Source organism: Rhopalosiphum maidis, chromosome 1 (genome assembly GCF_003676215.2).
Source record: "Rhopalosiphum maidis isolate BTI-1 chromosome 1, ASM367621v3, whole genome shotgun sequence".
Lineage (NCBI taxonomy): Eukaryota > Metazoa > Arthropoda > Insecta > Hemiptera > Aphididae > Rhopalosiphum > Rhopalosiphum maidis.
The window spans coordinates 93897536-93969624 of record NC_040877.1 but is presented as its reverse complement, the minus strand read 5'-3'; the positions used below and the strand labels follow the sequence as shown (position 1 = coordinate 93969624).

Sequence of the window (72089 nt, the reverse complement as noted above, 5' to 3'; positions counted from 1 at the left end):
TAACACATTTGCTTTTTTCCCTCTAATAAATCTATAAGCCACAACACTTATAACTATATGGCAAATAAACATATCGATGGTACCTTAAAATATTTTATGCATATGAACATTCTACACAATTAAGACAACCGACAGATAAACATTTGAAATTTAAATTAAAAACAAATATATTGTAAGTGACACTAAAATATTACATTAAAAACTAGGTATTTGACACATTGTCATATGAACTATAACTATTATAGGATATTGAAATGTTAAGTATTTGGGAAAGGAAGATTCCGTGAAAAGATAGAAAAATTTGTTTTAAGGATTTTGTTTGTGCACTTCATTTTCAATCAGATGATATAATGACAAATTTTGAAATTTAAATTCCAGGAGTGTATAAAACTACAGATCAAAAAGTTATTCGAGTAATCAACAATATTGCTATAATTTTCAATTACCAACTTCTAGGCAGTTGAATAAAATATTTCATAAGTCATTAGTCAATGTGATTTGCGATATGAATACTTTACGTTAAAATATTACATTAAAATACCAATAAAATGTGCATAGGCAGACACAGATATTTTTTATTTGAAATACAATATTTATTTATCCACTCATTACATTACTATATAATATTATAATGCACAGCGGCTGGCTATATTGCTATTATTTGAATTCGAAGCTTGTGGTGCTGCCAATGCATATTAATTTAACTAGAAAATTGCCGTCGAAAAATAAGCTACTTTTTTTCTCCTGGCAAAGCCAAGTGTTATCGCCTTATCTTCTCTATACGTCGTGGTTCGGTGCACGGAAGGGAGACGTACAAGTTTCTACGTATCGTGTTCCCTGGTGTAATCCGTATAATAATAACCGACCGATTATGTCTGGTGGTGGAAGTGACTCGCGTAGTAATGACTCGGCATTGGTGAATCGTGCGTATGTAAGTAAAAAATTATAATTATTATGATTTCGACGAAACGATTGGTCGTGACTAGAGCATTTGTAGCATTTGCATAATAATTGTTCTGCACAATCACAAAACGGTTTATGTAAACATTAAACTAATCTTGTAATTTTATTTTGCAAATAAATACATATTTTGAGTTTTTTTTTTTTGCTTTTGCGGCATAGGTATTCTTCAATTTTATACTTTTTAATTAATTAATAATTTTATCAATACTTTCTCCGTCGTCATTCTTATTTCATTTAATATAGGTATTATAACATTTATAACTAGAATTCTTGGATTTAAATATTTATCGAATTCTTAGTGATTTGGTTGTCTGTTTACGACGTTAACGTTATCAAAATACAATCGATAGTATCGATACGCGATCATACAGCACTTTCACTTTCACTGTTCAGTGTGTTTCTATTTTCTAATCAGTCGACTACTCGTTCCATTTGCAATAAAGGTAATATTTAAATTTTATTGTTTCATAGTAAGTTTTCATATTAAACTCTCCGCTCCGGTGAACGGAATTCCAACTAAATCAATTTTTTTTCGTGCAACTCTAAAACGAATAACCGTAAATATTTGATTGGGTACTCGTCCAATATGCTATCTACCGTAATCTTATGATAGTTTAATATAATATCTACCGTAAATCTTATATTATCATATACTTGGATATATTATATATATTTTATCATTTTGCAATTAAGATTAAGCTTTTATTGAAATTCAAAATTGTATTATATTTGTACCTCTTTATAATTTATCATAGGCTTCATACAAAAAAAAAATTGTGTGTATTTGTGAGCCGTGTTGATTATAATATTATGGTTTTACTGTAATTTTTTTATTTAATTAATTATTTTTATGAGTCCGTCAACTATGAGTTTTATTTATCAACACATAATTCAAAATTAAGAGATGTGCGCAAATTTTTTAATAATACGTGGTTACTGACCAAACATGTACCAAAATTAAAAATCAAACAATTTGTGGTGGTGAGTTGAAAGAAGTTCTAAAAAATAGTCGAAAACGTGATTAAGAAGGTAATATTTTGATAACAATGTATAATCGATGTACAAAAAAAGGGTGTCAAACATTTCACTCCATACGCAAAAACAATATAAAATATTATATATATAATACAATATTTACGGCAAATAGCAGATACCATACTACACCATCAAACGTGCAGTAGATAGCATATTGGACCGAAATTTTCATTTTTGTTTAGTTTTTTTTCTAGAATTTTCTAAAATTATTCGTCAAGTGGATATGCTTGAAAATTTAATATAAAGCTTCTCATAATTCGTTAATTTATTTAATTTTTCAATTAAAAAATGTCGAAAATCGATATAAATTTTGATAAAATTTGTCGAAATCTCAAAAACAAACAATTTATTTTGTTTTATGAAATTCATAAAAAATATTGTTGTTATATTTAAGATTTGAAAATTTAATAAGAAGTAAAGATTCATTATAAGTTTATAATGAGATTATATTTTAATGATGAATATTGAATATTATTACGTTTAAATTATATTATAATATTATCATATATTTGTTATAATTCCAATTTATCCAAAACATTATTTGTAGACTTTTTTGTATATTATGAATTTTACAAAAAAATAATGGCATTCTTAAAATGTGTAGATGAATTTAAAAACATTATTTATCTTACTATCTATATTGTGAATCTAAGTTGTGTACACTATATTAATATATTACGATAAGGTGATAATTACTCAAAAGTTAATTACAACAATATTTATTACGGACGATAGACTTATCACTTATGGCATAAATATATATTATTAAAATATTTAAATACTATAATTTAATTTATTTTATAAATATCTTCAATGTTTCTAGCAAAAAATAAATTAACCTACTGTAATACTAATAGTATAATTAATTTTTATAGTAATAACAATATCATAATATAACAAAAATTCAAAATCCAAATTAATTTTACATATGATTAAAAACCTTTCTAAAAATCAAAGCTCTTCACTGGGAGTAGGCAAGTTCAAAAAAAAAAAAACTAAAATAGTGTAATACAATATGAATTACTATTAATTTAATTATAATTATAAGATCAGTCCATAAAATATATTTAAAATGTATTATGAAATCTGAAGATCTTAGTGTAACAGTAACAATTTAAATGAAATTAAATGTATATAAAAAAAATATTATTTAAATTAATTTAATTTATATATTTTACAAAAATCTTGTTTTTAAATTTATTTATATCTATTGTTAAATTTTTTATACAAGTCAACACCGACATTTTAGTATTAATTTTTTCAAATTTCTTATTTACTTTTATATAATTTAAATTGCTTAGTGTTTTTAAATGAATATTGTAACCATGCCGTACTTAAAAAGATGATGGATCAATTTTTGACATGTATTAAATTACTTGTTTGTAGAAAAGAGCTTTTAAATTAAAAATATTTTTTTGTGGATTAAGAATGCTTTTTTTTAAAAAAATATTTCTATTAATGTTTACATTGCAACTCATTAAGTACTGCATCAACTATCATATCCAAATATTATATTAATATTTTTAATACCTGGAAATTGTAAAGTATCAGGCTGAACAGTTAGTTGTATGAATAATTAATAGCTCAACAACATTTTTAGTTGCATTTGACAAGCGAAAATGATCACTCTTAGATTTGTCTAAATTAAGTACCAACGAGCTATTATCTAACTAATTTTTAATTATATTTAGACAAAATTTAGAAGATTTATATACATTGTACATAACTATCTTAACCAATATTACTGTATCATCAATGTAAGATATAATTTTACCATCTATTTTCAAATCAATATCACCATTAATATAAATATGTGAACCCAAAAAATCCATTATTATTATTAAAGAATTACTGAAAAAATTATTCGTTTTGACTAGTTGTATTCTGTTATTTAAATGTATTGCAAATAGTCCTTTTCTTCAAATACTAGAATACTCAAGCATTAAGCATCATCCTTCTCAAAAGAATATATAAATAGCAGTTTTTCTTAAAATTTAATTTGACGGTCTATAATCATAAAAGATGTTGCTTCTTTCAGGTCAAAAATATATTGTATAATTTCTCTCATTCAATATTATTAATAGTTATGAAGTGAACTAACATTAGATGTCTATCGACTATCAAATTTATATCAGATTGTTGGCTTAAAAATGAAATCTAGGTTCAGTATATAAGAAACATTTTAATTTGATGTAACTTAAATATTTTTATTTAATTTATATTAATTATTTTAAAGATATTTCTGATTACTTAAATATCTTAGCCTCATTTAATAACTTTACGAGAGTAACTGATGTATCAAACTTGTGTATAGACCATATTTTTATAAATAATATCTCAAATTTATCCTTGTATATTATTAAAACTGACATAACAGATCACTATAGTTTAGATATTAGCATCAATAATGATAATTTTATTGAAAAATGTAATATTGATAATGATTAATGATACACTTAATAATGCTAACAGACTTAAAATTAATTTTTCTCACCTAAATAAATTATTATTATCCTTTAATAGGTATAACTTTCTTTTTGGCTGTGATGTTGATGTCTTAATAGATAAATTAAATATTTAAATTAATGTATTTATTGTCAGTTCTTCTAAAAAATATATTATATCCAAAAATAAATTTAAAAAAATAAAATATAATCTCGTATATATTACAAATATCTATTTTATTTATCTAAAAACAATATAAAAATACATGGAAATTAATAAATGAAACAACATATTCAACCAAAAAAGAGGAAACTCATATATATTGCATTGAAAGTAGTTCTACTAAATCTTTTTTAACTGATAAAACTGACATTATATATTAACTTAATGATTATTATGCAAATGTTGGTAAAAATATTTTTGATGATATTCAAATAAATAACTTTGAAAAACTAAATTGGAATGATATGAACAAAAACTTTCATAGGTTAGGTTAGTAACTATCAGGTTGATTCTTCAGAAATTTCTAGGTTAATAAAGAAAATACCCGATATATCCTTATTTTATAATATTGGTTTATCTAACTTTATTTTAAAGAAAACAGCTGACTCTATCTCATTCCCATTGTCAATTATTTTTAATAGATCGTTTAGTTCAAGAAATTTTCCTTTTACCTACAAAAAACTATTATAATACTATAATATAAGTCTGGTGATCGAAAACAATGCGTAAATTACAGACCTATTGCTTTAATTTTTAACAGTTTCCAAGATATATTTTGAGAAATGTATCAAATCAAAGTTAATGTCGTTTTTGGACAAACATAATTTTTTTTCATCAATTTGGTTTTTGCTCAAATATGTCCACTATTGATCCTTTAACTAAAACTTCTAATTTTATTCATGGTAATTTAGATAAAAAATTGAAAGTTCTTGGCATTTTTCTCGATTTCAAAAAAGATTTCGAATCAGTAAATCATAGTTTGTTAAATAGAAAATTACTATATAATGGCATAAGAAGCAATGCTCTAAATTTAATTAAACCATTTTTTTTTTTTTTTTTTTTTATTGACATAGGTTTTAATTACAAAGATTATTAGTCTATAATTACAAAAAGTTATAGTTTTACAATATAAAAGGAGACATCTTATTATTCTAGGGGTACAATGAAAAAATTTTAATATTTACAATTTTTTATCAAAATCTATTGTTTTGAAAAATTTAAAAATGTTGACGGAGTTATATTGACTGAGGTCTTCTTTAAGTGATCTTGGATTATTGAGAAGACAACGCGCGGTTGAGTATTTGGGGCAGATAATAATGATGTGTTCCATTGTAAGGGAAGTTTTACATGTGTCACACGAAGGGGTACTCCTTGGTTATCAAATATGAGTGATGTGGGAATGACCTATTCTGGCTCTGTTTATAATTATTTGTTCATTCCTGGTTGCGTTCTCAGAATATGGCCGTTTGAACACAGTTTTTTTGATGTTTCTGAGTTTGTTGCTGACGAGAATAGAATCCCAGTGATTTTACCATGTTTTTATAATCTGTTTATGGGCTTCATTCGTGAAATCTTTATTTGGAATTTTATTCATGAAGGTAGAGGTTGTGGATGTAACCGCTTCATTCGCCATTTGGTCGGCTTTTTCATTCCCGGGGATACCTATGTGAGAAGGGACCCACATAAACTTAATATTGTTTTTCGATGAGGAAATGAGGTCTTTGGTTAGTTGGATTACTTCATTTTGAGGGTGGTGATCTTGTAGTGAGACCAGGGCGTTGAGATTAATTAGATAATTAAACCATTTATTTCTGACAGACCTCAAAAAGTAAGAATAAACGGATTACTTAGTGATGAAAAAAGACAAATTGTTTCTCAGTACCTCAAGGTACAGTACTTGACCCTGTCTTATTTATCATATACATAAACAGACTTTTAAATATAAAGCTTAATACTGAAATGTTTTGTTTTGCAGACGATACAGTTATTCTGATTAAAAGTCATGACCATGAAAATTTATACAAAATAGCTAATAACTGTTTATCTGCAGTTAAAGACTAACGTGATAACAATAATTTATAACTACATTTATTTAAATCTAAATATATTGTCTTTAATATTACGAATAGTTCATATATTAAAGATACTGATTTTTCCCCGTGTGTGCACTCTTATAAATTTAAAAATTTAAATCATCTTTGTGATTGTTTACCTTTAGATAGAGTTTATTGTATTAAACATCTTGGAGTAAAATTTGACCATAAACTAAAATTTATTGAACATATTTATTATGTAAATAGTCTTCTTAGAAAGTTATTATAATAGTTCCGATTGTTCAAAAATATGTTGGATTAGAACTCTAAAAGTTATCTATTTAGGTCTTGTGCAATCAGTTTTCTCGTACGGTATTACAATATGGGGATGTACATACTCCATACATGTTAATGTTATATTTATTACTATTAATTTATCGATTAAAATTGTATTTGGAAAACCAAAATCGTATCCTACTTGTTTAATTTATTTAGAGTTGAAAGTTTATGAAAGGGGGATTTTATTGTATATGTTTAAAGTAAATATAAGTCAATTTCAGCCTTTGCATTGTTATAATACTAGAATAAACAACAACTGTAATCTAAATGTACCACATAATAATACTAATTTTATAACACAGAACCCAATGATTAAAGGTATTCTTTTATTACGGAAATATAATATTAACTTAGCTAATTTTGATAACTTAAACAGTTATAAGAAACATATCTATATGATATCTTATCCTGACTGTAAATGTCAATAATATTATGTCTTTTTTTTTTGTCAACTTGTTATGTACTCAAAATTTTGGTTTTAATTTTTTTTAGTTTACTTTTATAATATACATAACATGAACACAGCTCATCCGTCTATAAGCATACCTATGCTTATTTGATGCGCTTGCAAACCTGCTATGTATTGTTTTAGTTATTATTTTGTTTGTTTGTTTATTTGTTAATAAATATATTATTATTATTATTATTAACTACAAATATTTTTGAAGTTAATATTTTGTTTTCAACAAAACTCCAAAGACACAATATTTTGTAATGACATCAACTTCCCTAAAATTTCTTTTAATTCTCTAATATAGTTAGTGAATTTTATTTGTAAGTAAAAACAATTACTCAAACGTTAAATTTATTGTTTCAGCGAAAGCTCTAAAATGTGTGCCGATAGTAATGGTTTTCTGCCATTCTCAGTAAAGTATGTAAACTTTATGTAATGTAAAGTGAGATAGATATGTTGAAAAGAAAATTTTTATTTTCAGAGACGATAGTAGTTCACAGTCTGAGATCAGTTTAAATCCTGTTGGTTCCCTGCAGGAATTATGTATGGCCCGCCGTTGTCCATTTCCCAATTACACTTTTCCTGTTGACAAATTAAAGAAACACAAAGCAGAGTTTAGAGTTGTGTGTTCCATATCAATTTACAAATGCTCAGGTAAATATTTTTATTTTTTATGATTTTAAATATAAATTTAAAAACAAATTATTAAACAGGCACAGGTATATCTAAGCAAGTAGCTAAAAATCAAGCGGCTTACCTAATGTATAAGCAAATAGAAAAATTAACATCAGAAGATTTTAAACAAATTTGGAAAAATGAATATGAATATAAAGATGAAATTCATAACGATCCAAGCTTAATACAGCACCATGAGCTTCCGCACAGCATTAAATTTACTAAATTAGCTTTATCTCATGAATCAGTGACTCATTTGAAATCTTTTTTTGATTCAGGTGCACCTAAAATAACACATTTACAAAAAATAAAGGTAACATATTATTTTGAATAATATAGCTTATTTAGTGCTATTAATTAATATTTCATTATTATTATTATTATTATTATTATTATCTAGAAAAACTCAACAGCTTCTGATACTTTGAATACAATTTTAAAAATAGAAGATATTACTTTAAAATGTTTGACAGTCTCTTTCAATTCTGGTATGCAATATATTAAATTACAAAATGTTGATATTTTATTTTTACTACATTTTTTCTCAGGTAAAGTGGAAGTTATGATGCAGGTTAATACAATTCCAGTAATTGTGATTTCAGGATCTGGAAAAAGTGTATCTGATGCTCAAGAATCTGCTGCTCGTGTTATTTTGTCATACTTCAAATCTAAACTTAATATTCAGTAATTTAACGTTAAAATATGACTATGTATCTATTTTGTAGTTGTTAGTATCTATATTTTATATTATACTTTATGAACAAAGTGGTCATTAATTATCATACAATAAATTAATATATCCAATTTGTTAATGTATTTTCTAGTTTAATTATAGTAAGAAATTTGACTAATTATTATTTGATTTTTTACGTTATTCTTTTTAATGACTTATTTTGTATTAAAGAAGTGTTTATTTAAAAAATAAAGATAGGAATTGGATGATGGAGACAACTAATGAAAATATGGTATGGATTGATGACCTCCGCTATGTAAAAAGTCAGCAAACATAGAAGATACTGACTGCTCGAAAAACAGATTTCATATAAGTATGAAAGAATTATTATATTAAATAAAGGAAGTCATGGATTCAGTTGCGTATTTTGGATTTTTAATGAGAGTATTATTGTTGTATAATATAAATTAAAATAGAATTAATACCTACTATAAAAACAACAATAATCTTATATCATATATAAATAAGTTACCATGATCATTAAAGTGTGTTATACAGCTAGGTAAAATATTACATCTTTAAAATGATAATATCAATAAAAGCATAATATTTTCTAGATAGCAATCTTAAAGTTAAATTTGGTAATGTATAAATAATTTACTGTAATACTGTATTAATTAAAGCTAACATCACAAAACGAAAATGTTCCATGATGTACGTTAGTAAGACAGAGACAGCACATGCGGGTATGACTTCTTCTTAATCCATCGGCCTGCTCTACAGGGTAATCGGCTGAACATATTATATATTATATAATCGTATTGACATATCGTATAAATTATCAATCTATCAGAAATATTGTGCTGATGCGAACAAATTAACTCGCAAGTGGCAAGTAGATTGGTTAGTTGGCTTAAACGTTATAATCAAAAAATTTCAAGTACTTTTAAGACAGCTTTTACGTACGCGATCAAAATATCATAAAATATAATATTATGTATGTCACTATGTCCTTCGATCCGCCGCTTATCAATTCTACTGCTCTCGTTGCTGCGACGACGAATATATTAAAATGATTAAAATTCATTTTCAGGATTAACAGTCAAATAAAAACTGAATATTTTATGAAAAAAATTTGATACACACCAAAAACACTACATTAGGTTAAGTGTTTAAATTTACAATTGATCTTATGTTTTATTTTCATAGGCGTAAATTGGGGGGCTTAGTCACTCTAAAAATGTGTGTAGCCCTCATAATTTTATCAAGTTTTTTAATAAATTTTAGGTTTTTTATTAATAAAAATTATAAAATGTACTGCCTATTTAATTCCTTAACAGTATATCCGAGGTTTGTGTTATATGAACGTTTAATGTTCATGCATGAATTTTGTATTATAATTTATAAATATATAATAACATTAGAATGATTGAGCTACGTTAATATTTATTTTTATAACGACAATGATAACAGGTAATGTATACACAATAAAGGTCCTTACACACTAAGCGAATAGTTCGCGCACGGACGTGATTTTAAATCGCCGCGAACGTTCGCTTAAAATTAAACAGCTCGTATTAAATTAGACCATTCACACTATGTAAAGCAAGCGGATAAAATCCGCAATCGATCGCGCATGTTTAATTTTTGGTGAACATTCGCCCAAAACGGCTAGAATTAAATACGTTGTTTTGACTGGGTCTATTCACACTGGGCGATTGTTCGCGCGCGTTTCCGCGAATATTTTATTTTAAATATCAAAATATTAATATTTGACATTTTAGTGGTCAGTTATTGATAGATCATTCCTGGTGGTAAGTACGTCACATACATCATACGTCTAATCGTCTGAAGTATAAATTTTCATAATTTAAAATTGTTTTTCAATATGAGTTCAGCTAGTTTTGATCTAGAATCTTTTATTATTGAGATGTCTCAAAAAAACTCAATCTGGAATTTAGGTGAGTATTTTTTAACACTCAAAGGTGTTTTTTGATTTTACTATCTAGGTATATATTTTTTTGTGGTTTGAAGTAGTATAGTTTTTTCTACAAAAACATTCACCCTCCAATTTGAATCTAAAAAATGATTATTTAAATAATTAGATTGTTTTATTTAAATTAATATATTGTGTGATCTACATATCATACTTAGAACCAAAAGAGTACCACGACAAAATTGAAAAACAAAAGAGCTGGTTAAAGATTGCAAAGGCTACTCTAAATGATTTTGACAAACTTGAAGCAACCGAGAAAAAAGTAAGTATTTAGGTTAACATAGATTTATTCATTATATTTACTCTATTATTACTTATAAGTTATAAGCATCACAGATTTGTAAAGTATTCAAATAAAAGTTTATTTATAGGTAGGTACCTACTTGTTTTATACTTGAATACTATTCTAATATTATAGTGGGTACTATATAAATTAAAAAACCGAGGAAATCGCTCTTGACAAAATATGAAAAAAAAAGTAATCTTCGCAAGACGCGCGGCTTAATAGTTTTAATAGTTTTAAAATTATGTTGCATGAACAATTAAAAAACAACAATAAATATTTGTGTTGTATTATTGATGTATATATTGAAAAAATTGTAATAATATTTATTAAAATTATAATAAAAATACACATAATATAAGTACATATTATAATGAATCTAATTAGGTATAATTATAAAATAAAAATATAAAAATTATAAAATAACAGTACAACATTAATAATTTAAGTTATCTACCATTATTACCGCTCTCCAACTCTATATTATATAAGGAATTTATACTGTTTAGAACATAGTAAACATAAAGTTAATGAAATTAGAATAATATATTTGTAGAAAAAATAATAGTTAATAATAATAAAAAAAAAAACACTGAAGTTGAAAATTATGAATACAATACAACTCCGTATAATATTAAAGGTTAAAAAAATAAGTATAGGTTATATAAGTAAAATAAATGTGTATTCAAACTAGAACTTTATTTTGCCAGCTTAAAACGTATTTTGGGTCATTAAAGTATTTTACGAAATTCTGTCATATATCTTTAGCATTTGAAGATGCATTTCCAACATCAATTTTGTTCGATATATCATCCATTTCACAATTAATCGTATCCTCAATATTAGAACCATCCCTACGACGTACAAAATTATACAATACGCATGCTGCCTTAGTTATAGACACAGCAACATCTGGTGTTACTAATAAAGTAGAATGGAAAACTCTCCATTTGTTGGACAAAATTCCAAAAGAACACTCTATGTTTTGCTTAGCTCTAGAAAGGCGATAATTAAATATTCTTCTATTGTCGTTCAAACTTCTACCAAGAAAAGGTCTTAATAAACGCTTACTTAACGCAAACGCTTCATCTGCAACGAGTACAAATGGCTGAAAGACACCATCTTCATCTCCAGGTAGACATCTATCTTTAGGGTAGTTTATTTTGTCGGAATATATTTTTTTCAAAAAGGGCTTTGTTTAAGAATATTGCATTTTATCTCTTTCCCAAAAGAACCCACATCAATTACAGTAAAACAATAATTGGAATCCCAAACCCCGAGTATAACCAAAGAAAAAAAAATGTTTATAATTGTAGTACTGAGTACCTCTGTTTTTTGGACATTGCAATCTGATATGTTTACCATGGACCACTCCAACCAATTTTCTTCTGAAGATGGTGTCATTTCAGTGGATTGTAACTCGTCCCATAACACTGCACACGTTTCATGAATGACTTTGGCTATAGTCGACACACGCATCAAAAAGTCGAAATGCAATGACGAAAAATTTGTTCCAGTAGCCAAGTATCTAAATTTAAAAAAAGGAAAATTATAAATACTATACATATACATAAAACTATTTATTATTTAAATATTTTATAGTATAAATAAAAAAAAAACCATAAAATTATTGTAATTTATAACATTCGTCATCATAAGCCGCTTGTCCGCGGAAACAGGGTATAGACTTAATCACTCATTATCCTGTAAATATTTTTCAATTGTGTTTGCGGGACGTTAAATTAAACTATAATATGAATTATAAATTCGTATGACTTAAAATTGTTTAACTCGAGTATTTTGTAACTTGTATTCTCATCCCGAAATTGGTAAAATTAAAGCTATAGGTATAAATTTAAAAAAATGTATTAAATTAATTTTTTTTAGTTGTACGTGTTTTTTTTTTTTGTTTTAAACACCATATTATACATTATACATTTATTATTAAAGTAATAAATAATTTATTATTTATGAATTATTATTTTATTTTATTATTATTTATTACACATTAAGAAATTACATAATTTATTATAATTTTATTCGAATAGGGACCCACGGACGTTGGCCGTTTGGACGTGGGGACAATAAGATGTAAATAAAAATTTAAAGAAAATAAATAATATTTTAATAGATCATCATCAAAATATATTAATCTAACGTAAAAATTGTTCAAAAGTATGACAATAGAACTAAAATATCATTTTTACGCGGAATCGTTTAAAATATTTCTGTGCATTAAAATAAAATGTTGATCATATTTTTAATATTATTACATAAGATAAGTTATATAATTCATAAACTTTTTAGATATTTTAAATAATAAATAACCTTTTTTGATATTGTATTTTAATTGTTGGCGTACCTATTATAATAAAACATTTGTTTTAGATATATTTTTAATTTTATCCATGTATTTAAAACTTTTAAAGTTATTGAACTGCAGAAGAAATGGAAAAATTTGAGGGATACGTATAAAAAAAAAATGTGTGACAAAATCAGGCGAAGCAGTTAATAAAAAAAAAAAATACGTATACTCAGAAATTTTAGAGTTTTTGCGACCAACTATGGAAAATAGAAGGTAAATATTAGTACTATTAAGTACTTAAATTATCCTTGAATATATATTGGGATATACTAATTTATAATAAATTATGCATTTTAGAACAAAGGGAAATTACAGTGATGATGAGGAAGAAACAAAGGACGAACAAGGCAATAATAAGGAACATGATGAAACGGTGGAAGGGGATTTCGTTGATGCATATTAAAATTCTATGCGTGCTTCTTCCGATGAAGCACTTACAAATTTAAAAACCATAAAAAAACGTAAAAAAAAAAATTATATTAATTTTGAAGAAGAATTGTTGAAATCTTTAAACAGCCAAAATGAAGAAGAATCTGACACAGATAAATTATTTTTATTGTCGCTCTTGCCCCAAATGAAATCTGTCGGTGGAGACAAAAAGCCAATACTCCACATTGAGCTAATAAACACTATACAAAGAGTAAAAAACCTTCCTCAAGATAATACAGCAATACATCGCCAGTTATACCAAACCAACTCGTATTCGCGGTCATTATCGGAACCTGCAATATATCCTATTACTAATCCTGCAATGCAATCTACATATCAGTCATCATGGTATTCAAACGGTTTTAATTATACTAATATTTAAATTTATTAGAACCTATTTTTTTTTTAATATTTATATATTATTTTACTTATTATATTTTAGACAATTTATCTACACTTGTATTCTAAAACACCAGTACATTTTATATTTATTTCATAATTATTTTTTCTAAATGTTTTCTACATTTTTTTAAATATTATTATTTAAGCTAAGGCTGCTAAACATAAATCCTTACTTTTATTTTAGAAATTTTGTTTTTTATTTAAAACTATTTTACATGGGTGAGCACCTATTTGTATTTTGTTCAATAATAGTTATTTAATAGGTATAAGTATGATTTGAATATTTAAAGAATGTATTTAAGAGCTAGACTGCTATGTAATTTTATTTTTATTTCATAATTAAAATTAATTAATAAATATAATTATATAATCAAATGTGGCTTTGTTTAATAATTAATTTATAGTTTTTCTTTTGTGTACATAACAATTCAATGGGAGATCTATGGATTAATCCTACATGGCCTTTTAGGACAGAATAAAAATTTATCTTACAATATTATTTTTTTGTACATTAAAATTTCTTTTACAGATCCCCCCTAAGAAAAAATTATGTATACGTACTGCTTAAAATATTTATGCAAGTTTAATTATTTTACCTTAATGTCACTGACAATCTTTCCTCGGGTGGTATTGAATTGCGTAGAATTGTATTTTCTTTTTGCAATCCATGCTTAACACGTGATAACTAAGATTTAAAATAATAATTTTCATTTTAATACATATTCATGTGATAATAATAATAATTTTACTTACCAGTTCATCAAATGATGAAATTGACATACGGTAGTTTTTGAACTCATCTGAATGAGATCTTAACATCATAAATGTTACTTGAAATTGGCTTTCACGTGGCCTTTTCAAGTTAAGGGGATGGACTCAATAACGTCTATTTGTTCGTTTTTTCTGTTATATATAATAATATATAAGCAAGGCACACAGTCTGAACACGACTCAAAAAAACCATTTTTTAATGATAAATCATATTTATAAATAAAAAACTTTAATGCACGAACGGTAGTAAGACTATACAGAATGACTAACTATGAGGTAATGATGATTTGGCGCGAATTTTAACCGCGTAAAATTGCATAGTATGTAAGCTTTGTGTTCTATCGAATAAAATTCGAGGCAATTTTAAATCGCGTCCGCGTGCGAACTATTCGCCTAGTGTGTAAGACCTTAACAAAATAGATTTCTAGAAATGGTATACACGACGTTCGATGTATATAGCGTCTATAATTATCGCTAATTGGAAAAATTATTCCGATCAGATGAAATTTGCAGATGAACATAAATATATAATATTAAATTAATATAAAGAAAATGTTATTAATGATTAAATTAAAATTTGTAAGGTTTTGTTAAACAAAAAATTTTGTATTAAATAATTTAAGTATTACATTAATTACAATTTATGAAAATCTCGAAAGCCTACACAAATAATTCAAAAGATCATCTTTTGAAAAGTTATTTAATAAGTTAATTATTTGTATCAATTCAATAAAATTATAAATACTTAGAAGTTTAATTCTAACAATATTTTCAAATTTATTATTGAATGCTTCAGATTTTGTTATTAAAAATACATAATTTGTTTACATTTTATATTGCTTCAAAGCTTAAAAATTGAATGCAAGGTTAGTCTAAAAGTATTGTATTATTGAAAAAACATTTTAAAGAACGTTTAATGATAAAAAAATATTTTGTATTTAACTTTTAAGCCGGGGATTAATTGTCCGAGTATAAAATTATGACGGGGGACCAATTGTCCGCATACGACTTTTTTTCGCGGGGACCAATTATCCGCATACTAAATGCTAAAATACAATTTTAAAATTTATAATTAGGGGTGCGGGGGGGGGAAGTCCTCCCTGGGTTTACTTTATGTTTGTAATAAATTTTAGTCTCCCCTTCTAAAAAACCAAATTTAGACATATGGTGTTGAGTGTTTGTAATACTTCAAAACGACATTTAACTTTTCCATATTATATAACATTTTTTTAAGATTTAATCATTACTAAATATAATTTTTTTAAATTAGCTTTTTTTGACTGACTTATAACGAAGTGTTTTTGGTATGATAATTTAATACCAATGATTATACATACTATAGTAATATTAGTAAACAAATTTAAATCTGTTTTAAAATGTATTATCAATTAACTTAATCAATTAATACATTTGGCAAAAAAAACAGTCTAAATTTCTATGTTCCTCGTATATTAGACAAAAACAGAAACAGTCGGTGTCGAATCATTCGAATCCCCGTAATTCATTTATACTGCGCTCTTAATCGACCAATGTATACTGTGTACGACAGACGACAGTTGTGTAAGTCATTTAGGAGAACAGGCTTGACTATTAGCGATCACAACGTTAGCGTGCGCACAATTAACCAAACGCCCGCAGCGCTGCGTAACGACTCTGTTCAAATCGCTCGCCACCGAAAACACTAATAGTGAGCAATCTATAGTATTTATAATGAATGATAATACATTAATACGTAATAAATTATGAGAATAAAATACAAATACTTCAATACTTAACAGTTCTTATAATATCATGGATTCATTGGGAGTCATAAATTTAAAATACGTAAGCAGCTGCGAAATAAAAATAATGGCTCATAATTTTAGATTATTCTATAGACTATAGTATGGAATAATAATCGAATAAATCAAATTGTAATGCCAAACACAACTGCTAAATTGGTAGGTATGGGATACTAAATGTATATTATAATGCTGTAAGTACCTGTTGAAAAGTAAAAAATTAAGAAATAAACCACTAATTAGTTATTATAATTTATCGTAGATTAGTCATAGAAATTACGGATAAATTTATGAGTGCTTGTTTTGCTTAAAGAATTTGTGCAGTTGATTTAAGTTAATATATGAATAATAATATTTTATTGTATTTATTTTACGAACGAGACCCATTTTTACATAGACATGTACAGTTTGACGTTAGTTATTAACAAAAAATAGCTTAAAATATAGTACAAGGTAATCTTAACATTAATAAAAACAGAATTTAGAATTTAAATTCAAAACTAATAATTTAACTAATATTGTATATACTAGCACTAGAATAAAAAAATTTAGAAATACAATTCTACAAGATTGTACATTTATACATGTATTTTCTTTATTCGATAATAAATTCACAGTTAATAAATCACTTGTCTTAGAATGTTAATGTTAAAAATAAAAATTGCATTAAGTTGATAAATAAAATGGTAACTGCATAAAATATTTGATTATTTATATGAGTAAAATTAATAACAAAAAAGTAATAATAAAGATACTTAAGTTAAATTAAGACAGTTTATATTCACAGGCACTTTGTATAATGAACCTCAATAGTGAACAGATCAAATTTTACAAGAGAGAATCAGTCTGAAGTTATTTATTAAAATAGATAATACTAATGAGAGTAACAATGTGGATTTTATTTAATCGAGTGGAAAAAAAAATATTTATACTGTTATTTATATGGAAAATTTAAATAGGTAGTAAAAAGTAAGATAAGAATAAAAGTCATTGAAATAGAAGAATGTGTAATGCTAAATCAAATATTTCCAATCATTTATTCTAATAGGATGTTTCTAAAAATGAAAACTATTTAAAATAATTCGATTTTTTTCCTATACTTGTGCAATACATTTTGTAAACTAAGTTCGACTTAATGCATTCATGTTATCAAAAAAATTAAAACGCTACATCACAGGTAATGTTCTTCTCAATGGGATTCATAATTTTGGTTGTTTTGATTAAAAAATCGAGGGAGTAAAGTTGTCCCGCGTAAAACAGTTTTCAACCATGTTACGCGTATATAAAATAGAGACAACACATACAGGTAAAGCATTCTCTTAAGGTTAAATATTAACAATTTATAAGGTCTACACATAGTCAGGTTGGCCGAGCGGTCTAAGGCGCCAGATTTAAGCTCTGGTTCCCGAAAGGGAGCGTGGGTTCGAACCCCACACCTGACAAATTTTTTTGTTTATCAAACTTGTTTTAATAAGATTAAAAATTTATTGAAAATAATCCAGGGTGATTATTTTATCATAAAACACTCATTATTCCAAAAAGTATTCATGTCTTTGAAAATATTTTTTATGTAGTTTCAAGTTGTTAAAAAATAGTGTTTATTAAAAAATTATATTTTTAAACATTTTTTATTTTTTTGAATAACAACATAGGTTTTTATTTTCGTATTCTAAAACAGAATAATTTACTGAGTACTTTGATATATAAAAATACTCAGAAAATTATTCTGCTTTGTAATATAAAATTAAAACTATGTTTTCATTCAAAAAAGTAAAAACTTAAACAATTATAAGAATAAAAAATATTTAAAAATATAAATTTTTAATAAAAACGTTATTTTTTTAACAACTTGAAACTATGTAAAAAAATATTTTCAAAAACATTAATACTTTTTGAAATAATGAATGTTTTATGATAAAAGAATCACCCCGTATATTCCTTTAAAAAAATTATAAGAAAAAAGGGTGGGCAAGTGTGGGTATCGATCTGCTGTATAGTAGAGATGGAAAGTAGGTCACTATAATGGATGTGTTAAATTTGAATGCAACGACAGGTATCATTGTATACGAAAAACGATTCTGATCGAAGATGATTTGTTGGTCTAGGATATATATTAATATTATCACCTATAAGTATTTAAATTATAATTTATTTTTTCAACTACTGATGAAAATTTCAAGTTTCTAAGACATACTTTTCGTATGTAAATAATAATGAAAAAAATTGGTTTGCGCGGCAATACAACGTGAGTCGAGAACTCAATAATTTTACTAAATTATAATTTATAATATGTATTCAACAACAAGATATATTTAATTTTAAATCACACCATCTTCTTAAGCACATACTTATGAAAAAAATCTGATACTTCGTTCGGCATCCGTAGCGTCAGTCGTCAGTCGGCACAATTGGAAATTACAGAATTATATATAAAACTATCCGCTAAACAATGTATTTATTATTATTTAATGTGAATAAAAACTAAATTTAAGATCCTAAAGTATAAAAAAATTTAATTGTTTTGATCGTTTGACATATTAATTAAGTAAATTGATTTTTATTTCGTGATTTGGGGGGGGGTATCGCTCCCATGGCCTCGCTTATATCCGCGCCTATACGTTTTTATGTTTCTATTCCGTGATTAACAGTTTATATGATTTTAAATTAAACTAAAAACCGATAGCGTGTTTAATACACGTCCAGGATATAATATTATCTGTATTGATTCTGTAAAATAAAACAGTGTATTTTTTCTACGCGTGTAAATAATATATAAATTTAAGAAAAAAAGTCAAGCGAACTGCCGGATATAGGTATTAATGGTATTATATATACACATTTATACATATTATGGACAATTTGTCGCATTATTACTTCGTGTGTTCGAAAATCTACCACTTTAGCAGGGTGTCATTTGACCGATGTATTATGGGACATATTTTGGCGAAGTCTGCAGTGGCGTCGCAGAGACGACGTTTTTGTTAATATTCTGTATAGGCGCCAATGAACATATTATTACAATTTCTATAACAATAATTAAGTTGTATATAGAACGTATATTTAATATATTTTTGTGGTGTACCGTGTACCTACCTAAGACCTAACTATATTCATGCACGGATTTCTGTCGTCAAGATAATAAAATAAATAACAATGTATGCTGACAACTGCAACCTCATTGAACGTTTAATCATAGTTATTCATTTATGTATATGTATATATATTTTTTAATATCAGATAAAATATTAATATTTTTTTAGTATAAGGCACTACAAATATATGGTCTACTTAACTTTGCAAAACGTTCAATTTTTCTTAGAGATAATATAAGTTATTTTAAAAAATATAAAATTAAAATTGATAAGGGGCTCTTACAGACACCAACATTGCTTTCTTCATTTTCGGAAAATATAAGATTGAATTATAAGAATTTTCCTATATAAATGCTATGTTGAATAAACCAAACTTTAAAATTATTATTAAATAATAAAAATCAACAAAGAATATTAAAATGTTTAATTTTAGCAAATTTAATTGATTGGAATCCAAGTTACAACTCATAAAATATATTGTGTAGAATAAATTTTATCATTGGAAAATATTCAATTAATACATATACATTATTATTATTTCACTAGATATTGTATTCATTGTATTGCACATGTTGATTTGAAAAAATCTTACTTGTTGATATGTAAATAAGCTTAATAGAATTTAACTATACTATCAGTTACCAGTGTACTTATTGTGTTTGCTTAATTTTAACAGGATATACTACTTACCATGCACTCTGAATTAACTTTTTTGATTATTGTAAATAAACCATAAAAAATGGTTTAATCAAAATTATCAAATACTAAATTTTTAAAAAAAATAAAGTTTATTAACTATGCAACAACCGCTTTTAAATCTAGATATTTTCTTTTCCATGTTCAATAGGTACCTACAATTCAACACTAGTATAATAGAATAGTTTACAAAAAAAAATAAATAATTTTTCAGTAGATATCTAGATAAAAAGTTTTCAATTATTTATCTTCATCTATATTCTATATACTTCAAGATTTTATCTTCATACAAAACTAGTTAGATATTTATAGACTGGTTAAGGCTCAGTATTTATTTTTTTTTTCAAAAAATTTGTGTGGAACACTTATAGTATTTTGGAATTTAAATAAGACTATTTTTAGGGTAAAAAGCATATTGTAGAATGAATTTATGATAATCATTGTTTAGATAAAAAGGGCCAATAATTACCTCATGTATTTTTTTGATGTACTTTTGGTAAATACAGATATTGTATCTTTTAACTATTATCATATATTATAAAATAAATGTATAATTAAATATGGCGATATTTAACTAATTTGTTTGTATACCTATAAATAAACAACACATTTTTGTTTTTAATAAGGTGCTATGGTACGCATTAAATACATTGCACATACTAATAAATATTTTCTCATAAATGTACATATTTTGATGTTCATATGTAAATTATCAGACACAAAAAATAGGAGAATATACATATAACAACCTTTGTTTAGGAACATCAATTCTTTGTATTATGGATACAATTGGTAACAAAAAATGTTTAAAATTTAAATGTACTATGTACAATAATGTTTAAAAGTATTGTCATGTTTTTAAGTTAGAAATGCAAAAAAAAAATATATAGTAATTAAAATTTATCCAATTGGTCTCAATTAATTTGTATACATAAAGATATAAGTTGTAAAGTAAAATATAGGATATTAAGTATAACATTATAATTTTGTAATGAATGTAATTCTTATGTTGATTTTTTCCGATAGAGAAAAATACATTCATCTCCTTCAAGATCTAAGCTCTCCATTGTATCCATGTACTTAATTTTATCACCATCTAGCTCCAATGCAAACGAGTCTAATTCAATACTTAAAATTTCTTTTAGTTTAATATACATAATTGACATTTTGTCAGTTGTCCCCATTTCTATATTTATTGGTCTGCCGGCCGCTTGTTTTATTCGATATTTCATCAATTTTTCTTTAGCTCGTGGAACATAGGGTGAACAATTAGGGTTTTCACAAAATCTTTTATGGCCTTCTAAAAATTAAATAAGACAATTATTACAGTTTATTATAAAATGATAATAAAACTAAAAATGTAACCTATTGTTGTTTAAATTTTTAAATCTAATCTTTACGTTAATAATCTTAGAAAATATAGCGATAATAATATATATCCGTGGTATAAACTAAACAATCTTTTGTAGATTATTTGGGCATAAATTAATTTAATTTAATGCTAACTATGTATAATAAAAATATTCATGTTGACTCAATTAATGGAAAAAATAGTTTAAAGCTATTATCAAAATAATTATAATAATAATAATAATTAAATATAAAAGTTTGCATTCTGTATTGCCACTATATAATGTAGTGTTTAATGGTATCTTACATTTTAATTGGATAATTAAGTCTTCATTATTATTATTTTTAGAAAAAGATTTTAAATTTTTCAAATTGTCTTGAATGTCCAGTCATAAATTGAGGAAAAAAAACCATCACAACTCTAGATCATATTCTTATAAAAATTAACAACCTAGCTTAACCTGATTTAGGATTACACTTAGGTACTTACAAATATACTATTAATAAATCAGCAAAATTTTCTAAAGATAACACCCTAAACTACTATATCTAAATACTTTGCTGTTTGGAAAGTTGGAAAATTTGTCTACAGTAGATTAGCTACGTCTCTTTGATATTGCTTCTTTCATAATCAATATTAAATATTGAATTCCCTTAATTTAAATAACTAAGTTTATTAATCACTAATTTGATTTTAGAATTATTTTATAGTTATATTTCTGCCCGAGGTCTATTTGAACTTAAAATTGTAATTTGGTTAAAAAAAATTTATATAAATGAACACTTTCATAGTTTTTATGACATTATCCAAAACACATGGGTTAATTTTATACCTACTACTTTGTTTATATGTGTGATGTATTCGTCTTACAAACGTACAACATACTATAATTATAAAATTATCATTATTCACTTCATATTCAAAATGTCTATTTAAGCTTCAAAATGCTAATATATTGCTTTTAAATTGTACAATAAGTGTCAATTCACACTTATTTAAAATATAACAGTGTAAAATGAATTATTGTGAACATAATAATTGCTATATTGTACTTTTGTAAGACAGACTGGCATCCTCTAAATATTTAGCTATTGTTAAATTTTCTAAATGGTAACATTAACAGTGACAGATAAATATACATACAATTTTAAATTATAATATTAACAATGACATCTGTTTCATTATAATTCATTGAATCTGTTGTAACTTTTGGTGAAAGAATCTTTTTGTGTAGAAACAAACGAACATATAAAGGATCTATACCTTCTAATTTTTCAAAATGTTCGTAAACACTTGAGATTGACTGAAACTTATGATATATTATAATATAATTAAATATATAAATATTAATAACAGCTAACAAAAAAATGTCTTACCTGTCTAAGAGAAAAAGTATACGTGTGATTTTGTTGCCAATAGACTTTAACATTTATAACACAATGTACTCGAGCTATGGCATCTTGGTATAAATCTTCTTCAATCTGTTTCTATTGTCAATTTGATAAAATGTAATTATTTTTTGTAGAATGCTAAAGAATAGTTATAAAAAAAATATTTTAAACTATCAATATATTAACCGTCGCAAATAATCACCATTCCAAATCTTTATAATAGATATTGCTGGTGTTGATGTACATTCAGGAGCACTACTAAGTCTTAATCTAAAGTAAATCACACAAAAATAAATAAAAATCATATTAATTTCATTATAAAATTATACACTTTCATATTGAGTTAAAAATAAACCTTTTTGACTGGCGAAAACCATGTTGAGCATTAGGGTGGCAAGAACTACTTGGTAATAAACTTTCAGTAGTATTAACATTGGAACTATAAAAAATAATAAATATTATATTTGTAATATACAGCTTTTTAAATATAATATTTTGTAAGCATTTATCATTATTTAGTTATTTAGCTAATTGTGTAAACTGTATAATTTTTTTTAAAAAAAGTATAAGACTTACTTGGTTGGTCCATTAGGCTTTCTACGCTTTAAATTATTAGAATGATCTTGTGTGAGGTCAATATCATGATCTTCTGTTAGATCAATAATTTCATTCCTCGAACTATAAAAATTAAAAATTATTACATGCAGTTCATAATATAAAATACAATACTTAACATTAAAGTATACTTACATAGTACTAGAGATGACTGACACTTGTTCATTATTTGCAGGTGTCATATTTACGTTATTATGCCTTCCTATAAAACATACCAAATTAAAAAAAATCGATTGACTCTATAATAGTACATAATACATATTTAACAAATAAAATGTCTTCTATTTTATACTATTATATCAAAAAAAACACGAAACAAAATGCCTATGTAAGAACTATTTCAATTATCTATATCTAGGGTTCTAAATTTCACTTGAAATATTGAAAAATATTTTTTCTTTTTTTAAATGTGTTCGGTTATAGTTGATTAGAAATAATATATTGATTATATACAGAAAATATTGACAGTAAATATGCAAAAATATGCACTATACATTTTTAATATTTATCACTTGTATTATTAATTGGATTCTTATTGATTATTATCATTATTATTTATTATACATATTTTCTTTGTTTCACACAATAAAGCAACTTTTGAAAATTTTCACTTGCAAGTTGACGTGATTATAAACTTTAAGATAATTTATATTTTATTTTTTTTTTTCATTGCAATGAAATATTTCAAGAAAATAAATTTCATGACATTTTAAAACCCTACTTATACCTAACCTAATTTTATTATTAGTTTTATATGAAGCATTATTTATAGTAGTTAGAGATCGGTAATAAATTCTTTGTGTGCATAAAATCCTATGCAAAATAGTTAATATTTAACATACATCACAGGTTTGCATGTATTATTACCAGTTTTGTGTTGTTAGGTTTAATATTAGAGCGGATCTTACTATTATTGGCCATACTTGGATAACAATATTAACAAAGGCATAACATAGTTTTATTAATATTGAAATTTTGAAATGACTATACCTTTAGTACCTTTAGTAACCTAATCGTACAAAGTGTCTGCGTTATGCAGTTTAAACAATCGACCATAGGTACAAAGTGACCGGTTACCCGTTAGAGTCCATTAAAACCACACCGCATCACCGCTTGTGTAGGACGCACATGAAATGCGTACCCAAGTCAGATAAACGTGTTGCTTTGTAGTTTGTACCCATAGGCCAAAGTTTGAAACAGCTATATTCACACCTTTATACACACCTATTCTTACCTGTGAGTTTGATAGGTCGATTCGTCAATTTACTGTAATATTTAACCTACAACACAAAAGTATACGTTTTGGTAAGATATGCATTAATTAAACAAAGACAATACACGTAGATACAAGATGTCCCTCTAGATAACAAAATAAATAATATTATACATATTATTTATTAAAATATTATAAACATTTGAATTATTATTCGTAATTAGGATACGTATTAGTTATTAGAAACAGTTATCAAAAAATAAGAGCTACAAAACGAGCTATAAAACGCGTATGATTCACTATGTTAAAATATTAAAAATAGACAAATGAAAAGTTAGAATATATATTATTATTAAAATAGCTAATTAATAGAAAATTATGCATAATATTACGATCAAACGTGTAGGTAGCTATGTGATATTTAAAAAATATTATGTATAATTGTCTATTTGTATTTTCGTCAATGCTGCGAAGGTACGTAAAATAATATGTGCGGTGGCCACTAGCCGATCATTAGCTATGCCTACCGACTAATGACGTACTTCAACTATTATTTTACTGTAAATACTTAAATACCACTTTAACATTTTTATTTTCGGAATTTCACTATATTGTTTACCTACTACATTGTATTAACTTTAACAAATATATTAACAATACATAATTTCACATTTCTTACGTTCATAAAATGTTTTCTATATTGACGCTGCAATATTTTTTTACAGTTACTTGAAAGAAAACTTATGGATAACCTTGTATTGAATTTTTGAATCTTAGGTTAGGTTAGGTTATGAATTTTCAACTTTAAAATTCTTTGCAAATTTTCGCGATTTTGATATATTCTTAAATTATTGAACTTTAAATGCTTATAAACAAAAATTGTGACAAAAGATTATTGATTTTTTTTTCACTACGATAAGTACAATTTATAATAAACCTTGTATTAAATTTTAAAGATCTTTTGGATAGCCAAATTTTTTTTATCGGCATTTAAAAAAAAAAAAAACTTATAAAGTCGAAAATTTCAATTGTCTAAAAGTAGCTTAAAAAAGGTCAAATTATTTTGAAAATTTTACTGTAAATAGCTAACGCTAATATAAACATTTAATGAAAATTTTAAGTATTCACAATGATTCGTTTTTGAGTTACAGCAAAATCAAAAATTAGATTTTTTCAAAAAGTGGTTATGCGTAAAAATTCCCGTTTTTCCATAATTTTTTCAGGGTTTTTCCCGACGCTTTTTGAAAACTACTGGAAATTTTACTTTTGACCCCCTAAAGTACCAACTAGATGAATTTTCCTTTTCAAAAAAGGGCTGAAATCAAAAATAGAAGCATTATTACTACTCCAAAAAGTGATGGCAAACACAAAAAAACAAAAGTAAAAATAGAAATAAAAAAAAAACACACATCATTGTAAAATCAATACATTCATCACTCAGTTCAGAATCTAAAATACATTACTGTAGTATAATTTAAAATATTTTTTCCAATTTTTAAGCTATAATAAATATAATTTAAATGCATTTTTTGAGTTTTTAAGTCATTTTTGGATTTTTTTAAGGGCATTTTTTGAAATTGTTTAGGGCATTAAAATCCCAGTCCTAGTAATAATAATTATTGTTATATATTAGGTACTTATACCAAACTCGTACTTTGGTTTTACTTTATAGCGATTAATGCAATTTAATAATAATTTGTAATTAGTATCTTAGTCGTTTTGGATGTTTTATTTAAGTATTTATTTTGAATTTGGGGAATTAGTGACTAGTAAGTGTACCTACAATTTTTATATACACGCTCGACTGTAGGTGACTTTATCCCCCGAGTTGGCATTTAAAATTTTTGTTTTATAGATTTGATGTAGTATTTACATGTAAGGGGCGGCAACTCAAGTTTGCCTATAGGTGTGTTTAAACACTTGAGCCGACCATGTTTATATATTTTGTTGAATTTTAATACAAAGTATATTAGCCCATGTGCTATAATGTGACAAATATCTCCTGGATCCTTTCCGGATTTAGACCATACACGTATAATATATTAATATGTATAGTATGTGCATTAAACTCGGTTAAGTATACGTTTTATCTTTGTATTTTTTTAATTTTCTGGTACACTCAAACTGTTCGTATTACGACCGAGAACATTATTTATTATTATGCCTCCCGACGCGCCATTTATCCTGAGTATATATTGGCATTGTAATTGTGAAAAGCCGAAACATTATAGGTACGGTGACTATTCTTAAGTATTTCTTCGAAAATAGTTGCCATACATTTAAGAGGATGCCAGCGTAGTATTTGTTATCTTTCTCTAACCCACGCGCAACATAGCAAATTTTTCGTTCACAAAAATGACTATAACCATATTAATTTCTCAAATTAGAGTGAAATGACTTATTATACAATTAAAAATTAAAAAAATTATCTAGGGCATCTCATAAGCGTTTCATTTTATTTTAATTTTAAAGCGAGTTATGCGTTTTTTAAGATGTATAAACAATTTACAATTTTAAAATACTCATAACTCGCAATATATAATTTAGTATACATATACAGGATGATTCTTTTACCATGAACTACTTTTTTGAACGACAACATAGAGTTTTAATTTCATATTCCAAAGCAGAATATTTTTCTGAGTACTTTGATACATAAAAATCGAATTTTGGGCGAGTAATTTATTAGTTATAAGTATTTAAAGTTTTGATGCACGTAATAGTGGTACGGGGAACCTCGCAAAATGTTTGTCCACTACTCCGTTTGTCTAAACTTTAAAATGCTAGAAATTAGTAGTAATGTGTACATTCCATTATTAATGGATATCTCAATGACCATCCGGGATATTACAAACAAATTAAGAAGTATTAATACATTTAATCACTTATATACCTGGCTGTGTGTCGTTTGCTAATGACAGGATATGTGTCTGCTATTAAGTATCAATACATTCTTACATTTCAACACTTTAAATAATATATTTAACGGTTTGTGTTTGGGGATGTGACGGCGATCGATATTGGACAAAACACTATGGTGTTAGCGGGTATACAGTAATGTGTACATTGGTATGGACATTAAACATTCGATATAATAATAAACGGATCATTAACAGAACGATGATAGTTAAAATTGTCGCCAGTGCCAATTGATGTGTTCTTTGTACACGTCTGTATATATTATGTACGCCGTAGAAATAATATGTGCCGATTTTAAATATTTTTAATTAAGAATATTATATATTAGGACAAACGCATCTGTATGTCTTCAGTATAATATTGCCAATTATTTAATGGGTTAGAGTCGAGGTGGGTCAACTCCAACCAAACGGAAATATCCGGTTCGACTCTAAACTAGAATATTATATTTTTGTTCTAAGGTTACGTTAGGGTTGTACGAGTGCGTTGTAGTAGGCGACCAAATAATAATATATGATAACAGTGATAAATAATAACAACAACCAACGTATATAGTCTGCGAGACTGTAAGAATCCTCTATTAATTTTAGTTTTATAAAATAAACTAATATTATTTCTAAGAAAAATCGAACGTTTCGTGAAGGTATATTACAATATGATATATAAAAAAAATACATGCCTATATGTACCTACGAATAATTACGATTAAATGTTGAATGAGGTTGCAGTTGTCAGCATACCTTGTTATTTATTTTATTATTTTGTGCCAATAGCTTAAATAATCAATTTTAAGTAATTCGAAATACTACTTGATTGCATTTGCTTTGAATCCAAAAATGTTTAACTCTACAAACAGTACAAACTATTAACAAATAAATACCTGCAGATGTGTCGCTAGAATTTCACTTTATTGATAGAAATACATTTATTTATTATGAATTACTTATAGCAATTTACTTATAACAAATTAATTTCATTATTATAGTTATTATAAATACTTTTAAATTTATATTTAGTATTCACACATTTTTAACTGAAAACTCCCAACCTTCTAGTTAAGAACATAAACTAGATTTAAACCGAGACCCATTTTATTTTTTGATATATATAATAATTGTAAAACATTTAATAATTATTTACTTGTTTAAGGTATGTTATCAATGTAGTACATGGTATAGTTCAACATTGGTTGTTTTAACAGTATATAGCATACAAATAATATTGCATTAACGTTAAATAGTACCCAAGTTACTTATGAAAGGTCATTTTTTAAGTTTAAATGGAGTTAAGATAAATTGTTTCACAAGAAACAATGAAAGCATTGATATAAATAATTCATATTGAATGAAATTTTAAAATGTATTAAGAAACTAATGAAATAAAAATTACAGATTCTTAATTGTTATGTAACAATCGTTATATCATTATTGATAGTTAATAAACATAATAGGCACAATATAGGTAAACATTATAGTAACATATATACTATATACTTTATATACATACTTAACTAGATATTAAGTCCCCCCGGCTTTGTGCCACATTCAGTATATTGTAAGGCCATGTCCAAAAGACCAAAACCCAATATGTACGAGAACGTCAGTTCTCCGCGATTACCATCACACTGACCTGAACTCCAAAACGACAATAGTAAACTGTTTTGTAAGTATTAATATACTTTTATGTATAAACTATTATTAGACCGATCTTCATTTATCTGTATTATTAAAGATCCTAAATACCTTCTGTTCCCGAGCTCCGGTTAATACAGATTCAAAAGAAATTAACTTCTTCACTGAATCTTCTATATTTAACGGGTCACTCCCGACCACGTTACAGTTATATTACGAAAGAATACTATAATATACTTTTCAATTCGCGAATGTAATCTAAGAGTTTAAAAAGATTGCCGACCACGGGTCAAATAATACTGTGTATACTGTAGCATTGTCGCGATCGTATTTTATATCATTAATCATTATATTATATGTCTATGGGCTATGAAATAATTGTAGTCCTTTCCCTCGTGAGTTATAATTCAAACAGAATTATGGTATACTCACTCCAGTACCAAAATGAGCGAGATCTACTCAGACTGTGTAAACGAGTATTGTTTACATCGCGCGTCTTACTTGTGTAAGACTGAGACAACACATGCGACTATGCGAGTGTAGCATTCTCTTAATATTTTTTTATGTTCAACTTATACCCACTTACAAATAACTAATGTATATATAATATATACACTCATATATCAACCAGATATATTATAATTATAAATATCTGTTTCCATTAGTTTATTTCTAATTTAATAAGCCCTCAGTCCTCACAGATTCATGAATTCATAATATATTAGCTGTAGCTATAATATTAAAATATGATAAATATAAATTATTTCCAAAAAAAAATTGAAAATAGCCATTTTATATGGTCTATTTTTCTGAAAATTTTGACGTTTCAACATTTTAATTTAATTAATTTCCTGATTTTTAATTCAATTTTTCTAATTTCGAAAAAACTGAGAATTATTTAATACGACAGTGGTATCATTGTATATTAAACATGTAGCCCGCGTACTCGTACGGTTGGCGAACGCAGTACTTTGCAGTTTTCCTCAAAACTAGAAAAATTATTAAAAATCAGGAAATTAATGAAATTAAAATGTTGAAGCGTCAATATTTTCAGAAAAAATGAATTCTACAGTAATTTTATTGAAAAGAATTAAATAAATAATAATTTTTTTATCTTTCTTACAAAAATATTAAATAATAATACATGAGATATTTGTAGCTCTTGTCCTTGTGAATCTTATTAAAAAACTTAAATTAAAATAGCTCAATTATTTCAGGAGATATCGCAATTGGTAAATCCTTACGGAACATCCCGTATATATACTATGTAGTACAATATCTTAATATAATATACGGTAGCGAGTAGCGACCGTGTCGGCAGCAGGGTAGTGCGTTGAGGAAATGGTGTCAGCAGCGGTGCCCAGCAGAAGGACTTGGGCCAATTCCACTTTCGCCGAAACAAATACGGATTATTGGGCATAGCTATTTTCGATCAAAAACGTACACTTTCCTTTTCGGTCAATTCATTTTTCAACCAAATTTAAAAAAGGCCGACTCCCTTTTCGACCAAAACAAAATTTTATATAATATATGTAAAAAAAATAAAAAATTTGGTATATATATATTTTTTTAAATTATAGAATTTTGAAAATGATTAAAAGTATAAGTTGCATATAATTTTTAAAATAAAATATAGAAAAATATTTAAAATATGAGAGTACATACTCTTATCTATATATTAACATTATTTTTATGTTAATATGTCATAATATACATATTAATTACAGTGCCGCAACTACAGGATGTGCACGGTGTGCATTGCACATCGGTCCCAAACCAACGTGGTATATATAGGCCCCCAAATCAATTTGTTAAAATTAGTTGTTCAACTGTGACTGCTAAAATTTTAATTAAAGTAAAATGAATAATTTAAAAAGAAAATTTGATTATATTACATTAATAATTTTATTACAATCAAATAACATCCCAAGTTGTTTAGTTTTTGGCAACAACCTCAATGTTTCAATGTGGATTGTAGATGTAATAATAATTCTTAGAACAAAAAAACAGTTCAAATATAATAAAATACCATTGTTTACCATACAAAATAAAAATACTTGCAAGTCCGTGGTCTACGCGATCGGGCAACGAACCACTGGGAACACATTTAATCGTACTTCTATAAAAATGGATTATTGATAAACATACAAATGTGAAATGTTCCTTGGGTTTTTATTTTTTGTAAGAACGAATCGTACAATATTGAGATATTCAAATACGTATTACATCATTTTATTATTTTATTGTTGATTTTTGTACATAATTCGTCTGTCATTAGTTAATAAAGGTAAATAAGAATAATTTTCTCTCTCTAATGTTTCAGGTTTCAATAATTTTAACCTATTATTTGATTTCTATCATATTCATTTAAAAATATAAATATTATACATTTGGCAAAATAATCATTTAATTGCATGTTTTATAGTTATTAGAAATATCAGGTAAAAATGTATAAATAATAATTAATAATGGTAAATATAATCTTTTTCTATATCCAATGGTCATGGCTTCAAGTTATTTACATAACAATTAAGTATTTTACAATCATTTAAAAATTTTATAATTTTATACAAATGACAAATTATAATATAAAAACATGATTTATAGTGTTTATGAAATATTAGTTAATAATGGAAAATAAGAATGGTTATCTCTATCTAACTGTCAAAGTTTCAATATTTTAACCTTATACTGGATTTCTATCATGTTCAATGAAAAATATAAATTTTATACAAATGATAAATTATAAAATAAAAGCATGTTTTATAGTGTTTATGAAGTATCAAGGAAAAATGTATATATAATAGTTAATTATAGTAAATTACATTGTTTATGTTTATCTAACTGGCAAGATTTAATATATAAAGTTAATAATTTATTTTATTTAATTCATTTAAAAATATAAATTTTCTACAACTAACAAATTATTAAATAAAAGCATGATTTAAAGTGTTTATGAAATATCAGGTAAAATTGTACATAGAATAGTTAATAACGGTAAATATAATCTTTATCTCTTCCTAATGGTCAAGGCTTCAAGTTATTTACATAAGAATTGAGTATTTTAAAATCATTAAACAATATGAATTTTATACAAAAGACAAATTATAATATAAAAGCATGATTTATAGCGTTTATGAAATAAATTTAAGGTAAAATTGTAAAAATAATAGTTAATAAATTAAATAAGAATGATTTTCTCTATCTAAGGGTCAAGAGTTCAAGACAATAACTTAAGAATAAAATATATTGTAGTCATTAAAGAATATGAAGTTTAATTTATCATAAAATCTTTTTTTTAAAAGCTTTTATTAAAGACATTTTTAAATATCAGGTTAAATATTAATTTGGAACCATTTTCTTTATCGTATGGTCAAGGTGTAATTACATTTACTTAAGAAATAATTATATTATATTCATTTAAAACAAAAATATAGTTACAAAAAAAATATTTATTTATTAAAATACATCAGTGATTGGCTGTTTGTCTTATTAATATATTATTAAGATTATTATTATAATTATTATTTAGAACTAAAATTTATAATTCACATTCAATAGTGGAAATATTTTTAATTTTATGTTTGAAAAATTTTAAAATTTATGTTTGACAAAAAAAACCAAGTTTTATACTTTAGTCAGCTGGGCTAGAATTAAATACGTAAAATTAAAATTAAATTATAAATATTAATTACGAAATAAACTATAAAACACGCATTTTTTGCAATAATATTCATTTTATTCAATAAATTCCAGCTCTACTACAACTACAAAGTCACGTATAAACAATTTTTATATCTCATAAGTCTTATGTAAACTTTATTTGACATGATAAGAAAACAAGCTCTCCAAAATAATGTTCGCACTAGTGTTCACAGTTAACACCATTTTAAAATTATTTATGGTTGAAATGTTCCCATTTAAAGTTTACAAACCTTAGCTATATATTGTTTTTCTCATTCAAAATTGCAGTAGTAAAACACTTGATAACTTATGTGAAACATTTTTCAAAAATGATTAGAAGTCGACTAATTAAGTTATAACAAATAGTTATTCTACACTGTACATAGAAAGTCCTTCCACTCTTGATTGTATGAAGAGAAAGTGAAAAATATTTAGAGAGTAAATATATTAGAATACAACAGTGGAAAATAATACGAAAATATTATAGAAGTATAAAAGTGTTAGGGACAGATTGAACTGGACAAATAGAAGGATAACATAACTAATATCTGATTAAGCTTTGTTATTACATATCCAATAAATTTAAATTTAATGTATTAGATTATAAAAATAATACCAACTTATAAATTGAAATCCATTAAATAACACAGAATAGTTAAAAATAAAGTAATAAATATTATTTATTTTGTCTTATACAAAAAAATATATATATTTACAGTTATTTAATAGTACAAAAAAAAAATACATAATTAGGATTGAAAATTATCATCTTATATTGGATCTTAATAATTACTAAAACTAATAAGATGTAAGCCAACTATGAACTTGATAAAAAAAAAAATGGATTACAACTGCATTATAAATAGCTGACTTAGTAAATTTTGTTGATGACCTCATGTAAAAAAGTTTTCATAATTGAAAACATGTACAATTTGTTTGATTGAATATTTATTTATGTTAGTCTGTACTATACACATTTTATACTTACCGAAAGTTACTAAATATTGTAATGATGAAAATAGTTTGAAAATGAAAAAAAAATAATAATTGTTAACTTAAATAACCACAAATCAAAAAAATGTTTGTTGTAGTTGAATGAACACCGTCATCACTTCCATTTATTTAAAATGTTTCAGCTGCTGAATAAACTGATCTAATTACAAAAATTAAAACAAATCAATATACTTAAATATAAAAAAGTAGAAACAATAATTGTGAAAAAATATCTTTTAACGTATACTCAGCTTACTTCATTTTTTTAAAAACTTACGAAAGGTGTTATTATTAGAGTTAACAATCATAAACCATAAATTAATAACTATAAATAAGATAATTTACTAAATTAAATTATACTGCCCTAATTATAGAAGTTCATGTATACAAATAAATTGTTTAGTTGATTTATTTATTATTATATCTATAATTTGAATATTAAATTTTGGTTCTTGAAATTTTATTGGAATTGATTATCATATTAATTTAAATTACTTATTTTTTTTATTATATTAATAATTATAATAGCTTCTTTAACTAAGAGAGCACAAATGCCTTTTTCTTCTTGATTTCCTTTAGCTATAGCTACCCCTACTCCTGTTTCTTCATTAGTTCATCCTTCTATTTCAGTCAGTTTCAGCAGTTTCTACTGCTGGTATTTATTTAATCATTCATTTTATTGAAATTTTCTTTTCTAAATTATTTATTAGTACCTAATTTCTTGTTAAACAATATTAATAGCTGGTTTAAATACAATTTTTGAATTTTATTTTTAAAAAAATTATTCTTTTTTTAACTTAAGGATAAATCAGATTTATATTTAAAATTTTATGTTTAGGTTAAATTAATATGTTTTTTCTTTTATTTATACATGCTTTATTTAAATCTATAATTTTTTTAAGAGCTAAACCATAAATTAGTAACTATAAATAAGATAATTTACTAAATTACATTATACCGCCCTAATTATAGAAGTTTATGTATACAAATGAATGACAGTAAACCATTGTTTTACTTTTTTTTTTTTTACAATTGTATTATACATTTCAGTCATAAATTCATGACTTGACAGCATCATTTTTATTAGAATCATCAGATTTGTCTTCTTTATCATCTAAAAAAAAAATATTAAAACATTTATTAAGACAATATTAAGTGATATTAAAAACTTAAAATACAATTTTATCGATAATGTTATGAATAAATTATATGACCTTAGGGAAATTTGTCTTAAATATGAATACAACACTGTCTATACATCATGTTATATAAACAAACGCAAGACCGTTTCATAAAACTATTAAAGAACATAACTTTAATTAGAAACTCACAAAATCTACTTAAAATATATGTATATATATATATATATATAAAAATAGAATTAGAAGAATATAATTTGTCATACCACTGTAAGTGACATTATACTATAAATTAATCATTATCTGCATGAATAATAAAATAAAATGTCAATACATTGGTAATATAAAAAACATTTTGTAAATTCAAATATCATGTATATTATACTGAACTGTAAATAATTAATAAACATATTAAATAAAATCATTATTTAAAGGAAAAAATTTAGCAATCGCTTATGAAGCGCCTATATTTTCAACGTCCAAACGAGATCTCGATTTGAAACGCCAGATAGTAAAAAACACTTTTGAAAATGTATTTTTGGCTAAAAACTAGAGTATGAATTTTTTTTAGTTGACAAAAACTGATGTAAACAATGAGAATTTAAAAATTGGCAATTAGCCACTGCATTATGATGGCACATTTTTGTTTATGTTGAGAGATTCATATTAAAAATAATTACCTTTTAGAATATCAAATTTTGGTTCATTGACTTCTATCCTATTCGAGTCCAAACATGCTTGTTTTCTAGCAGGTGTGACAGCTTTATAAGATCTAAAACAAAAGTTATAATATTATATACATATTAAATACTATATTATTTATATTATACATTATATAAACCAGTTGCAATACCTATTATCTTTTCGGCCACCACCCCCTACACCAGGAGCCATGCCTTCATCTTCACTATCGCTAAATTCATTATCAGGTGAAATTTTTTTATCTGTAATAGATTGAGGATTCCTCTCATCTGGGTTAACATTATCTTCATCGTCTGACTCATTGTGTACTCCGTCTTCGGGGATAGCTAATAACAAAAATAAATATAAAATAGTAAGTAGTTCATTTAAAAGTTTATATCAAAAAATTAACTATTTAATTACAATTATAAGTATAATACTATTTACCTTGCACTTGAACTCCTGGGGCGTGAGGTAGCATTCGTAAGTTTTCAAAGAGTCGGTTTTTAATTTTTTCTAAATACTCTGAAGCATTTCTATTAATCATATTCGAAGGGCTGATATGAAGTTTAAAATCGGGCCCAAAATATTCATAATAGTCATTATTCGGCAATTCATTAGCAATTTCAGCTCCTAAGGCCACAGCTGTTTCATATGTCCAACATCGAGATACATTTCGAATAGTGTAACCACCTCCGCCGACCATAAGAAAGGGTAACCCATAACGTTTTACAAATTCAACACATTTGCCATGACCTAAAAATGTTCGTTTACAGTTTTTAAGTTTGAAGTTTATAAATTAATAATGTACACAACTCTCATACCTTTAACAGTTAGATTAAAGCATCCAAGCTTGTCTCCTGTAAGTGAATCCGCTCCACATTGTAATACAACTGCACTAGGTTGGAATGTCTCCATTACTTTAGTAATTATTGGTACGAATATTGATTCATAACTATCATCATCCATTCCATCTCTTAAGGGAATGTTAACTGCATAGTACTTTCCTTCTTCAGCACCAATATCCTACAAAAAAAATACATTTTAATATTGTTATTAAATAATTTATTTAACAGACAATATAAGAAAATTTAAAATCAAGTATATTATAGGTACTCTGTGTAATGTAATAAGCGATAGCTGATAAGAGACTTTAAAAGTAAAATAAACTTAACATTTTTTAATGCATGATAGAAAAAAAAAATTAAGCAATATATTAGTTTGATACATGATCTATCAAATTATAAAACTATGATAATTATCATTAGAAAAGTATTGATGGGACCTTATAAAAACAAATTTATTTGAACGCTAATATTGCAACCATTAACAGATTAAACAAATTAAGATATTAAAAATTAAATTTCACTATTCATTGACTTACTCCGAGATCTCCAGTACCAGGAAAATATTTGCCATGTTTGTGGAATGAAACTGTCATAACTCTATCAGTTGTATAAAATGCTTCTTCGACACCATCACCGTGATGGACATCAATATCAATGTACAACACTCGTTGATGGTATTTAAGCAATTCTAATATACCAAGTACTATATCATTAACATAACAAAAGCCACTGGCTTTAGATTTTTTTGCGTGATGAAAACCACCTCCCCAATTGATACAAATATCTGCAGATTGTTTATTTAATTTTACAGCTGCTGCTACTGAACCGCCCGCAGATAGCTGACAAAATGTATATAAACCATCAAAAACTGGACAATCTTCACCAACATTGACTGTGAAAAAAAACAATAATAACCATTTTAACAATTACATTTAATTTTAGTAAGTGTGACCATATACTTACATCTTTGCATTTTTTTATGATAATATCTCTTATTATTAGGACAAATAGTTCTTAAGAACTGTATGTACTCATTACTATGAAATTTGGTCATTTCTTCTGCAGTAATTTCATTAAATCTCTAAATTATTATAAACATAGATTTTATAAGTCATTGAAAAATATCATCAAGACTAAATATTATTTTGACTTACGGATATTTCCATTTTTTGATATAAACCATAATTTAAAATCAAATTATGAGTCATTGAAATCCTATGTGGTTTCATAGGATGACCTTGTCCATAATAATAGTTTCCTATGTCACCTGTAAAAAATGTACAACGATAAATTAATTACATTAAATAGCCGTTTGAAATAAATAGAAAAAGTTTCCTATCTATTAAAAGACAACACATAGACTTCTATAATAATTTAATTACTCAACTACCTTTAAACAGTAAGTAATTAAAAATGTGATATTTAGGGGAGATACACATTAATATTAGGTTGAATTTTTATACATCAACAACTCATAGTAAAAATTCACATATTTTTTTTTAAATTAAAAATATAGCTACATTTATTAAAAAAATGATATCTTTTATCGAATATGGTACCTCATAGAGGCGTATTATGTATTACATTTAAGTATCAAGTTAATAGATTATATGAGAAATAAACTACACAATTATGTACCTAATTTATTATACTACAATGATCGTTATATTTTAATTCTGCATTTTATGAATCAAAACTATCGACAATATTGCATTATTTGGAACCACTTATTGTACTTTGGTCAAAATTACCCATACACCATTTTTTTAATTGTAGTAAAAATATAACCATTAGTAGGGCACTTTATATGGTTCAGTGATATAAATCGACTTTTCTAAAATTTAGTCTATGTTCAATAAATGTCTCAACCTCTGGGATAAATATGTGTAATTATTGGAATTCACAGATGTAATGATCAAGGTTAACACATCAAAAACGGGGAATAATTAAATTTGTTTAGTGACAACTGATATCAATAACTTTATGTCTGACATAGTATGAAATCATCAAATTTCTAAGAATATACTTTATGCAGTTAATAATATTACTATTGAATTTAATTTAGTCTAAACTATCTGGAAGTATAGGCAGTACAAGGACGAATAGAAAAAAATAAAAACCCAGACTGCAGGCATAACTATGTTTTTCTTGACAATCAGAGCACACACACAACACATTTAACATCTATAAAAACGGTACTCACTGTCGTAATGGTAACAGACGCGTTTCTTGAGCGGTGTGATAGACATTGCGGCGTCCTAAAACTGACTGGTACTTCTTAGAGTAATCGGTATGTGTCCTTAAGTCGTACTGTAAAAAACGCACCGTACATTTTGAGCTAACCTGTAATATGTTCGGAGCCAATCGCCGCGAATGGCCAGTAAACAAATTACAGTTTTCAGTTAAACAGTGCAGCCGCTGGGCCGATGATCAGGACCGGAGCCGTGGCTGCTGCGTCACATTCGGTTGGCCGACATGGTCAAGTATATGATCCTTATCTAAGCCCGAGGTCGTCGCCGTTTCGAATTATTTATTATGATAAAAGCATTAAAAAAATAAAAACGGATACGAGTTAGAAAAGAAATTCTGTCATACGAGTACGATGTATGTACAAGATATGCGGACATATTCAAAAATCTGAAGGAAAAAGGCCATTAACTACTCCTTCAAAGCGCTGTCCATATTCCAGTGGTATTGCACACCTTAAAAAATAAAATGTATATAATAAAATCACTTAGGATGAAGTATATAGAAGTTACCATGACTTTGGTCTTCCTTCGTGAATGCCAAGAAAATGATGTTTTACACATTCCAAAATAAAAATAAGCTATATTAACTCCATCAATTTTTATTCCATAATCCTCATTCACATAGTCCAAAAGTGTACCACGTTTATAATAGGGTTGCCAACTGTCCTATATTGTTCTACATTTATTTGAATTGTCTTACGTCCAACAATACTAAAAAAATTTTGTAGGACAATCCTACATTTTACAAAAATACCTATTTACTCGTATATTGAACATATTAAATTTTCTTTATATTATCATTTATTACAATCTAATAATAATTATTGAGTTGATGGAATAACTGATATGTCATGGATAATAAAGATCTTTATCTATGCATGATATAGAGAATATCACTATTATTATTATCTATGTAGTTATCAACAAAATGTAATCGCCTTTTTATCGTTTTTTGTATTTATTAATTTGGTTGGTCGTCCAGTGACCACGGCAGTGACAGTCGTCACTCATCTCGTTAATTGAACGATACCGTTGTTCACTGATATTAAAAGTAAGTAAAGTAAATAATATAGTAGATAATAACAGATTGATTAATATGCATACAATAATGCGTATTAATTTACAGACAATACAACATGAACAGACTACCAAGTTCAGACTCAGACCCAGATGATCATAACATAAATAAAACTACTCCAAGAAAAGTTCGTCGATTGTGCACCTACAACAAAAATTTGGAAGAAAAAACACATGATTAATTAAATATGACGAATTTAATGCTAAATGTAAGTTATGTATCAATTTTTTTTTATATTTCTATTGGAGGATATAACTTGGTGATGCGTCACTCAACTTCAAAAAAACATTAAAGTTTTTAGAGCATGCAAAATAAGTAATGTTGTTGATAAATATTATGTTGTTAAAAATTCGTTTAAAGAGGAACTTGCTGTAGCTGCTGAAATAACCAAAATTGTTCATACTATTAAACACAATCAATCATACAACTCTTTAGATTGTTGCTTTAAATTAGATAAATTAATTTTTGAAGACTCAAAACTTGCAGGTAAAATAAATTGTGGTAGAATAAAATGTGAAAATGTGAAGCTGTAGCACAAAATGTTTTAGCCCCCAGGTCGTTATTCAATTTGTATCAAAAACTAAAAAATCACAATCCTCCATTATTTTATTCCTTACAAACTAATGTTTCTAACAAAGAAAATATCAAATTTTTCTTCATATGCATACAGATTTTTACTAAAGAGGAAGGCCAACAAAATTTTGTTATAGATTTTATAGAAAACTCTGATGAAACAGCTGATGGAATGTTTAAGATGATCGACAATATTTTTACTAATACTTAACTTAATTGGGAACAAGTTAGTGGTTTTAGTGGTGATAATTGTAGTGCGAATTTTGGTGTACACCATTCATTATTTACCAATATTAAAGCCAAAAATCCTAATATAATAAAAAGTAATTGTCATGCACATATACTTCATAACTGCGTTAAAAAAGCTATGGACTATTTAGATATTGATGTTAAAAATTTAATATTAAAAATGTATTTCCATTTTTCTATGTCTGCTAAGAGAAGAGAAACTTTAAAAGAATTCCATACTTTTGTTGAGATAGAATTAATTAGACATGTTAGTACTAGGTAGTTATCATTACTTCCATGAGTAGACAGAATATTGTTGAACTATCAAACTCTAATAAGTCTTAGTATAGACTGTCCAAAACAAATACAGTTAATATTTAAAATTAATGAAGAAAGTCATGCAGTTAGCGAGGAGATAGAAGTATATTTACTGTTTTGTAATAATATTCTCCCTATGTTTAATAATACTGTAAAAAACATTGAAAAAAATTCTACTACAGTCATTGAACTATTTAGTATTATGTTGAATCTCAAAACTAATCTTTTAAGTAGAAAAACTGAACAATTTTTTGGTTTTGTAACAAATCAAAAACTGAGCAATTTACAAGATAAGAATCTGAAAAATACTATAACAAGAAGTTTTAATTTATTTATTGATGAAGCACATAAATATTTAAATAATCATTTTGATTTTGATGAAAAGCAAAATTGGTTATTTAAATGAACACATTTTCAGCTTTCTCAAAATACATTTCTTAACTATAAACACTTTGAAGCAATCGTTCATCACATACCTCAACTACAAAAAATTGATTTTGACAAACTTTTTGATGAAATAGTGATTGTGCAATCAGTTTTTAAACAATTTATAAAAACAAACGACTGGGAAAATATGAAAACTATTCCAGAAAAATGGCAATTTATTTTTCAGAAAGATATTGAATTGCCTAACATGTTTTTATTCATTTCATTTTTATTAACATTACCCTCAAGTAGTGCTGCATTTACTGAAAGAGTATTTTCTGTAATGAATATTAAATGGAGAGATGAGAGGAATAGGTGTTCAACAGCTCTTATAAGAACTGAAATATTGATTTATTTAAATTATAAAGAAGACTGTCTTGAATTTTCCAAGTCTGTTAAAAATGATAAAGATTTAATTAAATTGGCAAAAAATCAAAATATATATTCATTTAAATAAAATTTTTTTTAAATTAATAATTTTTTTTTTTTTTGTTTGTTAAAAGACATGTTTATAATTTTTTATTTTATTAGTTTTCATTAGTTACACTATTGTTATATTCATATATTTTAAGATATAAAATTTTCTGTGATAAAAATTCTAAGTCGGTTATAACTTGTAAGAATAATGCTGTTACTATTTGTTAAATTTCCTAATTTTGTTCCATGGTGTATAAATAAGATTTAAATAAGGTGGTAAACATCCAACTAGCCAAGTGTTATATTTTATATTATTTATTATATTGTTAATTTTTAAAATTATTTTTCAATATATTGTTATTTTAAATATTTAAATATGTATTTACTATTAATTTTCATGATATAATGTATGTTGAATTCTTTAAATCAAATAGTCAAAAGTATCAATATGCAATTCAATAAAAGTCATTCTTATTAAAAATAAGACAAGTCGTAACAAAGTAAATGTACTGGAAAGTGTATTTAGAAAGATTAAATAAATATCTAAATTTAAGTATATCATTTACAATGATAAGATGTTGTTAAACTTTATTTAAATTTATTTTATTAATTTGTTTGTTTTTAATTGATTTTTTATAAAAATAATTTATTAATTTAAAGTTTTAGTATTAATTGAAAATTAATTTATAGATTTATAGTTTAATAGTATTGTGAAAGAAATAATTAAATTTAAAAAAGAATTATTTTAGTACCTTTTGTATAGAAATGGTCTGAAATTATTTTTAAAGAAGTTAATTACCCAAGAAATATAATTTTTTTTATTTTTATAATTTCTCCTTTATTAGGTTTATTAATTTCATTTTTTTTTTTTTTTTTTTTTTGGTTTATTTACTCTTATATTGGTATAAATTATATTATAAGTTTTGGTTTAATAAATATATTTTGTTGTTCAAGTTTAAAAGTTTAATAGTTAGTTATCTTTTTTTAATAATTAGATGATCATAAAAATTGATTTTTAAAACAAAGATTTTTTTATCATAAGTGTATAACACTCATGATGAATGAATCTATATCTATTCCATCAACATGTAAATAAATTTAATTTAAAATTTTGAAAGTTATTTTAATTTTTTTGATTAATATTTCAAATTTAAATTATTTTAGGGATAAGCTTGAAATTTTTATATAATAATTTATAGGAATAGAAATTTTTATTTAAGTTTGTAAAAATTTATTATTTATTTATTTTTAATTTATTATTAATATTTAATTAATAGTAATAATGATTAAATTAGTATAATTTAAATTTATAAATTTATTTTATTGGGGTGATAAAAAAAATTAATAAACTTTTTTTAAAATTTAACATTATTTAATGAATTATTGAATTAAAATTTTTAATTAAAGGAAAAAGTTACTTTAGGGATAACAGCGTAATTAATTTTTTAAGTTCAAATTTAAAAATTAGTTTGCGACCTCGATGTTGAATTAAGATTAATCTTAGGTGCAAAATTTTAAGTATTAGGTATATAAAAGTTTTGCAACTGATGACAAGCATTCTAGCTTTCTTTTAAGTCTATCTGCAAAGTCTTTAATTTTCTTTTCATATTTCTAAGAGTAGAAACATTACTCAAATTTGTCTTTCTCATTTTCTCTATAGAAACTTAAGCTACCGTATAAAATAATTAACTTATTTAATAATGCACACGAGCTGCAAACCTACGAGAAGTGTCGTCTTCTGGATGGCAACCAATATCTTTTCCATTAAGCCAGTCTTCATAATTTTCAGATTAACGTCTCACAAAGGTTTCCATGTCAATTTTGACATTGTCCTTGCAGCAATGATCTAGTGTAGCCCTTTTTTCGAAAATTGGTTAACCTACTAACATTCATTTAAAAAACATAAATTGTGTATAATGCAAACTTTAATAATATAAAGGACTTGTTCAAAATAGGGAATGCATTTAGGCTTATGTATGATTGGACTCAGAAATGATGTTAATTACATTCTCTTAAAACAATTGACTATGATACATTAGTAAATTGGAATAAATATCTTAGAGATAGCTTTATCAAAATAATATTGTAATATATTGGATTAAATTTAAATTTATAATTGTGTATTTAGTGTATTTAGCTACTTACTATAAATAATTTTATGTCATTCTTTACCTAATCACCTATTTAAACTAAAAAAAAAAATAGAAAAATAACCAATTTATGAAGAAAGAAAATGTTGAATGGTTTAGATCAAAGTATTTTTTAGGATTATAATTCTTTAATGTATTTACATAATTACTACTTTTACAAACAGCTCATTTTTATATCACAAAAACAAATTATCTATCCATATTGTTGTATAATTTCATTAAAAATAGTAATCAAATTTTTCACAAAATAAATTATAACTAGGGATACAAAGTAATAAAAGTTATAGTTAATAAAATGTGAATAAAAAACATAAACATAAATAATCTGATAGGTATATGATAAAAGTTATTAAAAATAAATTAACTAATTTTCAACAGATTGATATTAAATATATTTGTTTAAAAGAACTATAATTGAACGGGCCAGGAGCATATTATGGTCAAAATAATATGAATTACCGTTTACCTAACAAACTTTGCACGATACCAACACACTGATCGATCTGTGTAAATTTGTCTGTATGTAAGTATATAACACTTAATAGGAGGTGGACAGGGTCGCCGATCAAATCCTATGATTGCTAGTGTGTTGATGGTGTATCGGTGTATGTATGTATATTTGTGTATGTGTGTCGTGTGTGTACTTAAAACTAATGACAAGGACACAAGGTAACTTTTATAGGAACGATAACTCAATAGATATGGTAATAAATACTGATTAAATAATATAGTATAATAGAATTATTAATAAACAGCTAAATATCAACAATAAATGTAAAACAATACGGCCTTCCTGGCCCAACAATATAGAAAAATTATAATAGGCAGTTATTGGCGCTGTGTATAGATTTTGTACACAATAATAATACGTGTCCCTTCTGCCTCAATAATAATTACGAATAATAATTTAACAAGAAATAATAAATAGTTAAAAACTCACAATTTGTGGATAGCAGACTGGCCAGCTAGTTGGCTATTACGCTGATAATAATAATAATACTCGTACAACACACGTAAATATGTAAACATAAAATCAAGTAGTCACTTGTACCTAATAATTAATATAATATTTAACGTGAAATGTGGTGATTTGCACACACAATTTACTATAGGTAACAATACGGCGATTCGCGCCCACGCTATAAAATATAATAAAATTGTATAACGTCATGTAAAGACAATTTTAACAAACGGCTATTCGCGGATGTAGGAAAATATCAAAATCTAATTGAATAATGACGCAACGATTCGCGCACACGGTAAACACAATAGTGGCGATTAGCGCTAATAATATATAAACAAAAAAGTAGTAAAAACATAACGCATTGACGTGTGTGTAAAAAAAAACAAGTACTATTATTTTGAACGGACTCTAACGACGACGGGTGGAGAACGATAAAACCGGCAAAACAGCGGCGGCTGATAGCGCGTCGTCGTTATCTTATGATTATATAATTCACACACGACAATATTAAAAGGCCGTTCTGGTAAAAGTGAAACGTATACAACGCTCAAGAGATGGCGTTGAATTTCATATCGCCGCCTTGGCGGTCACCCGTAACTACGCCCATTTTTCCCAAAACGGGGCTACACGCAATAGTCTCGAGAGTGGCACATTATTATTTCACAGACCGCCATTAGAACGTTTCGTGTCAATGCTATTTTGTATTTATATCACTTGCGTAATTTGAAATTTGAATATGATAAGCGCACGCTCGCTTGCGCGTTCACAAACTAATTTTATTATTGATTGAAATTTCTGTTCCCTAAATATATATGGAAATACTTAAACTATAAAAGCTATTTTACAACATAGTTCTTATTTAAAAAACCATCAGTAACAATTTAATAATACTAATAGTTTATAATTTATTGTTATCGATTAATATAACGTTATAAATAAAATATAATTACAATTTAATTTATAGTTATAAATATAATAAATGTACATTCAAATTAAACAAATCAATAAATTAATCACTACATTCATTCATATAAATATATATATAATATATATTTATACATTATTAATTTTGATGGTTTTAAACCATTTCATGCTACAAATTCGGATAATTACTGTTTTATTTTTATGACTCTGAAAGTTTTTTATTTCCAACGCATCAAACTCTTGATTTTTTGAATGAATTTCTAATGAAATAGTTTGTACATTTTTGAGATTTTAATGAATTTTATCAAAACACTAACTAAACACTAGTAAAAAAATTTTTTTTCGATATTTATAAATTTTAGATCCTCAACATATTTTGGAAAATATAAATACAAAAAAAAGTGAATATTAAAAAATTAAAGTAATAAATGAAAAATAAATAAAACTGTTTTTAAATGTATTGTCGTATTGATGTGCAATGATAGTCAGCTTCCAATTTATATATATATATATTTTTAACATTAGGTGTCTTATAACAATAATTAGTAATTACTACTATTATCATATTATGATATATGTATAATATTCTTATATATTATACCTAGCTTTATTTTAATATTTTATACGATTTGACGATTTATTTTGTGCTCTAGTGCTTCTCATTCTCGTATCAAATGTACTTAGAGTATATTATATTGGTTGTAAATATAATAATTTAATTAATTATTTTAAAAAAATAAATGTATATTGGTGTTAACTAGTTTTTTCATATTTTGAATTGGCTTCAATTTGTTTATTTGTTATTATTAAATTTAATAAATTAATAATATGTTATAGATGTACCTACTAATTAAAAATAATACAGTATTTAACTGATTTATGTGAATAATTAATATAATTAGGGATTTAAATCACTTATTATGTAGACTATTATAAGTTATCGAGTTATATCGTAACTAGTAAGTACATTGATTACGTTTGTCACTTTATTCAACAGGCTATTATTTATTCATTTGTAACGTGCAGATTGTAGGTACCTAAGGTGTTTTTTTGTTATATCGATTTAAATTTCATAATTTTTTTTATATGTGGTTCAGCCTTAATAAAATTAACTAAATCATCAAATTCTCTTCAAGTTTAAAAAAATAATTATTCAAATCATATTTTTATTAAACAAATTATAATAATTTTATGATGACGTGAGATATTTAATATGACATAAAATAAAATATTATTCAGTCACCAACATTATTGTTATCGTATTGACAATAATTATTTATAAACTGGGATATGAAAACCAATTTAGACCTATGGTGCGGTACGACTGCAGTCGCGCGCGAGGTGGTGGTATGAACATTGTTCTCGAACACTGCCGCTATACTTAGCAGAGCAGCACATGACGACTGTAAATTTATGATTTTTTTAACCAAAAACATGTTTTTGTACTTCCCATTTTCCTCAGCTCTTATTAGTCGTAGAAACATGATTTATACACCAAAATAAACTTGAGAAGTTTCTCTAGAGGACTGCGTTCCACTTTTTTGATATCATTTTTTTTCTATTTTATATGGTTTTTTTTGAAAATTTCAAATGCAAATATCTCCGGTTTGAAAAAAAAATTCAGGAACGAGATCGTCTAGAGGAACTTCTCAGCACATATTTCGCTAATAGTTTTTAACGTATTTATAACTTTATTTAAGAAAAAATTCTTCGTTTCATTTTAACATAAATTATTATTTATTATTTATTATTTTATAATATTTAAAAACAGGAAAATTTATTTTGAGTTGAAAAATTTTGAAAACCATCAGTTTTTATTTATTTATTTTGAATTTTTTTAATATCATCAATTACAATTTACAAAACTAAATAACTGTTATTTGTTTTCAATTTCTGACCATCATACTATAATATACTTGTATGGGTACTTTATATCAATAAAATCAATTATTAATAAACAATAAATATTATTATAGTATCCGAATTAGCCATTAGCCATTACACAATTGCACTTAAATAAAACAATATAATAAATATGTACTATAGAGTATAAATTATTATTTCAATTATTATATCGTTACCCGTGGTAGCCACCTATTGGCAGTCAATTGAATTCATTTCTCGTGCAACATATTATTATTTTCTATAACAGTGAGTATTGCCACTGAGCAATCTATAATAATAATATATAATTAATTTAATGATATCACGCAATATGCTATAGTCCGTTTTTAATGAGACCTTTACTAACTATTTACACGTTTTTCATCGTTGGTCGATGCGCTTCTTACAGTCTCACGCCATTTTCGCCTGTTCGGTCACGATCGTAAAGCTTTTGGTCGGCAAAAATCTGCTCGTATACATAATCGTCGGATGATAAAGAGTGTAAGAAATTTGGCTTACGTGCTATTGACGGCGGCAGATAAGATGGATGTACGACTAGTTTACCTCCACTCGCGAAACGGTGTATTATTAAAATATTCATATATATATATCGCTGTGCTATCAGCAGTCGACCACCATCGGCGAATACCGGGAAACATATTCCTAAAATAGTTATTACAATATTAATATTGAGGAATGTCGATATGATACTATGACAGTATGATTATATCTATTATATTACTGATTCTGATTTCTGTGTTTGTCGTAGTGTCGTGCACCTACCTTGCATATAAAATAATTTGTTTACTTAATACTTAGTGTAGAATTAAATACAGTTATGATTTAATACTTAAGAGGACGTCTCACCCGCATGTGTTGTCTCCGTCTAGTCCGTCTTACACACGTACGACATGGTAAATTTTCGTTCACCAGTTTCAATAGTGTGCTTTTAGTTTCAACATGAGAGTGAATTGATCTATTATCAAACTTTTAGGTGAGATGAGTATGAAATTATTAAGTATTTTAAAATGCTCATAATTCACTTAATAATTAAAATATCGTAAAAAACCAACGAGAGAACACAGACAATGTTCTTGCTTAAAAGTTTGATAATAGATCAATTCATTCTAATATTAAAATTTAAATACCATGTCGTACGTGTGTAAGACGGTGACAATACATGCGGGTGACTGGTGAGAAGTCCTCTTAAATAAATACATAATACAATAATACATTATAGAAGAAAACCAAAAGGCCGACCTGAAAAGCTTTGTTTAAAAAAAACTGATAAATTCATTTTTCTTTTAATATTATTAATATGTATCTAATTACTTTTTACTACCTATTCAATTTCCAATAGTTAGATTATTGTATAACACAACAAATGAACAAAAACACCAAAGTTGCTTAATTGTATTTGTATGAGAAAATCCTTTGGTAAGTTAATTTTTTTAGTTTATATATTACATATCATATGTTTTCTTATTATATTGTGCATACATAAATCAACTTAATTATTATTTTATTAGTAAGTACCTATATATAAAATAATTTATTTCATAGTTGATTTATGATTTATAAAATAATTAATTGTCAACAACTCGTTAGATGCATATGGTAGAGGAACATATTTTATGATTATTATATGTTAACATTAATTCGTTTATTAAATGATTAGTTTTTGAATCTGTTTACTAGGTATGTAATTATTAGACTACAGATATATTTTATGTATGAGCTAAAATAGCATTTGTTAGTTTGTTTGCCAGTATTTTTTTTAATTTATATAAACAATGTTTATATTCATATTATTAAACAATGATTTAAAGTAAAAACTATATATATACCAATTTCATTATATTTAATAATTAAAATAAAAAACTTATTATAAATTATTGTTGGGTACATCAGTAAAAAAAAATTTAACTTTACAATATATACATATATATATTATACATTACATTTTAAGGAGAATCAAAATTAAATAACAGTATATCCAAAAATATAAATATATTTTATTTAGTTAATAGGTGTGATAATGATTTACACTAGGGACAATTTTTTTTGCAGAACAGTTGGTCGATTGGGTCCCAGTCCGCCCCTGTATTTCTAATAAATACTTACTTTATTTATTTAAATTACAATTCTAAGTATATTAAGTATAAAAATCTTTGTTTGGTGTTGGGTACAATTAAGTAGATTTAGTAGATGGTTCTTGACTACATGCGATAATTGTAGTATGTCATTGTGATATAATGAGCTGGGGCGTTACAATTAGCGTAAAATAATTTATGGTATTAGTAATAATTAATTAATTAATTTAATTAATATATATTTATAGGTTGGTAACCTATAGTTTATTTAGTATTATATGTTTAAAGTAATAATCTAAAAAATAAGTAATAGGTAATTGAGATTTGATTAGATCAGAGTAAGGACAGCTATATCTAATATCTAGAAATGAGGAACCATGAGTGGATTAATGTTGCTGAATGAATGCTGACCTCAATATAAAGATAGTTATTTTTTATTAAGAGAACATATTATTTTATTTTTAATAGAAAATGGATTCAATGATTATCCCTAAAAATAATTTGGATAATAACATTTAGTAGGTATGACATTAAATATAGTTTAATTTTTATTTGGACATTGTCTCTTACAATCAAAATTATTCGATATACATATATAGTTGATAAACAAAGTATTCAGAATATGCTATTGATAGTGACTGTGGTTATCAATTTAATTCATTAACCACCTGTAGATTTATGACAATGTGTATATGTATCACAATAATATTATGTACCTAATATCTACAACTATAACTTAGTGTGACACGAAAATTATTACCATGACGGTATGAACTATCTGTTGGGCAGTTCATGTAAATTAGTCAGTAGCCATAAGACATGTACATGTCCAATATATCTACATGCAGTTTTTTTTTTTTTTTTTAATAATAATAAATAATTTTAATCACTTTGATTATGATACTGTTGAAAATATCTTAACCAGTAGTAATTTTCTTTATTTTTTCAATATTTACTTAATACATTTCCAGTACAAAACACTTAAATTCTAATTTAACTAATTGGAACTGATGCAAAAACCAATATTATGAACCAGAACTCTATTCCAACGCATTCTGGTCAATTTAGCATTCTTAGAAACAATTACTCTCCACTACAAAATCAGAAATATAACCATCAGCCCTAGACTAAAATAACAATTATTTCAAGATAATAGTATTATGTGATTGTGATATGATGAGCTGGGGCGTTGCAACTAGCATAAAATAATTTATGGTATTAGTGCTAATTAATTAATTAATATTGAGTATTATATATTTAAGGTAATAATCTAAAAAATAAGTAATAGGTAATTGAGATTTGATTAGAACAGAGTAAGGACAGCTATATCTAATATCTAGAAATGAGGAACCATGAGTGGATTAATGTTGCTGAATGAATGCTGACCTCAATATAAAGATAGTTATTTTTTATTAAGAGAACATATTATTTTATTTTTAATAGACAATGGATTCAATGATTATCTCTAAAAATAATTTGGATAATAACATTTAGTAGGTATGACATTAAATATAGTATAATTTTTATTTGGACATTGTCACCTCTTACAATCAAAATTATTCGATAATATATATATATATATATATATATATAGTTGATGGACAAAATTTTCAGAGTATGCTATTGTGACTGTGGTTATCAGTTTAATTCATTAACCACCTGTAGATTTATCACAATAATATTATGTATCTAATACCTACAACTATAACTTAGTGTGACACGGAAATTATTACCATAATGGTATGAACTATCTGTAGGGCAGTTTTTTTTTTATAAAAATAATCATAAATAATTTTAATCACTTTAATTGTGATACTGTTGAAAACATCTTACTCAGTAGTAATTTTCTTTATTTTTTCAATATCTACTTAATACATTTCTAGTACAAAACACTTAAATTCTAATTTAACTAATCGGAACTGATGCAAAACCAATATTATGAACCAAAACTCTATTCCAATGCATTCTGGTCAATTTAGCATTCTTAGAAACAATTACTCTCCACTATAAAATCAGAAATATAACCATCAGCCCTAGACTAAAATAACAATTATTTCAAGATGTCTTTCTATAAAGCTCAAGAGAACCAATTAAATAATCAAAAACATTTAAATTTACAGTGCCTATCACAACTAATTATTAAAAATCCTTATAATTCTTGTAAAAAACGATACTTTTATATTGTATAACATTGCTTATCAAACTTGTAAACTAGTTATATTGTAAAAATACTAAATATATTAAACAGTAAATAAAAATTATTTAAGACAATTATTAAAATTTATTTTGGCTTATTAATTAATATTAAAATTAGAATAAATTTCATAAAATTAAAAATTATTTACATTATTAAATTAACTATATACAGCTTATATTAATTTTCTAAAAAATACAAAATTTTCAGGATCTGAAACATAAAAAAATAATAAAATATATAATTATAATAATATTCAAACAGATATTCATAATCCTATACAAAATTCTATGAAATATTTAAAGTAAGTAAAGTAAGCAAACATGTTAAGTATTATAATTCAATATTTGTCCAGCCTGCATACATTTTTATTTTTTATAAGCATATGTAGTGACAAGGTTAAGTAAAGATTTGTTTAGCAAAGAATGTACGGAAAAAAGTTTATGGTGCATTTTATAGTTACATCATATTAGAAGATATGATTCACATATTTAGGAAAGATTCATCAAAAATATAACACAAAAGTAATTTATTATTGTTTAAATCTTGATATTTAAATTTTTTTTGATTATTGGCGAGAAACTAACTTTTTTAATATAATTCTAAAATAAAGATTGCCTTTAACGATTTATTTGTTTACTTGGTCATGCAGTTTTTCACGTGTAAATGGTTCATAACTGAAAAGGTATTTTTTTTTAACTTAATGATGTTTAATAATAAAAAATATCATTAACCAATTTTTTTACATTATACTTAAGTTGTCTAAAGCTGATGTCTGTGACCAAATTTTAAATTTTAACCAAAATAAAATGGTTTTAAATTTATTAAAGAATTAGTGTACAGTATTTTGAATTAGAACATATTTTTTATTATTCTAAGAGGACATGAGATGTATATTTTAAGGTTTTAAATGCATAAATGAATATTAATAGTATTTTTTGAAATCTTCTGGAAAGCACAAACTTTTTTTAACAATTTCTAGTATTCACAGTTTTAAATCTTTATTTGAAAAGTAAAAATTAGTATTATATACCTAGTTATATAAACTTAACTTAATTGTTTGTTTTTAATATGTTGAATGCCTCATAGTATTTGTAGAACACTATCGATATAGCTACACTAGTATCGCGATTATATAACAATGTTAAAAGTAAAGTTAATAATCATGCATAAAAATGGAAGTGTTACTTTGATAGATACTTGAAATTAATAAATAAGTTCATACAAAACAATTATGTATACAAATTTAAATACTTAAGTAATTATATTCAGATTTACTTTAAGTTTATCCCATTTTCTTTTTTCGCCCTTAGTTGATGTATAAAATAGCCGGGCTTGATAATAATCTAACGCTAGGCTGGGCCATTTTTCATAAATATCCTTGGCGTCAATCAAATCTACTCTTTCATCGTTTGCATTTGTCCTTTTTATTATAAACGTCAATTTTTGTTATTCCGACAATTTGATCGGGTTTAAGTCCGCGATTCAAACTGTATCTCGTTCTTTTCAAATTAATTTCATATGATTCACCATCACACAAATATATAGTTATTCCAGTATTAACCACTTCATTTACATCTACAGTAATTTTACTGTAAAAAAAAAATTGTATTAATACTATTTGAAAATAATTTCCATAGATTTTATTTTGTAAATCAAAGTTATGATTAATTCATTTTTGTTTTTTATATATTTTTACTTAAATGCTGGGAGAAAAAATTAAACTTTTCAATCTGACCTAATATGTACCTAAGTTGTTTATTTAAATTATTTAAATACCAATAAAAGACTATGAGATGCCCTAGATAACATTATTACCTTTAAGTTTGATAATAGATAAATTTACTCAAATATTAAAGCTAACATCACAAAAAGTGTTCTGCTGAACAAAAATTTACTATGATCTACATTAGTAAGACAGAGACAACACATGCGGGTATAACGTCCTCTTGAATATAAATGGAATTCACAGATATGCAATTATTATGAAAAAATTATAAAGGAAATATAATGCAAATGTAAAGAAATCATAGCCCTAGTTATTATTTGTTTTAATGATTAATTTTACCTTCATTATTATTTTTATTTATGTTTAATTTTTCTACGAAATCATTTAACATATTTCATTAGTTTAAGTATATTGACGGATTAGACAATTAAATGATAAAAATTCAAAATATAAATTTATTAAGGGATAACATTTTTTACTTTAAACGTTTTTATTATATAATGTAGGTAAAATTAATAATATTTAAACAATTACCGCTCTTAATTTATTAGGAATTGCTCGTAAAATTGAATCTTATGAAATTAAAAGACAAATTTTAATTTTAAATGGGATATGAGTTTGATTATCTTCTTCAATTAGTCGGAAATTGTAATAATTAATTTCAATATTAATCAAAAATTGTAATTGTTAAAATTGGACATTTAATTTCATCTATTAAACAAAGAAAATTAAGTGAAGGTATTAATAAGAATAATGGGAGGTAGTTCAAATAAATTCAATTATTTGATTTTCAGAAATTTGTATTGTATAAGTAATTTTTATAATTATAATAAATTATGAAATTATAATAATAATAAAAATTGTATGATCATGAAAAAAATAATTGTTCTACTAGTGGTGTCATGGTGAATTTCTATTTTGGAATCTTAGTTTTAATCAATTTATAATTTATAAAAAAAAATTATTCTTTAGAAATGAATATTAAGTTTATTGCATATTAATTATGTCTTATTAGAAATCAATAATTAATGGTAATTCTTAGTATGAATGTTTTAAAGGTGGTATATTATGAATTGATTCAATAAAGTTACTTAAATTTAATTTAAAAATAGTTATTAAAAATAAAATTTTATTTCAAGAACCTATTGTAAATTAAAATTATAATTTTAAACGTATAAATTATTATCTGATGATATTTTTGTTCATAGTAAAAAATTAAAACTAAGGGAAAATAGTTATGTTTATTCTAAAAAATATTAAAATGATAAAAATATTTATTGAAAATCCAGTAAAAATAGGTTCATTGAATTTAACTAGCAATAATAGCAAATACAATTCATATAGATAAAACATAGTGAAAATGAACTACCTACCAGATAGTAAGCATCATGAAAAATAATATCAATAAATGAGTTAGCTAGAATCACACCTGGTAAACATTCAATTATAAACAAAAAAAATTTAACCTAAAGATCAAACTGTTGATGGTAAAAAATTAATTTTAAATCTATACATTGTAGCTAATCATCTAAAAATTATAATTTATATTGGAAGTCCAACTATTATTGTTGGTATATGCTCTTCTATCAACGTCTATCTAATTAAATTTCAATTTTTTATATAACCTGGCATATCTTTATTAATTATTATGGCAACATAACTTTAGGAGCTACTTACAATAATTAACTGTAGATGAAATAGTAACGCGAATCAAAAAGGTTTGTCTACCTATTTTGGTATGCAATTCGTTTGTACCATGTTGGGGGGGGGACATGATGGTTATATTCATTACTTTTCAATGTAATAATTCTAAAAATTGCGAACGCCTTTTAAAAAAAAATCACGAATAACTGAAATGTTTATGCAAAACTCGTATTTGACAAAATCTATTCTCTTTATATAATTTAATTTATATAAACGTCACCACTCACAGGTGATCGACTTATAACGAATTATATTGGCAGACAGTAGTATAACAAAGCGTTCGGCTGTACACTAGTTGCGGTCACGTCACTTATAGGTAATACAATAGTTGCGATTTCTGTAATTATAGGTAATAATATCTAAGTTACGCTCACGTCAAAGACTGGGAAAGTCGAATTGCACTTTATATCTCTATATAAAGTATTGAATTCCGTTATTTCATAAAATAAATAGGTAGTTCATGAATTACCTTCGAATGTTAGAAAATATGAAATCATACATAAAAATTATGCTTTAACGAGTTATTTCATAGAATATCTAGCTATTCTATTAATTTTAGTTTGATATACTAAATCGAAAAATTTAAGGGATAATAGTTAAAATTTATAACATTTAATTTGCTTTTAAAATTTATTTTATAATTTATCTTGAATAAGAAGTATTAATTTACATTTTAATTTCGACTTAATAATAGAATTTTTTAATTGTAACCAAAATAGAGGTTTATTACTGTTAATAAAAATATTATTGAAAAAAATTAATATTAAAAAGATTTTTAAAAAAGAAGCTGCTAGCTTAATCTTAAAAGCATTATACATGTTTAATCTTTAAATATTTATTGGTTTAAAATAGAACATTATATTTTTAATATAAAAATAATATATTATTATAAATAAAGTGATAATATAAAAAACCAAAGTTTTTAAAAATATGCAAAGGTAGTTTACTATAAAAAAAAATAAAAATTAAATCAAAATTTTGCCCTATCCTTTATCTGGTAATTATTTTTATTACAATACATATGGCCGTGGACCACAAAAAATGTTTTTAAAATTTGTGGTCCGCACAACTAAAGAGGTTGGGAATCGCTGTTCTAGCCGTTCTAGAGCATATACATTTGTTTATATTTGCTTTATATAATTATCAGATCAATTGAAAAAAAGGCATTTATAAGTAAAAATGGCAAAAACACACCCATTATCTTAGATATTAAATAAAACACATTTTTATATTAATACTAGCTACCCGAACTTCCTCCGGAAGAAATTATTTTTTATACTTTAATTTAAAAACTTATGACTATTTTTTGGCTATACAAATAATTTAATATAATTACATATTGTAGTTATTGTTATTGCTAATTTCTGAAAAATATATATCCTACATTTTAAATTCAACCATTGAAGTGGTTAATTTTATTCTTTTTATTATAGAATAGAGATAAGGTAGAAAAAAATGTAACAATAAATTATTTGTTCAATGAATAATATATATTTCGAATGGAAAAATGCAAGTGCAAACAAATAAATAATTAAAAGTAATAATAACAATAATAAATAAAGAAAAAAATATTTATATATATAATAATAATTATTTTGAGAGGAAATCATAAGGTCAGATGCGTTCAAAACCGGTTTCCTTCGTCTTCAAAATCATGGTAGATTTTTATATATATAGATTATTAAAAAAAAGGATTTTACTTTCAAATCTGAACTCTACTTATAAGTTATACTAAGTTTTGGCAGTAGCCAGTAGTAGGAGTTTTTTCTTTAATTATTTATGTATTAGATATTTATCAAATGTTTAACTGTTTATCATATGTACTTTTATTTCTAAAAATGTGTTCAAAAGAAATAAAACGCCAATTCACTATGAGTTTTTATTATAGATATAATATGTCGTACCGTAGACGCCACAACAACTCATTTTTTTTCCAATTGGTTTTCTCCGAAATTTCATTTATATTAATGTTTGCATCCAGATTGAATTTTTATTATTATTAATTATTATAATATTATATTATTATGCCATAGTACTCCTCCACTATCTCTCAGCCACTGATCGGCACACACGCGCACAATCACACGTATAATATACACAATACACTCATTAATTATTTTTGTTTATTTTAAGAGGCCGTTCTGGTAGCGAAAAGTCAACCGTAAAAACATGCTTTCGTACTTCTCATTTTCCTCAGCTCTCAATAGTTGTAGAAACATGATTTATATACCAAAATAAACTTGAGAAGTTCCTCTAGACGATCTCGTTCCTGAATTTTTTTTTCAAACCGGAGATATTTGCATTTGAAATTTTCAAAAAAAACCATATAAAATAGAAAAAAAATGATATCAAAAAAGTGGAACGCAGTCCTCTAGAGAAACTTCTCAAGTTTATTTTGGTGTATAAATCATGTTTCTACGACTAATAAGAGCTGAGGAAAATGGGAAGTACAAAAACATGTTTTTGGTTAAAAAAATCATAAATTTACAGTCGTCATGTGCTGCTCTGCTAAGTATAGCGGCAGTGTTCGAGAACAATGTTCATACCACCACCTCGCGCGCGACTGCAGTCGTACCGCACCATAGGTCTAAATTGGTTTTCATATCCCAGTTTATAAATAATTATTGTCAATACGATAACAATAATGTTGGTGACTGAATAATATTTTATTTTATGTCATATTAAATATCTCACGTCATCATAAAATTATTATAATTTGTTTAATAAAAATATGATTTGAATAATTATTTTTTTAAACTTGAAGAGAATTTGATGATTTAGTTAATTTTATTAAGGCTGAACCACATATAAAAAAAATTATGAAATTTAAATCGATATAACAAAAAAACACCTTAGGTACCTACAATCTGCACGTTACAAATGAATAAATAATAGCCTGTTGAATAAAGTGACAAACGTAATCAATGTACTTACTAGTTACGATATAACTCGATAACTTATAATAGTCTACATAATAAGTGATTTAAATCCCTAATTATATTAATTATTCACATAAATCAGTTAAATACTGTATTATTTTTAATTAGTAGGTACATCTATAACATATTATTAATTTATTAAATTTAATAATAACAAATAAACAAATTGAAGCCAATTCAAAATATGAAAAAACTAGTTAACACCAATATACATTTATTTTTTTAAAATAATTAATTAAATTATTATATTTACAACCAATATAATATACTCTAAGTACATTTGATACGAGAATGAGAAGCACTAGAGCACAAAATAAATCGTCAAATCGTATAAAATATTAAAATAAAGCTAGGTATAATATATAAGAATATTATACATATATCATAATATGATAATAGTAGTAATTACTAATTATTGTTATAAGACACCTAATGTTAAAAATATATATATATATAAATTGGAAGCTGACTATCATTGCACATCAATACGACAATACATTTAAAAACAGTTTTATTTATTTTTCATTTATTACTTTAATTTTTTAATATTCACTTTTTTTTGTATTTATATTTTCCAAAATATGTTGAGGATCTAAAATTTATAAATATCGAAAAAAAATTTTTTTACTAGTGTTTAGTTAGTGTTTTGATAAAATTCATTAAAATCTCAAAAATGTACAAACTATTTCATTAGAAATTCATTCAAAAAATCAAGAGTTTGATGCGTTGGAAATAAAAAACTTTCAGAGTCATAAAAATAAAACAGTAATTATCCGAATTTGTAGCATGAAATGGTTTAAAACCATCAAAATTAATAATGTATAAATATATATTATATATATATTTATATGAATGAATGTAGTGATTAATTTATTGATTTGTTTAATTTGAATGTACATTTATTATATTTATAACTATAAATTAAATTGTAATTATATTTTATTTATAACGTTATATTAATCGATAACAATAAATTATAAACTATTAGTATTATTAAATTGTTACTGATGGTTTTTTAAATAAGAACTATGTTGTAAAATAGCTTTTATAGTTTAAGTATTTCCATATATATTTAGGGAACAGAAATTTCAATCAATAATAAAATTAGTTTGTGAACGCGCAAGCGAGCGTGCGCTTATCATATTCAAATTTCAAATTACGCAAGTGATATAAATACAAAATAGCATTGACACGAAACGTTCTAATGGCGGTCTGTGAAATAATAATGTGCCACTCTCGAGACTATTGCGTGTAGCCCCGTTTTGGGAAAAATGGGCGTAGTTACGGGTGACCGCCAAGGCGGCGATATGAAATTCAACGCCATCTCTTGAGCGTTGTATACGTTTCACTTTTACCAGAACGGCCTTTTAATATTGTCGTGTGTGAATTATATAATCATAAGATAACGACGACGCGCTATCAGCCGCCGCTGTTTTGCCGGTTTTATCGTTCTCCACCCGTCGTCGTTAGAGTCCGTTCAAAATAATAGTACTTGTTTTTTTTTACACACACGTCAATGCGTTATGTTTTTACTACTTTTTTGTTTATATATTATTAGCGCTAATCGCCACTATTGTGTTTACCGTGTGCGCGAATCGTTGCGTCATTATTCAATTAGATTTTGATATTTTCCTACATCCGCGAATAGCCGTTTGTTAAAATTGTCTTTACATGACGTTATACAATTTTTATTATATTTTATAGCGTGGGCGCGAATCGCCGTATTGTTACCTATAGTAAATTGTGTGTGCAAATCACCACATTTCACGTTAAATATTATATTAATTATTAGGTACAAGTGACTACTTGATTTTATGTTTACATATTTACGTGTGTTGTACGAGTATTATTATTATTATCAGCGTAATAGCCAACTAGCTGGCCAGTCTGCTATCCACAAATTGTGAGTTTTTAACTATTTATTATTTCTTGTTAAATTATTATTCGTAATTATTATTGAGGCAGAAGGGACACGTATTATTATTGTGTACAAAATCTATACACAGCGCCAATAACTGCCTATTATAATTTTTCTATATTGTTGGGCCAGGAAGGCCGTATTGTTTTACATTTATTGTTGATATTTAGCTGTTTATTAATAATTCTATTATACTATATTATTTAATCAGTATTTATTACCATATCTATTGAGTTATCGTTCCTATAAAAGTTACCTTGTGTCCTTGTCATTAGTTTTAAGTACACACACGACACACATACACAAATATACATACATACACCGATACACCATCAACACACTAGCAATCATAGGATTTGATCGGCGACCCTGTCCACCTCCTATTAAGTGTTATATACTTACATACAGACAAATTTACACAGATCGATCAGTGTGTTGGTATCGTGCAAAGTTTGTTAGGTAAACGGTAATTCATATTATTTTGACCATAATATGCTCCTGGCCCGTTCAATTATAGTTCTTTTAAACAAATATATTTAATATCAATCTGTTGAAAATTAGTTAATTTATTTTTAATAACTTTTATCATATACCTATCAGATTATTTATGTTTATGTTTTTTATTCACATTTTATTAACTATAACTTTTATTACTTTGTATCCCTAGTTATAATTTATTTTGTGAAAAATTTGATTACTATTTTTAATGAAATTATACAACAATATGGATAGATAATTTGTTTTTGTGATATAAAAATGAGCTGTTTGTAAAAGTAGTAATTATGTAAATACATTAAAGAATTATAATCCTAAAAAATACTTTGATCTAAACCATTCAACATTTTCTTTCTTCATAAATTGGTTATTTTTCTATTTTTTTTTTTAGTTTAAATAGGTGATTAGGTAAAGAATGACATAAAATTATTTATAGTAAGTAGCTAAATACACTAAATACACAATTATAAATTTAAATTTAATCCAATATATTACAATATTATTTTGATAAAGCTATCTCTAAGATATTTATTCCAATTTACTAATGTATCATAGTCAATTGTTTTAAGAGAATGTAATTAACATCATTTCTGAGTCCAATCATACATAAGCCTAAATGCATTCCCTATTTTGAACAAGTCCTTTATATTATTAAAGTTTGCATTATACACAATTTATGTTTTTTAAATGAATGTTAGTAGGTTAACCAATTTTCGAAAAAAGGGCTACACTAGATCATTGCTGCAAGGACAATGTCAAAATTGACATGGAAACCTTTGTGAGACGTTAATCTGAAAATTATGAAGACTGGCTTAATGGAAAAGATATTGGTTGCCATCCAGAAGACGACACTTCTCGTAGGTTTGCAGCTCGTGTGCATTATTAAATAAGTTAATTATTTTATACGGTAGCTTAAGTTTCTATAGAGAAAATGAGAAAGACAAATTTGAGTAATGTTTCTACTCTTAGAAATATGAAAAGAAAATTAAAGACTTTGCAGATAGACTTAAAAGAAAGCTAGAATGCTTGTCATCAGTTGCAAAACTTTTATATACCTAATACTTAAAATTTTGCACCTAAGATTAATCTTAATTCAATATCAAGGTAGCAAACTAATTTTTAAATTTTAACTTAAAAATTTAATTAAGCTGTTATCCCTAAAGTAACATTTTCCTTTAATTAAAAATTTTAATTCATTAAATAATGTTAAATTAAAAAAAAAGTTTATTAATTTTATTTATCACTCCAATAAAATAAATTTATAAGTATAAATTATAATAATTTAATTATTATTACTATTAATTAAATATTAATAATAAATTAAAAATAAATAAATAACACATTTTTACAAATAAAAATTTCTATTACTATAAATTATTATATAAAAATGTCAAGCTTATCAATAAAATAGTTTAAATTTAAAATATTAATCAATAAAATCAAAATAACTTTTAAAATTTAAAATTAAATTTTATTTACATGTTGATGGAATAGATATAGATTCATTCATCATGAGTGTTATACACTTATGATAAAAAAATCTTTGTTTTAAAAATCAATTTTTATGATCATCTAATTATTAAAAAAAGATAACTAACTATTAAACTTTTAAACTTGAACAACAAAATATATTTATTAAACCAAAACTTATAATATAATTTATACCAATATAAGAGTAAATAAACCAAAAAAAAAAAAAAAAAAAAAAATGAAATTAATAAACCTAATAAAGGAGAAATTATAAAAATAAAAAAAATTATATTTCTTGGGTAATTAACTTCTTTAAAAAATAATTTCAGACCATTTCTATACAAAAGGTATTACAATAATTCTTTTTAAAATTTAATTATTTCTTTCACAATACAGTTAAACTATAAATTAATTTTTAATAAATATTAAAACTCTAAATAAATAAATTATTTTTATAAAAAACCAAATAAAAATAAATTTAAATAACGTTTAACAACATCTTAACATTGTAAATAATATACTTAAATTTAGATATTCATTTATTTAATCTGTCTAAATACACTTTCCATTATATTTTCTTAGTTACGACTTGTTTTATTTTTAATAAGAATGACTTTTATTGAATTGCATATTGATACTTTTGACTATTTGATTTAAAGAATTCAACATACATTATATCATGAAAATTAATAGTAAATACATATTTAAATATTTAAAATAACAATATATTGAAAAATAATTTTAAAAATTAACAATATAATAAATAATATAAAATATAACACTTGGCTAGTTGGATGTTTACCACCTTATTTAAATCTTATTTATACACCATGGAACAAAATTAGGAAATTTAACAAATAGTAACAGCATTATTCTTACAAGTTATAACCGACTTAGAATTTTTATCACAGAAAATTTTATATCTTAAAATATATGAATATAACAATAGTGTAACTAATGAAAACTAATAAAATAAAAAATTATAAACATGTCTTTTAACAAACAAAAAAAAAAAAAATTATTAATTTAAAAAAAAATTTTTATTTAAATGAATATATATTTTGATTTTTTGCCAATTTAATTAAATCTTTATCATTTTTAACAGACTTGGAAAATTCAAGACAGTCTTCTTTATAATTTAAATAAATCAATATTTCAGTTCTTATAAGAGCTGTTGAACACCTATTCCTCTCATCTCTCCATTTAATATTCATTACAGAAAATACTCTTTCAGTAAATGCAGCACTACTTGAGGGTAATGTTAATAAAAATGAAATGAATAAAAACATGTTAGGCAATTCAATATCTTTCTGAAAAATAAATTGCCATTTTTCTGGAATAGTTTTCATATTTTCCCAGTCGTTTGTTTTTATAAATTGTTTAAAAACTGATTGCACAATCACTATTTCATCAAAAAGTTTGTCAAAATCAATTTTTTGTAGTTGAGGTATGTGATGAACGATTGCTTCAAAGTGTTTATAGTTAAGAAATGTATTTTGAGAAAGCTGAAAATGTGTTCATTTAAATAACCAATTTTGCTTTTCATCAAAATCAAAATGATTATTTAAATATTTATGTGCTTCATCAATAAATAAATTAAAACTTCTTGTTATAGTATTTTTCAGATTCTTATCTTGTAAATTGCTCAGTTTTTGATTTGTTACAAAACCAAAAAATTGTTCAGTTTTTCTACTTAAAAGATTAGTTTTGAGATTCAACATAATACTAAATAGTTCAATGACTGTAGTAGAATTTTTTTCAATGTTTTTTACAGTATTATTAAACATAGGGAGAATATTATTACAAAACAGTAAATATACTTCTATCTCCTCGCTAACTGCATGACTTTCTTCATTAATTTTAAATATTAACTGTATTTGTTTTGGACAGTCTATACTAAGACTTATTAGAGTTTGATAGTTCAACAATATTCTGTCTACTCATGGAAGTAATGATAACTACCTAGTACTAACATGTCTAATTAATTCTATCTCAACAAAAGTATGGAATTCTTTTAAAGTTTCTCTTCTCTTAGCAGACATAGAAAAATGGAAATACATTTTTAATATTAAATTTTTAACATCAATATCTAAATAGTCCATAGCTTTTTTAACGCAGTTATGAAGTATATGTGCATGACAATTACTTTTTATTATATTAGGATTTTTGGCTTTAATATTGGTAAATAATGAATGGTGTACACCAAAATTCGCACTACAATTATCACCACTAAAACCACTAACTTGTTCCCAATTAAGTTAAGTATTAGTAAAAATATTGTCGATCATCTTAAACATTCCATCAGCTGTTTCATCAGAGTTTTCTATAAAATCTATAACAAAATTTTGTTGGCCTTCCTCTTTAGTAAAAATCTGTATGCATATGAAGAAAAATTTGATATTTTCTTTGTTAGAAACATTAGTTTGTAAGGAATAAAATAATGGAGGATTGTGATTTTTTAGTTTTTGATACAAATTGAATAACGACCTGGGGGCTAAAACATTTTGTGCTACAGCTTCACATTTTCACATTTTATTCTACCACAATTTATTTTACCTGCAAGTTTTGAGTCTTCAAAAATTAATTTATCTAATTTAAAGCAACAATCTAAAGAGTTGTATGATTGATTGTGTTTAATAGTATGAACAATTTTGGTTATTTCAGCAGCTACAGCAAGTTCCTCTTTAAACGAATTTTTAACAACATAATATTTATCAACAACATTACTTATTTTGCATGCTCTAAAAACTTTAATGTTTTTTTGAAGTTGAGTGACGCATCACCAAGTTATATCCTCCAATAGAAATATAAAAAAAAATTGATACATAACTTACATTTAGCATTAAATTCGTCATATTTAATTAATCATGTGTTTTTTCTTCCAAATTTTTGTTGTAGGTGCACAATCGACGAACTTTTCTTGGAGTAGTTTTATTTATGTTATGATCATCTGGGTCTGAGTCTGAACTTGGTAGTCTGTTCATGTTGTATTGTCTGTAAATTAATACGCATTATTGTATGCATATTAATCAATCTGTTATTATCTACTATATTATTTACTTTACTTACTTTTAATATCAGTGAACAACGGTATCGTTCAATTAACGAGATGAGTGACGACTGTCACTGCCGTGGTCACTGGACGACCAACCAAATTAATAAATACAAAAAACGATAAAAAGGCGATTACATTTTGTTGATAACTACATAGATAATAATAATAGTGATATTCTCTATATCATGCATAGATAAAGATCTTTATTATCCATGACATATCAGTTATTCCATCAACTCAATAATTATTATTAGATTGTAATAAATGATAATATAAAGAAAATTTAATATGTTCAATATACGAGTAAATAGGTATTTTTGTAAAATGTAGGATTGTCCTACAAAATTTTTTTAGTATTGTTGGACGTAAGACAATTCAAATAAATGTAGAACAATATAGGACAGTTGGCAACCCTATTATAAACGTGGTACACTTTTGGACTATGTGAATGAGGATTATGGAATAAAAATTGATGGAGTTAATATAGCTTATTTTTATTTTGGAATGTGTAAAACATCATTTTCTTGGCATTCACGAAGGAAGACCAAAGTCATGGTAACTTCTATATACTTCATCCTAAGTGATTTTATTATATACATTTTATTTTTTAAGGTGTGCAATACCACTGGAATATGGACAGCGCTTTGAAGGAGTAGTTAATGGCCTTTTTCCTTCAGATTTTTGAATATGTCCGCATATCTTGTACATACATCGTACTCGTATGACAGAATTTCTTTTCTAACTCGTATCCGTTTTTATTTTTTTAATGCTTTTATCATAATAAATAATTCGAAACGGCGACGACCTCGGGCTTAGATAAGGATCATATACTTGACCATGTCGGCCAACCGAATGTGACGCAGCAGCCACGGCTCCGGTCCTGATCATCGGCCCAGCGGCTGCACTGTTTAACTGAAAACTGTAATTTGTTTACTGGCCATTCGCGGCGATTGGCTCCGAACATATTACAGGTTAGCTCAAAATGTACGGTGCGTTTTTTACAGTACGACTTAAGGACACATACCGATTACTCTAAGAAGTACCAGTCAGTTTTAGGACGCCGCAATGTCTATCACACCGCTCAAGAAACGCGTCTGTTACCATTACGACAGTGAGTACCGTTTTTATAGATGTTAAATGTGTTGTGTGTGTGCTCTGATTGTCAAGAAAAACATAGTTATGCCTGCAGTCTGGGTTTTTATTTTTTTCTATTCGTCCTTGTACTGCCTATACTTCCAGATAGTTTAGACTAAATTAAATTCAATAGTAATATTATTAACTGCATAAAGTATATTCTTAGAAATTTGATGATTTCATACTATGTCAGACATAAAGTTATTGATATCAGTTGTCACTAAACAAATTTAATTATTCCCCGTTTTTGATGTGTTAACCTTGATCATTACATCTGTGAATTCCAATAATTACACATATTTATCCCAGAGGTTGAGACATTTATTGAACATAGACTAAATTTTAGAAAAGTCGATTTATATCACTGAACCATATAAAGTGCCCTACTAATGGTTATATTTTTACTACAATTAAAAAAATGGTGTATGGGTAATTTTGACCAAAGTACAATAAGTGGTTCCAAATAATGCAATATTGTCGATAGTTTTGATTCATAAAATGCAGAATTAAAATATAACGATCATTGTAGTATAATAAATTAGGTACATAATTGTGTAGTTTATTTCTCATATAATCTATTAACTTGATACTTAAATGTAATACATAATACGCCTCTATGAGGTACCATATTCGATAAAAGATATCATTTTTTTAATAAATGTAGCTATATTTTTAATTTAAAAAAAAATATGTGAATTTTTACTATGAGTTGTTGATGTATAAAAATTCAACCTAATATTAATGTGTATCTCCCCTAAATATCACATTTTTAATTACTTACTGTTTAAAGGTAGTTGAGTAATTAAATTATTATAGAAGTCTATGTGTTGTCTTTTAATAGATAGGAAACTTTTTCTATTTATTTCAAACGGCTATTTAATGTAATTAATTTATCGTTGTACATTTTTTACAGGTGACATAGGAAACTATTATTATGGACAAGGTCATCCTATGAAACCACATAGGATTTCAATGACTCATAATTTGATTTTAAATTATGGTTTATATCAAAAAATGGAAATATCCGTAAGTCAAAATAATATTTAGTCTTGATGATATTTTTCAATGACTTATAAAATCTATGTTTATAATAATTTAGAGATTTAATGAAATTACTGCAGAAGAAATGACCAAATTTCATAGTAATGAGTACATACAGTTCTTAAGAACTATTTGTCCTAATAATAAGAGATATTATCATAAAAAAATGCAAAGATGTAAGTATATGGTCACACTTACTAAAATTAAATGTAATTGTTAAAATGGTTATTATTGTTTTTTTTCACAGTCAATGTTGGTGAAGATTGTCCAGTTTTTGATGGTTTATATACATTTTGTCAGCTATCTGCGGGCGGTTCAGTAGCAGCAGCTGTAAAATTAAATAAACAATCTGCAGATATTTGTATCAATTGGGGAGGTGGTTTTCATCACGCAAAAAAATCTAAAGCCAGTGGCTTTTGTTATGTTAATGATATAGTACTTGGTATATTAGAATTGCTTAAATACCATCAACGAGTGTTGTACATTGATATTGATGTCCATCACGGTGATGGTGTCGAAGAAGCATTTTATACAACTGATAGAGTTATGACAGTTTCATTCCACAAACATGGCAAATATTTTCCTGGTACTGGAGATCTCGGAGTAAGTCAATGAATAGTGAAATTTAATTTTTAATATCTTAATTTGTTTAATCTGTTAATGGTTGCAATATTAGCGTTCAAATAAATTTGTTTTTATAAGGTCCCATCAATACTTTTCTAATGATAATTATCATAGTTTTATAATTTGATAGATCATGTATCAAACTAATATATTGCTTAATTTTTTTTTTCTATCATGCATTAAAAAATGTTAAGTTTATTTTACTTTTAAAGTCTCTTATCAGCTATCGCTTATTACATTACACAGAGTACCTATAATATACTTGATTTTAAATTTTCTTATATTGTCTGTTAAATAAATTATTTAATAACAATATTAAAATGTATTTTTTTTGTAGGATATTGGTGCTGAAGAAGGAAAGTACTATGCAGTTAACATTCCCTTAAGAGATGGAATGGATGATGATAGTTATGAATCAATATTCGTACCAATAATTACTAAAGTAATGGAGACATTCCAACCTAGTGCAGTTGTATTACAATGTGGAGCGGATTCACTTACAGGAGACAAGCTTGGATGCTTTAATCTAACTGTTAAAGGTATGAGAGTTGTGTACATTATTAATTTATAAACTTCAAACTTAAAAACTGTAAACGAACATTTTTAGGTCATGGCAAATGTGTTGAATTTGTAAAACGTTATGGGTTACCCTTTCTTATGGTCGGCGGAGGTGGTTACACTATTCGAAATGTATCTCGATGTTGGACATATGAAACAGCTGTGGCCTTAGGAGCTGAAATTGCTAATGAATTGCCGAATAATGACTATTATGAATATTTTGGGCCCGATTTTAAACTTCATATCAGCCCTTCGAATATGATTAATAGAAATGCTTCAGAGTATTTAGAAAAAATTAAAAACCGACTCTTTGAAAACTTACGAATGCTACCTCACGCCCCAGGAGTTCAAGTGCAAGGTAAATAGTATTATACTTATAATTGTAATTAAATAGTTAATTTTTTGATATAAACTTTTAAATGAACTACTTACTATTTTATATTTATTTTTGTTATTAGCTATCCCCGAAGACGGAGTACACAATGAGTCAGACGATGAAGATAATGTTAACCCAGATGAGAGGAATCCTCAATCTATTACAGATAAAAAAATTTCACCTGATAATGAATTTAGCGATAGTGAAGATGAAGGCATGGCTCCTGGTGTAGGGGGTGGTGGCCGAAAAGATAATAGGTATTGCAACTGGTTTATATAATGTATAATATAAATAATATAGTATTTAATATGTATATAATATTATAACTTTTGTTTTAGATCTTATAAAGCTGTCACACCTGCTAGAAAACAAGCATGTTTGGACTCGAATAGGATAGAAGTCAATGAACCAAAATTTGATATTCTAAAAGGTAATTATTTTTAATATGAATCTCTCAACATAAACAAAAATGTGCCATCATAATGCAGTGGCTAATTGCCAATTTTTAAATTCTCATTGTTTACATCAGTTTTTGTCAACTAAAAAAAATTCATACTCTAGTTTTTAGCCAAAAATACATTTTCAAAAGTGTTTTTTACTATCTGGCGTTTCAAATCGAGATCTCGTTTGGACGTTGAAAATATAGGCGCTTCATAAGCGATTGCTAAATTTTTTCCTTTAAATAATGATTTTATTTAATATGTTTATTAATTATTTACAGTTCAGTATAATATACATGATATTTGAATTTACAAAATGTTTTTTATATTACCAATGTATTGACATTTTATTTTATTATTCATGCAGATAATGATTAATTTATAGTATAATGTCACTTACAGTGGTATGACAAATTATATTCTTCTAATTCTATTTTTATATATATATATATATACATATATTTTAAGTAGATTTTGTGAGTTTCTAATTAAAGTTATGTTCTTTAATAGTTTTATGAAACGGTCTTGCGTTTGTTTATATAACATGATGTATAGACAGTGTTGTATTCATATTTAAGACAAATTTCCCTAAGGTCATATAATTTATTCATAACATTATCGATAAAATTGTATTTTAAGTTTTTAATATCACTTAATATTGTCTTAATAAATGTTTTAATATTTTTTTTTTTAGATGATAAAGAAGACAAATCTGATGATTCTAATAAAAATGATGCTGTCAAGTCATGAATTTATGACTGAAATGTATAATACAATTGTAAAAAAAAAAAAAAGTAAAACAATGGTTTACTGTCATTCATTTGTATACATAAACTTCTATAATTAGGGCGGTATAATGTAATTTAGTAAATTATCTTATTTATAGTTACTAATTTATGGTTTAGCTCTTAAAAAAATTATAGATTTAAATAAAGCATGTATAAATAAAAGAAAAAACATATTAATTTAACCTAAACATAAAATTTTAAATATAAATCTGATTTATCCTTAAGTTAAAAAAAGAATAATTTTTTTAAAAATAAAATTCAAAAATTGTATTTAAACCAGCTATTAATATTGTTTAACAAGAAATTAGGTACTAATAAATAATTTAGAAAAGAAAATTTCAATAAAATGAATGATTAAATAAATACCAGCAGTAGAAACTGCTGAAACTGACTGAAATAGAAGGATGAACTAATGAAGAAACAGGAGTAGGGGTAGCTATAGCTAAAGGAAATCAAGAAGAAAAAGGCATTTGTGCTCTCTTAGTTAAAGAAGCTATTATAATTATTAATATAATAAAAAAAATAAGTAATTTAAATTAATATGATAATCAATTCCAATAAAATTTCAAGAACCAAAATTTAATATTCAAATTATAGATATAATAATAAATAAATCAACTAAACAATTTATTTGTATACATGAACTTCTATAATTAGGGCAGTATAATTTAATTTAGTAAATTATCTTATTTATAGTTATTAATTTATGGTTTATGATTGTTAACTCTAATAATAACACCTTTCGTAAGTTTTTAAAAAAATGAAGTAAGCTGAGTATACGTTAAAAGATATTTTTTCACAATTATTGTTTCTACTTTTTTATATTTAAGTATATTGATTTGTTTTAATTTTTGTAATTAGATCAGTTTATTCAGCAGCTGAAACATTTTAAATAAATGGAAGTGATGACGGTGTTCATTCAACTACAACAAACATTTTTTTGATTTGTGGTTATTTAAGTTAACAATTATTATTTTTTTTTCATTTTCAAACTATTTTCATCATTACAATATTTAGTAACTTTCGGTAAGTATAAAATGTGTATAGTACAGACTAACATAAATAAATATTCAATCAAACAAATTGTACATGTTTTCAATTATGAAAACTTTTTTACATGAGGTCATCAACAAAATTTACTAAGTCAGCTATTTATAATGCAGTTGTAATCCATTTTTTTTTTTATCAAGTTCATAGTTGGCTTACATCTTATTAGTTTTAGTAATTATTAAGATCCAATATAAGATGATAATTTTCAATCCTAATTATGTATTTTTTTTTTGTACTATTAAATAACTGTAAATATATATATTTTTTTGTATAAGACAAAATAAATAATATTTATTACTTTATTTTTTAACTATTCTGTGTTATTTAAGGGATTTCAATTTATAAGTTGGTATTATTTTTATAATCTAAT

The 72089-nt window shown here is 25.3% G+C and overlaps 3 protein-coding genes, 1 non-coding gene and 2 pseudogenes across 18 annotated transcripts; 4 read left to right on the top strand and 2 right to left on the bottom strand.

Annotated features, from left to right (window-relative positions):
* The first annotated feature begins 880 nt into the window (after nucleotides 1–880).
* On the top strand, nucleotides 881–8710 carry LOC113549580 (interferon-inducible double-stranded RNA-dependent protein kinase activator A homolog B-like). Of its 3 annotated transcripts, none has more exons than XM_026950954.1 (6): nucleotides 881–931; nucleotides 7636–7689; nucleotides 7754–7926; nucleotides 7986–8260; nucleotides 8348–8435; nucleotides 8496–8710. In XM_026950954.1, the coding sequence occupies exons 2-6, from the start codon at nucleotides 7649–7651 to the stop codon at nucleotides 8633–8635; spliced, it is 717 nt and encodes a 238-aa protein (XP_026806755.1). In that variant the 5' UTR covers nucleotides 881–931; nucleotides 7636–7648; the 3' UTR covers nucleotides 8636–8710. The 3 variants fall into 3 exon arrangements, with proteins under 3 accessions (XP_026806755.1, XP_026806754.1, XP_026806756.1); XM_026950953.1 differs by lacking the exon at nucleotides 881–931 and adding an exon at nucleotides 1298–1406; XM_026950955.1 differs by lacking the exon at nucleotides 881–931 and adding an exon at nucleotides 1836–1944.
* Nucleotides 8711–10508: 1798 nt separating this feature from the next.
* Nucleotides 10509–14075, top strand: LOC113549444 (annotated as a pseudogene).
* A 612-nt stretch (nucleotides 14076–14687) lies between these two features.
* On the bottom strand, nucleotides 14688–20046 carry LOC113549429 (annotated as a pseudogene).
* Nucleotides 18006–18089, top strand: Trnal-uaa. The gene has a single exon. It is a non-coding gene; the product is annotated as a tRNA-Leu (tRNA).
* A 15202-nt stretch (nucleotides 20047–35248) lies between the features above and the next one.
* On the bottom strand, nucleotides 35249–48525 carry LOC113547844 (histone deacetylase Rpd3-like). Of its 7 annotated transcripts, none has more exons than XM_026948818.1 (12): nucleotides 48479–48525; nucleotides 48309–48400; nucleotides 43913–44071; nucleotides 39104–39602; nucleotides 38055–38167; nucleotides 37864–37981; nucleotides 37437–37792; nucleotides 36877–37078; nucleotides 36500–36808; nucleotides 36225–36399; nucleotides 36052–36143; nucleotides 35291–35346 (listed from the first exon to the last, which is right to left on the bottom strand). In XM_026948818.1, the coding sequence occupies exons 4-12, from the start codon at nucleotides 39147–39149 to the stop codon at nucleotides 35291–35293; spliced, it is 1467 nt and encodes a 488-aa protein (XP_026804619.1). In that variant the 5' UTR covers nucleotides 39150–39602; nucleotides 43913–44071; nucleotides 48309–48400; nucleotides 48479–48525. The 7 variants fall into 7 exon arrangements, with proteins under 7 accessions (XP_026804459.1, XP_026804619.1, XP_026804304.1 ...); XM_026948503.1 differs by lacking the exons at nucleotides 48309–48400; nucleotides 48479–48525 and adding exons at nucleotides 39660–39884; nucleotides 45280–45436 and having other exon boundaries at nucleotides 43909–44071; XM_026948418.1 differs by lacking the exons at nucleotides 48309–48400; nucleotides 48479–48525 and adding exons at nucleotides 39660–39884; nucleotides 45280–45436.
* A 984-nt stretch (nucleotides 48526–49509) lies between these two features.
* On the top strand, nucleotides 49510–71819 carry LOC113550358 (histone deacetylase Rpd3-like). 7 transcript variants are annotated; one of them, XM_026954887.1, is made up of 13 exons: nucleotides 60241–60673; nucleotides 61882–62040; nucleotides 66321–66629; nucleotides 66713–66819; nucleotides 67756–67868; nucleotides 67942–68059; nucleotides 68131–68486; nucleotides 68845–69046; nucleotides 69115–69423; nucleotides 69524–69698; nucleotides 69780–69871; nucleotides 70576–70675; nucleotides 71531–71819. In XM_026954887.1, the coding sequence occupies exons 4-12, from the start codon at nucleotides 66774–66776 to the stop codon at nucleotides 70629–70631; spliced, it is 1467 nt and encodes a 488-aa protein (XP_026810688.1). In that variant the 5' UTR covers nucleotides 60241–60673; nucleotides 61882–62040; nucleotides 66321–66629; nucleotides 66713–66773; the 3' UTR covers nucleotides 70632–70675; nucleotides 71531–71819. The 7 variants fall into 7 exon arrangements, with proteins under 7 accessions (XP_026812230.1, XP_026810688.1, XP_026809026.1 ...); XM_026953225.1 differs by adding an exon at nucleotides 66039–66263 and having other exon boundaries at nucleotides 66321–66819; XM_026954052.1 differs by adding an exon at nucleotides 66039–66263 and having other exon boundaries at nucleotides 61882–62044; nucleotides 66321–66819.
* Nucleotides 71820–72089: the final 270 nt, after the last annotated feature.

Excerpts from the sequence above, each read along its gene's own strand:
- LOC113550358 (XM_026956429.1), top strand. The coding sequence starts at position 66,774 with ATGTCTATCACACCGCTCAAGAAACGCGTCTGTTACCATTACGACA. Across the intron at positions 68,060-68,130 it reads TCATAAAAAAATGCAAAGAT|TCAATGTTGGTGAAGATTGT; the intron begins GTAAGTATATGG and ends TTTTTTTCACAG. Across the intron at positions 69,872-70,575 it reads AAAATTTGATATTCTAAAAG|ATGATAAAGAAGACAAATCT; the intron begins GTAATTATTTTT and ends TTTTTTTTTTAG.
- LOC113549580 (XM_026950954.1), top strand. The coding sequence starts at position 7,649 with ATGTGTGCCGATAGTAATGGTTTTCTGCCATTCTCAGTAAA. Across the intron at positions 7,690-7,753 it reads TTTCTGCCATTCTCAGTAAA|AGACGATAGTAGTTCACAGT; the intron begins GTATGTAAACTT and ends TTTTATTTTCAG. Across the intron at positions 8,261-8,347 it reads CACATTTACAAAAAATAAAG|AAAAACTCAACAGCTTCTGA; the intron begins GTAACATATTAT and ends ATTATTATCTAG.
- LOC113547844 (XM_026948818.1), bottom strand. The coding sequence starts at position 39,149 with ATGTCTATCACACCGCTCAAGAAACGCGTCTGTTACCATTACGACA. Across the intron at positions 36,809-36,876 it reads CTTTAATCTAACTGTTAAAG|GTCATGGCAAATGTGTTGAA; the intron begins GTATGAGAGTTG and ends GAACATTTTTAG. Across the intron at positions 36,400-36,499 it reads CCCAGGAGTTCAAGTGCAAG|CTATCCCCGAAGACGGAGTA; the intron begins GTAAATAGTATT and ends TTTTGTTATTAG.